General features: G+C 41.1%; 2 protein-coding genes across 3 annotated transcripts; both read right to left on the bottom strand.

Annotated features, from left to right (window-relative positions):
- Positions 1-4803: 4803 nt before the first annotated feature.
- On the bottom strand, positions 4804-38520 carry LOC119742820 (exportin-5-like). 2 transcript variants are annotated; one of them, XM_038219000.1, is made up of 29 exons: positions 38329-38520; positions 36089-36216; positions 34589-34661; positions 34135-34272; positions 33594-33776; positions 32666-32695; positions 30855-31040; positions 28590-28666; positions 27271-27370; positions 26760-26972; positions 25995-26085; positions 24645-24767; positions 22677-22840; positions 21415-21510; positions 20956-20997; positions 20174-20263; positions 19247-19446; positions 18310-18475; positions 16368-16468; positions 15638-15738; positions 15343-15436; positions 14973-15109; positions 13787-13931; positions 12205-12302; positions 10519-10679; positions 9005-9109; positions 8298-8435; positions 6166-6336; positions 4804-4984 (listed from the first exon to the last, which is right to left on the bottom strand). In XM_038219000.1, exons 1-29 carry the CDS (start codon positions 38428-38430, stop codon positions 4841-4843), a joined length of 3597 nt encoding a protein of 1198 aa, XP_038074928.1. In that variant the 5' UTR covers positions 38431-38520; the 3' UTR covers positions 4804-4840. The 2 variants fall into 2 exon arrangements, with proteins under 2 accessions (XP_038074928.1, XP_038074929.1); XM_038219001.1 differs by having other exon boundaries at positions 20174-20260.
- Positions 38521-44646: 6126 nt separating this feature from the next.
- On the bottom strand, positions 44647-58444 carry LOC119743622 (hydroxylysine kinase-like). The gene is made up of 4 exons (XM_038220034.1): positions 57537-58444; positions 47715-47863; positions 46297-46483; positions 44647-45221 (listed from the first exon to the last, which is right to left on the bottom strand). The coding sequence occupies exons 1-4, from the start codon at positions 57964-57966 to the stop codon at positions 44758-44760; spliced, it is 1230 nt and encodes a 409-aa protein (XP_038075962.1). The 5' UTR covers positions 57967-58444; the 3' UTR covers positions 44647-44757.
- Positions 58445-62713: the final 4269 nt, after the last annotated feature.

Below are 62713 nucleotides of genomic sequence, written 5' to 3'. Positions count from 1 at the left end.
CACGATCCTGATTCTTCGATCCATTGCATCAGCATTGTGATAATTTAAAAATTGTTGACTGACCTGATGATGTTGGATAAGGCCAAAAAAAAAATAGTCGGTCTCTGGTCAGACCGAAGTTCCAGAATTGATGCGGCGACGCGTTTTTTGTTGTTCTTGTTTTTTGGTGTTTGTTTTTTTTCCAAGCCGATTGTACAGACAAGGTGGGTACTATTTTGCTTTTTTGTGTCCTCATTATACATTGGTGTCCTCCATAATTTGCCTTGGTGCCCTTTATCATTTGCCTCGGTGCAATTATTTCCCCATTCCTTGGTGCTCCTTGGTACAAAAATTTGAGGAGGTGCGGCAATAGAGGGCGCTGTTGTAGCTTCCGTGTTAATTTTAAGAAAAAAAAGTTGACGTGCATGATTAAAATCGACGTGCGCGCTGACCAGAGACCGAGTATTTTTTTTTTTGGCCTAATAATTGACGTACTGTTGGTGTACGTAGTTCAAGCTTCTAGGTTAAACTTAAAGATATAGTCACTCATTTGTAATTTGTGCATTTTTTTCGTTTGAAGCAACAAAAGTGTTCAAAATCTAATGAAAGATACTGAACAACTAACCTGATGAACTTTCAGCTCAGCTTCAGCTGTGTATTCCGAGAAAAACAGCATTCTAGGATCTCAATTTCAAATCAAAAGTTGCTGAATCATGTTTTGAATTGTTTTGAATTGCAGTTATTTGCGATGTCGCGCACTGATCTGACGAATTATAGCAACCGCGCGCGCCTGTTTGTCGTGCCAATGCTTGCACGCGCTGCGCCGAATAACAAAACGAACTACTAATTTAAATTTTCCTACGGTGCGTCTTAAGACGCACCGTTGGAAATACCTTCTTTCGTTGATTACTTCAAAATGATAGCTTGCCAGAAAGATTAATTTTACAGGGACTTTATTAGTCCACTACTATCTTTCAACCAAGTATGTTTTTCAACAATAATACGCCAGTTACTTTTTCGGATGGCTGCAAATGATGGACTATAGCTTTAATTACGCCTATAGTTTCTTCCGTAAAAAAAGTTATATTTTAGGCACATGTACTAGTATAAGAATCATAATAGTAGGCTAATGCAGATTACAAAATCAATTTATTCAATAAATAAATGTGGTAAGCATATGGGATGAAAACCGAACAAACTTAAAGAGGCTAATATAGAGAGTTTGTGGATGCAGGGATGTGAGAAAATGGGGATATGTGTGGGTGAGGGGGGGGGGGGCAGTGTTGGCTTGGTGGGTGGTTGACCACCAGTATAATTTCTATTCAGTCGGCAAATGAACCGCTACGGATAGGCATGAGTAAAGCTTTTGTGCATTAATTATAGATTAAAACAAAAAGAACCGAGTCTGAAACACCCGCAACGCCATATTATAATACTGGTTATTTTAGTGTTTCGGCTCACAAATTTCCAGAAGGAAAATCCTACTGGAACTTAAACCTGATAGGTCAGCTTTTATTAGTGGCACTGCCTGGCTGGAGATGTTCTGCACTAGCCCTAGCTCAGAATAGCCTACGGAATAGACAGCATTAAGCGTCTATGATATGCATGCAGATTATTTAAAACAACATTGCGTCTTAGTTGACCTCCAGATTCTGACCATTCAGCGAGCGCGTCAGTTCGGTGACCCGTTGTTGTATTACAACAAACATGGCAGCGAGTTGACCAACAACTTGGCCGAATTTCTGCTCTAATTGACGTCACAACTTCTAAACTTTGTACATGCACGGATGTATCAGACGTTCGTGTGGCTCTGCATACGGGCGTCTGAACCTCACACTAGCTCAGAACAGAATTTCAGGAAACTATCAGGAAACCCCAGTCATGCTCCTGCCATAATGACTTTCCGAAGTAGGGCCTACTTACTCGACATGAGCTGGTAAAGGATCCTCCTCGAAAGATACGACAGTCGTGGTTTCCAAAACGCCGCGCAAACAAATGACCCATGGCTTGTATGCAGCGAGCTAGAAGTATGCGATGTCCTGATCAAACGGCTTGGTAGGAAGGAGTCCAGATCACGTGAGATGTGGTACATGTGAAGAAACAGCTAGCTATAGCTCTGGACGTCTTGGGAAAGTCTGAGAGAGTACTGCGCAGCACCAGAGGCAACAGAAAGCATCCCTTCTTCCTTTTTTTTTTAACTTACGAATTTCTCTCGAATCACTTGCATAATCATAATAAAAAGCGATTGCCTGAAGCCGAGGCAACTTGTAATTGGCCTTGAGCAACGTGGTCGCTGCAACAACGCCGTTTACAGAGTAGATCCAAGGTTTTTGCCGTGAGGTCACATAATGTTGCTACTGTTAAAAATGAGTTTTGCAATTGTTAATTTTTAGATTTGCGTAAACTTAATAAACTGCTTCTAGGGTCGTGACGTGAATTTTTCTGAGGAACACATTTTGTGCGACTTCCTACTCCCCTTAAATGTATGAAAATAGTTGGCATCCCTTTTTGGTTAATTTTATTGAAAAGTGAACTTCTTTTAGAGTGATGCAAATTTGCAAAGTGATTTCAATTTGACTACAATGTAGATACATATCCAACATTTTGAAAAGATTGGCCAGTAGTCGGGTGACATGATAATGGAGAGAATGTGTAGAAACAAACAATTAGGTTCCACTAACCAGATGTGTCTTTTTGACAAAGTTTATACAGTACCAATGTGTCAGTCTATTGCCTTGTATTGCACTCTCATACGCAGTATTGAGAGTGCCAAATTTTTGGACTACTCTGAAGCCAAAACCAGAAACCTCCGTTTCACAGTCTCCAATACCACTAGTGGTAATAGAGAAAGCTACCACTTATAGAAACACAAGAATACCAATATCGCAGCGCAGAAAAGCCAAGAAACTCAGTTTATTTCCACTAGAAAACCACACAAAGTACCACTAGTAAGTTGGCAAGACGGGTAAAACACTGAATACTTCGTGCTTCAGGGATAGATACAAAATGTCTATACCATTGTTTACAGTTGTCGATTACCTCAGCTTCATCTGCTGCAGCTCAGGAACCGATGTATCTTTACAGGATACACTTATAACTGCAGATTGGGCTATGCCAGATACTTTGCAAAGTTCTACAATAAACAAATAAATGATTCAATGTTTACAACATAAGTTCCTAGAGCAAGTTAAAACAAACGATTCATTTATATTTTATATTTCCTCGTCATATAAGAGTAGGGGTAGTGTAATTAATCTGTTAAGACATAAGCAGTTTAATAACAAAATAAAATGTTTATTATTTATTCGACACTGCAAGAATTGTTATTCTTGTGTGCTCTAATCTCGAATTCGAAATGTTTGTTCACACTTGAAACTGCATGTACAGTCGACTCTCGTTAGTACAAACTCTGTTAATACAAAATTCTGGTTATAACAAACATAAAGCCTTGGTCCCGACTGAGCATTTATGTGCACAATGAATGGGACTGATGTTCCTCTTAATACAAAATTCTGATATAACAAACAATTTGGCTAGGTCCGAATGAGTTTGTATGAACGAGACTCGACTGAATTCTGTTTCATGCGCTGACCTCAGTTAATGGTTCTAGACCACCGAGGTTCTAGTTTACACAACAATGTGTCACTTCTTCCCACCCTACAAACAACTGGTCTAAATTTAGTCCTTATATACCCAATCCAACACATCTCTGTCAGAGGCGTAGCTAGGATTTTTCTTAGTTGGGGGGGGGGGGGGGGGGGAGCATCGAAATATCATGGGGGGCACGTATCGCAAACGTCCTACTGCAGTTTTCCCCAGCTGGGCCCCATAATAATAATAATAATGGAGTCTTATATAGCGCACGTATCCACCAACAATTAGGTACTCAAGGCGCTGGAAATTATGTCTATTATTATAAAGAAAGGTAAATAAAGTTGATGAGAAATATGAGACCCATTATGTAGCACCTTATAAGGTGCTGCGGCGCATATTGCAGCCACTGCCAGAAACACCGGGGCAAACCCCTTCTCTTAACGATAAGTGTTACTGAATTCTTTAACGTGCATTTACACAACACACGGGACCTACGGCTTTACGTCCCATCCGAGGGACGAAGCAATAATGGTAAAGCGCCTTGCTCAAGAGCACAAGCACCATGTTCCCTCGCTATATCCATTGACATAAGAAATTGTAAACAGTAAGCCTTTGGCTAACTGAAACAAAAATACAACTTACAAAAAAATGTTTTTGGTTGGGGAAGGAAAAAGGGGTATTATCAGTATTTTGGTGGGGGGCACCTGGGGGCATTGGAAAATGTGGGTGTGTGTGTGTGTGTGTGTGGCTACGCCACTGATCTTTATTGCATTAGTTTAGTTTCTTTGAACCTATTGTATGATCTGTATGCCTGTACCTGGAAAGGAATGCATACTTCCAAGTTATATTTCGTTGTTTTCACGAAATTTCACAATTTTGACAATTCTTCAAAGCATATATTGTAAATTGGATAAATTGTAATTCTGTCAGATCATGAAAATTGAACTTACTGAATATAAAACAAAAAAGCTATAAAATAACACAAAAAAGCTATAAAATAAAAGAAAAAAACAAAACACCAAGAACAGAAAAGAGAAAAAGGCATATTGGCAAAGCTTAGTTAAAATATCCGTTTTCCTGGCTGAATTTGCCGAATTGACATCAAAACTTTGATACTGTACACATACATGTATTGAGAACTTTTGCATGCTCCTACATGGATTTGAACGATACTTTTCGTAAAAGTAACGCTGCTTTAAAGCATCATTCAATTTGTTATACAAAAATGGCTGATGTATTGAAAGGCAAGCTTGCATGACATTTATGCTCAGGAATCATCGTGGGCAAACAAGGCAACAAGCCCAATATCTGCATTCTCTGTAAAGTCTGTGGTGCTACGCTTTGCTGGTTTTCTGACAGGCTTCAAGTCTTTGATTATGATCTCTCTCCTGAACATCTGACCGATATGTCTCTGCAAAGAAACATATAAACAATACACCTTCAATGTAAAACCTGCGCAGCAAAATTACGTCCAATTCTTATGAGCTTAAAGTCAGACTTTTTAGGAGACAGTTGTATTTCTGCATTTTGCAGAACATGGGTTTTCCAATGGTATAGAACATTGGGGTGTTCTGAGTTCAGTAACAGACATATTTTAATTGAGGCTGTAAAATTAATTAAACAAGGTGGTTCTCGAACCACGCGTCTCGCCTGTTTTTCTTGAAATTGTTGATAGGTGACCTTTGACCTTGGTTTGTGACCTTTGATAACATTATCTTATGAAGGTTCCCATAGTGCAGCCATGAATCAAGTTTGGTTACAATTGGATTTCAACTTTGAAATGACACCAATTTTACAGTTTCAGCCTATTTTACAACTTGACCTCGGATGACTTTTGACCTTGGTATGTGATGGTTGCCATGTTGAATCTATGGCTCAAGTTTGGTTGCATTTGGACTTCAACTTTTTCAAATGAGACCAATTTTACAATTTCAGGTTAGATTACAACTTGACCTAAGATGACTTTTGACCTCGGTATGTGATCTTTGACATCATGATCATATGAAGGTTGCCATGTTGCATCTATGACCCAAGTTTGGTTCCAATTGGACTTCAACTTTTCAAATGAGTCCATTTTTTTTTAAAACTTCAACCAAAATACCACATACATACATATGTACGGACGACCAGACGGATGAGACATGTGGGGTGATGGCATTGTGTTCCTTTTATCCCTTTTCTAAAGATTTCATCTCCGGGGTGATGTTTTTCTATAGGTTTCACAAGTGGCCACATGTGGGTTATGGTCAGAACAGACGGACATACGTACAGACATGGTGATTGCGTGGTCTCTTTCCTGAACAAAAATGTATTGATATTGCCAGACTCTACACAAATGTTTTAGTAGTTCCCTTCAAACTGATGCAGGCCCTCAAATCATATTTGCCCGCTAAAAACAAAGCTTTCAACTTAAAAAAAAGGAATTCCAAAACTTTTCTGGGACACCTGCTATGAAAAAGATGTCCAAAACAAATAAAGCTAGAAAAGGAAATTTGTTTTCTGTTTGTTTTCTTTTTCACGTGTGACTCAAATAAAAAAAAAAATTCTAATCTAAAAGCATGAAGTTAAAAATCCCTTTAATTGTGAACTTACACCAATGACTCCGCTGATCATTTTTTTGAAGTTGTCTCGTCTACTTTTTTCGCTGATAGGTTTCTTATGCTCCTCATTGAATATAAACCGATGGTCAAATGTCTGAAGTATCTCTCGCGTGACTCCCGGAATCTGTAACATGACTTCTTGGAGGATATCAAATCTGGGCCTCTAAAATAAAAGTAACAAGATAATGTTCAAAATATTTTGGGATTGAAAATGAGTAATAAAAAACATATTTATATGGATAGTTATCAACCTAAACGTAGATTGAAGGGCTGTTTGTTTGGAATGATTGCAGGTATTGGACAAGGAGGATTGCATTTCTTGTTGTGACCACTTCCGAAAGCCCCAGTGGTACAATGTAGGGACACAGCGCATGCGTGTACTGATTTGTACGCAAATGAGGGAAAGCCTGGACGACTACTTTCTGAATGTGCACAAACCTGCCCCGTTTTCGGGTGAGCTTCAGGCGCCATTGGCTATGCATTTGTATGAATTCCCCATTGCCCCTCCCAGTGGTACCCCGTTACTCTGCCTTTGTAACTGTTGGGAGGGGGGGGGGGGGAGAGCGGGGGTATTTGTGGATGGAGTCCATAGGTCACATATAATGTAGCCATAATAATATATGTCGCGTTTTTCGGGTGAGCATCAGGCGCCATTGGCTATGCATTCGTATGAATGCCCCATTTCATATGAATGCCACCTTGCCCCGCCCAGTGGTACCCAGTTACTCTGCCTTTGTAACCGTTGGTTGTCCGGTCTTTGCGTCATATGCGTACTTGTGCATTGAGTCCATAGGTCACATATACTATAGCCATAATAATATATCTAGCATGAAAGTTTGTTTCCAGTCCAAATACTAAATCAAGTCAATGGAAAGATGAATCACAGAGCTCGCAGCAGGAGCTTGAGACACTGTCTCGGTGTCTCTATCCACTTGCGTTGTTGAGGCCCTCACGTGACCTGTCACGTGACCCTGCCAATTGGTAACACAGGCACCGCGCACAATATGAACAGAGATGGAGGATACAAACTGGCCTACTTGTACGACTGCATCCTGTCGTGTGACCAAGCAGGGTCACGTGACAGGTCACGTGAGGGCCTCAACAATGACGGTGTCGCAAGTTCCTGATATGAGCTCTGTAATTTATGTCCCAAATAGGTAATTTTCCATTCACATAATAATATTATTTTTTTGCTGTTACTTCACAACTGGGCTGTAGTATGTGAAGGCGTCGTGAATAGTGAGAATAAGCGCTACAACGTCTGGCAGGATAATTGTGAGACGGAAGAGAAGAGCCCGCAACGACTGCTCCAGCAACGACTGCTCCAGCATCAGCCTGCACATGCAGTGCCTGTGGCAGTGACTGTCACTCTAGAATAGGTCTGTATAGCCACGGCAGACGCTGTCCCACCAACCAGTGAGACTGTGCGCATACCATAGAGCTATATTAAATTACTAGAGCGCTGATGGGCGCATCCATGTTTGTTTATAAACCTATGGAGAACTAGAACTTTTGTACGGCTTTTGTACGGCTATTTGCATATCTGTGTTTGTATTCCATACCGGTGCGTTATCGAAGCCAAAATGCCCAAAACCGAAACGCACGATCAGCAAATGAGCATGCCCTTTTGCTCTACACAAACAGCGCAACAGCGCGTATTCACTGCAGATGCTTTTTGCCGTGACGTTTTTTGAACTGTCTTGATGCGCTTAAGTTCTACTTGCGCGTTGCATGTAGAGTACACTTTCAAAATTCAATCCATCTATGTTCTACAAACACGCACATGAATTCAAAATGTCTGCGCCCAGGGCCGCTTCTAAGCGTTACGTCTCCGCATGCAAGAATGAGGAGTTAGCGCTCTAGTAATTTTATATAGCTCTATGGCGCATACCCATTGTCTCTCGAGACGAGGAGCCCAACAACAACTTGTCTCAGACAAACTCAATTGAAATACACTTTAATTTTGTTTATTCCAATTATTGAAATACACTTCATTTTTGTTAATTCCAATTAATAGTATTATCCTTCTTTCTACAGTAGGAAAAAACCACCAAAGGACATGCAAAAAGAACTAGATGTTAAACATGAAACCCCCCCCCCCCAAAAAAAATCCCAACTTCTCACCAAAATTTCATAGTGTTGGAAGGTCTTCTGAACAAGCAAGGATGTACAGGTTTCGTGTTGCCCATGGACTTCAAGACCAAGTAGCAGACAGGAGAACAGATACTTGACAGCACCAGGAAGAATAGGCCTATCTACTATCTGTTCAATCAAAACATTTCAATTTGGATCAAATCAAGTCAGATACTTCATTCACATGCGTGTACTTGGGGAAAAGTAGTCCTTTTAAAGATAGGAGTCGGTGAGGAATAAAAAAAAAGTTCATTGTTTTGTAAAAATGATAATTTAAAAAATTTTTGTCCATGACTTAAGAATGAACAAAGCTGGTTATATTTTTAAATTAAAATTGCTTGTTATTGGTACCTGATGAAATCATGATGACATAACACTTGTATGTTACATCTGGAGATCACACTTGATTTTCATACCAAGTTTCAATATAAATCGATAGTGTGATTCGTTTGAAAGAAAGCCTCGCACATCATTTTCAAGTCTTGCACATACCAGAAAATGCAACTTTTATATGTGGGGAGAGATCTAGATGGCTTTTTTTGTTGGTCATGGGTGAAATAAAGGACAAGTGCCTGAAAAAAATACAAAGTGACTGGTCTTTAACTGTACATGGATCTAATTAGCTCATTGTTGCATGTATTTTGTTGAAAACATGGAAAGGGTAGTGTTTAAATAAACACGATTAAATATCCACTCACCTGTTGAAATATTGGCCAGCACATGTTTAGTGACTTAGTGCATGTCTGTGTATCATTCCATGACAGTGATGAATAGATGCACATGACCATACTTTTACAGAGAGACTGTTGAATAAAAGAAGACAAAGTATTACAGGGGTGGATCTGGCTTTCAGGAAAGGGGGGGTTGACATGAAGGTGGAAGGGGTTTCGGTATGCCTTGCTAGGACGTCCTAGGGTCCAAGTGCTTGCCCCCCCCCCCCATTTTTTTTCTTCAAATCTGCTATGCTTTCTCCTGCATTCTAAGGCAATTTGAGAATCAATTTAGCTACTTTAGCATTCCATTTATTATTTTTTGCCCAATTTTACTAGTTTCATAACATTAGTCAGCGGCCAAATGGGGGGGGGGGGGTGTCCACTCACTAGATCCGCTCCTATATTAAGACAAATTTCTTAACTTCCCTCACAGACCATCGCTGGTGAAGCTGTATCTGCTATATGTACATCTGGTCTACATTTTTTAACAATGCATTTCACATCAAAGCATTACAAAAGTCACTTACAATTTGTTACATTTTATCCCTAGCATGCCCTGCATGCTTTAAATTAATTACTGAATATTTGATGGCCACTGCTGAGTGTCGGTGCTGGTACATGGTAGCTAGTAACTCGAAGTGTATTTGTTTAATAAGCAGGAGAATTTTGATACTTTTATGGTGCAAACTTTCATTATTTTTGTTGAGAAGGCAGAAATATGCAGCACTACAATATGTGTTGCCGAATATGCCTGACATGACAACTGAGTTTGATTCAGTTCAATTTAGAAGTGCCACAGTTAGTGAATTTTAGTTTGGTTTGGCTGCAGTAATAATCACAGTACATGTGCTGAAACATGGTTTGATCAGTAATGATTGAATATTCGGTTTTCGATTAACGCTCACCACCCCAACTCCATCAAAATCCATCTCTCCATTTTGGTGGATTTTGGGGACTTGGTCCAGAAGGCATGGCGTGACTAAATCTTGTTGGAGTATGATGGACTTGGACCTAGTGGCCTGAAGCAGTGCTAGGGGTATCTGATTGATTTTGCCTAGCTTCTTGCACTGATGTTGTGATAAAAGCCATGTGTAGCAAGTCCATGAATGTCAACCAGTGCATCAGTGGTGAATTCCATTATGTCATGTACAGTTTTGTATTGGACGCACAGTGATTGATGGATTTTGATGGACTTGGCCCAGTTCCTAGTAAAAGACGCTAGGGAGTTAAGGTTAATCAACAGAATCACTTATCACCATGTAAGATTAAAAATCTGACCTTACTGAAACCATTGCAACAACATGAGACGCCCTGGGGGTCAGAACCTGGCATCTTCCCTGGAACCTCTTGTTGTCCGACGGTCCGCAGCTTCTCTTCGATTGTTTTAAAGATACTAAGTAGATCATCTTCTTGAATATACTCTTCTTGAATACAGTACCTAACTAACACATACGTATAGTAGGGTTAAAGATCTGATCACAATGAAACAAGTGTCAAACCTCATGTTGTAGTATCTTTTTGCCAAGCTCCCCAAGTTGTTCCGGTTCTGTGGCCTTATGCCCTCCCTCTGCGGAGGCTACCGATTCAGAATCCACGGTTTCCATCTGGATATCACTCCCACTGTAGCCTGTACCTGCACTTCTCTTCTTGAATACAGTACCTAACACGTATCGGATAAAACAAATAATACAAAAGTGGAAAAATAAATCGATTATGCATGACTATGTTGCTTGTATCTGTTTGTGTATCTACCTGTTCATGCTATATACACAAAATACAATCACAGATGAGAATTTAATCTTACGAATAAAGCAAGACTACTTTTCATCCCGTGATGAAATATTGCAACCACATTTTGGCTGGTGCTCCAGCATTTTACCCATCCCCCTTGATAACATTCAGTGACACACCTACAATCTGGTTGGTCAGGACCCAACATCTTCCCTTGAACCTCCACTTGTCCGACAATCTGTAGCTTCTCGTGTTTTTTTTTTTATAGATACTAACTATACCATGGGATGTGTTACAGTGGTCTCTCTCGCTTGTTCCCCCGATCGTACGTTCGAGCAACCATGCGCTTTGCTGCCTTTCCACATCCTTTCAATGTCAAATTTCTTAAAGGTACAGTCCATCATTTGCAATTTGTGCATTTTGTCCGTTTGAAGCAACAGACGTGCTCAAAATCTAAAGAAGGGTGCTGAACAACTAACCTGAGGAACTTTCAACTCAGCTTCAGTTGCATATTTCGAGAAAAAACAACATTCAAGGATCTCGATTTCAAATCAAAAGTTGCTGAATCATGTTTTGAATTGGGCCTGAATTCAGCGCTTGGGACACATTCTTACTGAGCCGATTGCAGCTTCACGATGTAGTGCACCAATCCGACGAATTATAGCGATTGCGCGCGTGTTCGTCGGGTCAAGAATAAATTCACAGGGAGTTTAGTCCCCTTACTATCTTTCAACCAAGTATGTTTTTCAACAATAATATTTAGTTACTTTTTGAACAGCTGCAAATGATGGACTGTAGCTTTAAGGCTTGTACTGGAATATATTCTTTCAGTTTTTTCCCTTCATACTGCCCCTTTTTGGTACTCTCTATCGCAATCATGCTTCCCTTCTATGTTCAATCTTTTACAACTCGAGCAAAATGTGATTAGAAACCTTCTTTCACTTTGCCTTAGCTTTCTTTCTTTCTGTTCTTCCAAGGTTGTAGCCCACACTTTTGAGTGGCCTTGGCCTTATGTGTGGGCAATACCCATTAAAAAAAATGATCTCCAATGTGTCAAATGAGCCTGGCCTCTATTACCAAGCATTGCGTGACCTTTATAAAAACAAACCCAAACCTATTAGGGTCACATTTCACATGCCAGCATTTAAGAGCCCATAGTGGTGCATTCCTTCAAAAGTGCTTCTTGAAATCTTGCCTTTTACCTAGAGTTCTGTTTTACATAAAGTTTGGAAACACACGCTAACTTACTGAAATGTAACAATTAACTTGCTTAAAGCATAGTTTTATAAAGCGTGTAAACTACTTAATATATTTAAAAGAGTCTTTTCAAGTAGTATCTGTCCAAAGTATGACACAGCTGCATTAAACTTCCCAAAGAGAGCGAGGTGAAAGTGTAATTGTATATTTGTGATCAGTGCTCACACATGCATGTGTAAAAACAATGTCATCCTTACTCAAGAGATCCAGATAATCCCTTGTGATGAGTCGTAGGAACATCTCGTCTATAATCTCCTGTGATTCCTGGTTAGCCTCTCTGCTCTCAGATTCCTCCCTGTGTGTTTCAATATCAAATAATTGTCATCGGCTAGCTTTCAGAATGGGCATCACAATAATTACCTTAAGGAGATCTGATGAACATTTTATTACATCTTTTTTGTAGAACATTTCAATTTCAATAACAATTATTTCCATCAAGAGCAAACTAAAAGCATCATCAGAACAATCCGTACATGCAGTTACATGTATATTAACCCAAACAGAACTCAACCCATCAAGCCCCAACGGCATGTTTTGTTGGAATCTGTCAGGATGGGTACAGTACCCCTAAACTGACAGTCTTCTACATTGAGTTGGCACACCTGCAGAATCAAAGTCAGAAATATGTGTGTGCTGTTTCCCATATGGTGTTGGAATTTGCCAGGATGGGTATGGTTCCTAGTAAATCATGCTAGGGAGTTAGTGTTAAGATGGAGGCATGTCTTATGCCTTACACCCAAAGTTATTGGAGTCGATGCATTTGTCACACACAGTTTCAGGCTGAATTTTCATAAGTCGTTCTGCCATTTGAGTTTGCATTTCTTCTATTAAGAACTATAGGTATTTTCACACTACTGTATGTGTTGCCTACTCCGTGTCAAAATCAACACAGGGCTACTGTACAAATGGCATGGATTGCATCAAACACGGGTAGGCAAGGCATGTCATTCACACTTCCAACAATGTGTTCATGGTGGATGTGGCTGATTCTACTACGTGTCAAAAACAAAAAGTCCTAATTTTGATCCTAAATAACTCTGTTGTTTACCAATGGAATTAACCCAAAATTGCAGCTCATGTAAACAAGGCATGACAAATGATGCAGGATCACGTCACTGAACACCTCCTTGATCGTGTGTTGTGCCTAACGATCGAGGAGGTGTGCAATGACATCATGGGTGATCCTGCATTCCTTCAGAAGCTTTTGGCCGTAGCACGCGCTCCTTCCGCCACCGTCTCCAGTGCTGCATCGACACGGAGGACGCCAAGTAAAAAGTGGCAGATTCTGAAAATGAGTCTTTTCTTCATATGGCGTTTAAATCTCACCCTCTTGCACAAAGCTAATGAAACTCGCTACATACCTTTTGTCATGACTTGTTTACATGATCTGAAATTTTGGTTTAATTCCATTAGTAAACAACAGAGTTATTTAGGATCAAAAGTAGGATATGTTTTTTTGACAAATAGTGTGAAAGGGGTTCACAAAATCTCCATGTTGGACCTGGATGGAGATTTTGGAAATTAGACAGTGTGAAAGGCCTTAATTCAAATTGTTCTCAGAAAGTTTCTTGTCCTTTTTTATTCAGAAGAATATCCGTGAGGTAATAACATTTGCTGTGAAATTTTCTCAGCCAATCTCTGAAAGTACCTGGGTACAGGTGGAGGTGTGGGAATTGGTCTCTAGGCAATCCTACTTGGAGTATATTCTACCAGTTCGCCCATACTAAAATGGACTGATTTCCATTAAGCTGACATGATAAAAGCAATGTCATTACATACCCCATGCCAATTCGTTTATTGACAGCGTCCCACGCAAGACTCAACCTTTGGAGCATGAAAGCGCACAGGCAGTTCAGAACTGGCAGCAAGACTTGGTCTTGGCAATCTACAGGACAGTGCAAGACTAATGACTTCATGAAAACACGTGAACTCAGGTTAAGGAAGTGCCTGTGGCTTGAAGGTTTGAATGGGTCTTTGCTGCCGACAATAATGATTAACAGCAATCATTGCCAGAACTGTTGATTGTACTTTAATATTTCATGAAATTCCTCTAAAAGTTCAATAGGATAACTGGGTGGCAAATAGGATATGGATAACTGAGCCTCAAGGGATACATGCAACTGGGTGGCAACAAGGATGTGGATAACTGAGCCAAAAGGGATAACTGGGTGGCCAAAAGGATATGGATAACAGAGCCAAAAGGGATAACTGGGTGGCCAAAAGGATATGGATAACTGAGCCACAACAGATACATGTAACTGGGTGGCAAAAAGGATATGGATAACTGAGCCAAATGGAATAACTGGGTGGCAAAAAGGATATGGATGACTGAGCCACAAGGGATACATGTAACTGGGTGGCAAAAAGGATATGGATAACTGAGCCAAATGGAATAACTGGGTGGCAAAAAGGATATGGATGACTGTGCCACAAGGGATACATGTAACTGGGTGGCAAAAAGGATATGGATAACTGAGCCAAAAGGGAAATTGGGTGGCAAAAAGGATATGGATAACCGAGCCTCAAGGGATACATGTAACTGGGTGGCAAAAAGGATATGGATAACTGAGCCAAATGGAATAACTGGGTGGCAAAAAGGATATGGATGACTGAGCCACAAGGGATACATGTAACTGGGTGGCAAAAAGGATATGGATAACTGAGCCAAATGGAATAACTGGGTGGCAAAAAGGATATGGATGACTGAGCCACAAGGGATACATGTAACTGGGTGGCAAAAAGGATATGGATAACTGAGTCAAAAGGGATACTGGGTGGCAAAAAGGATATGGATAACCGAGCCTCAAGGGATACATGTAACTGGGTGGCAACAAGGATGTGGATAACTGAGCCAAAAGGGAAACTGGGTGGCAAAAAGGATATGAATAACTGAGCCAAAAGGGATAACTGGGTGGCATAAAGGATAACTAAGCCACAAGAGATAACTGGGTGGCAAAAAGGATATGGATAACCGGTCGCAGTTTGTAGTCAGGTGCATGATTCAGCAAGAAAGGCGCAGACTGGACAAGTTGTGCAATGAAGGGATGAAAGCTGTACAACTCATATCCCAGGCTGTCACATGCACTGGCCAAGACGTGGCAACTGAAAATGAAGTAGTCATCCAGAAAAAGTGCTCACTTCAAACATTTCTGAACCAAACCAGCTGCACTGAAAAACAACTCTTCATAATTTCGACTTTCCATTTTGACAACACAATAAAGTACCGTACTGGTTGCATAATCAAATTGTAACCATTAGATGCCCATTCTTCAAAGGCTAAGAACTCTAAAACAATCAATTAGTCACGTTAGTAGTCAACTGATAGATAAACTCACCAGTTTTCCTGGGCAGTCGACAGGAAACTCTGAATTTTTTCTGCGGTGGACCTGTTAGCTGGAAGCTCATAGTTATCGGATGGCTGAGTTAAACCTAATCAAAAAAGAGCAAATATGGTTTCACACAGTGTAATTCTCGTGTGCCATAGCCGGCACCTTGTTATGGGGATGTTTTCTACTGTTAAGGAAATTAGGACCAAGTTATGGGGACTTTCTGCTGTCCCCACAGCATCCCCGTAATAACTATTGCTCAACAGGTATGTGTCCCTACAAGGCCGCTAAGTCAAATACTCACCTAACACTGCATTTTTGTCATGCTCAGGAATATCAAAGACTTTGAAAAACTCCACAGGAATTGTCGCTCTGATTTCTGGAGACCATATTGCATTCATAGTTCTATTGTTATATACAAAAAGTACAATACAGAATCTTAATAGATATTAAGTATTCATATATTTACATAATTATTTTAAAATCACTAGTACTTCATTGGCATGCTTTATGAGGGGAGGGGGCAAGGGGAGGGGGCAAGGGGAGCAACTCCATAAAAATCCATCCCTCATTATTGGGAGATTTCGGCAGATAAGCCATGCATGTGTACCAAGTCCATCAAATTCCACCAGTACCAATTAAATTCAATTCAATTCAATTTGACTTTATTATCCCTGACGGGAAATTCCATTGGCCTTTTACATTTAAACACGTTAATGAAAACAGGACAAATTACAAAATGACAAATTACAAAATTACCGGCGGTGGAATTTAAAGGATTTGGTCCTGAAGCATTTTGTGTCAAAACAGAGTGAGTGATGGAATTTCTCAGACATGGTCCTCTACTTTGGGAGGGTTAAGGATTGGTGCTAGGGATTGGCTACCGACTGAAAATTGAAAAGGGGGGGGGGGGGGAGAAATGGAATGGGATGAAAAGAAAGAAACAATGCCACTAAGTACACATACAGTACACATACACATTTTGAAACAAGCATGATGCCCCCTTTACACAAATGGCCCATGAAAATGCTTACCTCATTAGAGCAAGTACGTTATCCAATAATGGCAATATGTGAAGGCAACATGGATCTCGACTCACGATACCGGATGAAGCATGGAAATCACCAGCCAATTTCTGAAAACAAATACGTAAAGTAAGGGCTGACGTATTGCACATTTGTGTAATTCCATCAAATTAGAAAGATATTGGTAATATTTGGACACACTTTTAGATGAAGAATGAAGGGCCCCTCAATGTCCCGGAGTCATTTTTAACTGTTAATACTGGTTGTGACTCTTAAGCCTAGTTTCCATATCGACGTAAGAAACGCAAAGTGAAACGCAAACAGGACCCAAATTGGAAGGCAGACATATGGAAACATTTCATCCGGAAGTGTCGCCGACAACCCAGACAGACGCAACCTTCCTGAACAAGGTTCAACTTTGCCGACTGTTCTGCGTACTGTCTACGCAGACTGCATAAGCTTAGAGTCCATATGAACACCAGGCTATATAAAGTGGTTTTGTGCAGAACGTTTCATAGCATTTTTATTCAGCATGATATTTTAAAGAACAATTTGCTATGGATAAAAATTTGACATGACACTATTTTCAGCATACTCAGGGGTGCCAGTGTGTTTTTGCACCAGGGTCGGAAAATTATTTGGCATGACTGCAATACACCATACTGACGTCACCAATACTATACATGTTACATGTACATACATGTATGTCGACAATGAACGTATGTTGACATGTATGGGCATTGTCGCGCAAGAACTATTGTTGACCATTGGTTAACCATAGTTCGACTAAAGTTACCCTGAACTCTGTCTAGTCGACAATGGTTGACTACGCTAGTCGACTATTTGGAACCAACCTACTGGGCATGGTTGCATCGCTGGTTACCAATAGCCGCGCATTCATAACGTACAGCAGGGAGCCAGGATCCAAGAGTCTTGCGATGACATTTTGACCAGCGTTTGACTAGAGACGTTCGCATGTTGCTATTAGTGCGCAGACGTAAGGTACGTCACAATCAACCACTAGTCGACTAATGGTCCTTGCCCGAACTTGGCCTATGTTGACAATGAACGTACGTACGTGTAACATGCTAGCATGGTGCTTGTGATGGAGCATCGCATGCAGCGCATGCAATGCAGCCCATAATGATCCGAGACTCAAATACCAGTAAACTTGGCTTTTAATTTACTGGTCGCCCCAAGTATATGCAGAAAAGACACGCTTGATCAATTGCACTCGGTATGTGAGTCTAGCACGCGTAACGCGTAACCAAATTTCTTGTCCCCAATGCACTACAAATTTTCCTATTGGCTGAATAATTTGTAGCCAAGTTTCTCATCAACTTCATCAGTATGAGGTCAATATGATGAGGTCAATACGATGAGGTCAATATGGTGATGTCAATATAATGAGGTCTATATGATGAGGTCAATATGGTGAGGTCTATATGGTGAGGTCAATATGGTGAGGTCAATATGATAAGGGCAATATGATGAGGTCAATATGAGGTCAATATGGTGATGTCAATATAATGAGGTCTATATGATGAGGTCAATATGGCGAGGTCTATATGGTGAGGTCAATATGGTGAGGTCAATATGATAAGGGCAATATGATGAAGGCAATATGATGAGGGCAATATGATGAGAACAATATGATGAGGTCTATATGATGAGGTCAATATGATGAGGTCAATATGATGAGGTCAATATGATGAGGTCTATATGATGAGGTCTATATGATGTCTTTATGATGAGGTCAATATGATGAGGTCAATATGAGGTCAATATGATGAGGTCAATATGATGAGGTCAATATGATGAGGTCAATATGATGAGGTCAATATGATGCGGCCAATATGATGAGGTCAATGGCTCGAGTGCTTCCATTTTGAGCCCAGAGATGAGCCCAGAGACGAAGCCAATGCTATGAGAATTCATAATGTTTGCATACCTGCGGGTCATGTGGCCGTTTACTCCGTTTCATCACTGCCATCATGGTTGATATGCAAGCTAATATAGTTGCCCTATTGGCTCCTTGTTTGTCATCCTGTGGTGGAGATGTCTGTGCCTTGCAGAGTCCAATATGCTCAAGAAATCTATTTCCATTCCCAAAAACTCTGGAAAAGGAAAAATGTACAAGTTTTATTAAAAAATAAAAAGTAACCTACCAAATTAATATCAGATTAAAGATCGTACTGGTACTAAACATCATGTGAAATTATTCCGTCTGGCTTGCAGTCATTTAGAAGAAATCAAGAAATGGAGGTGCTTTTGTAAAGAGTAGCATTAATAAATTGTACTTCGTGATCAAAAAGTTGTGCGTTGATTGTCACTTTTTCTCCAAAGTGAAACTTCAACCGGTTACTAGGTTTTGAACATTCTTCTTTGGAATTTGAGTGGTGTTAATATTGGAAACGAACATCACGTGCAAATGCATCACGTGCAAATGATCGTATGCCTTTAACACTAACTCCCTAGGCATTTTTGCTAGGATGTAACCTCAATCAAGAAAAATCCTCCAACTGCCTCCATGTAAAAATAGCATACAGCCTCAATCCTGCAAAATGCTCCGTTATTTCTTGAATGTGGTTCTTCGAAGGGTGACCACTGCCTCAACCCTGCAAAATCCTCTAGCAATCACTGTCAGTATGCTGAGGCAGAGCCAGTGACATCCTGGAGCAGTGTGGAGGATTTCAAGTATAATCTAGGACTAAATTTAGGCACGGCTGAGCATAAACAAAATAAGGTCTGGCCTAAGGCCTTGACACAGTGCATCCTCCAAAATCAGCCAGTTTGGCCATACAGCCTGAATCCTGCAAAATCCTCCATTTTGCAAATAGGATTTTGAAGGATTTGGGAAGGTTAGGGTTAACGAGATGACTCATTACTCTTTCATTGCATCTGCCATCCAGACACCCGTGACTGGTTCCATGATCTCTTGGATGAGAGCACTCTGCTTGTCCAGATCGTTGAACTCGTTGCTCAGCAAGATCAGGACTTCATTCAGGGTGCTTTTCTCCAATTGTGTCAGTTGGTCCTGATCTCCGTTCAACAGCTTGATACGGCGGTAGAGTTCATCAAAGAAATGCTGCAGGGGTAATGGAAAAACACATAAAGCTAACAGAAAAACTGGCTGAATAAGTGATTTGCAATCAATCCTAAATGATAAATTCCCAAATTTGTTGGAAAAATGAACTGCTGAGCAGTGTGATGTTTCAAGGTAGACATCAATGCTAAACAGGTAAACATCAAAGATTCATACCCCATGCTCTTCAAGCAATTAATTTTTTTTCTTTTAACAAATTTAGTTTTAACGGGAAAAAAACTACTTCATTCCGATTTTGAGCGTCTACAACCTTCTGAAAAACGGTATTTTGTGCACAAATAACCCGCCCTGCGAGAGCCTAATTATTGTCTGGCAGCCACTAATTTGACTTTTGTGATGAAGTAATTCAATAACTAAACGTCAGTGGATTTTTATCATTCAAAAGAGAAAAACCTTTGTACTGCTAGGAAAATGGCAATCAGAAAAACAAACCCATTTTTAAAGTGAAACTTGAAAAAAGCACGAGGAATACATCTCTAACTAATTATGTAGAGTCAAGCTTACATGAGAGGTGTTAACCCTGAAAGTGTCAGGGGCCGAATCCGCTTTCCCTGCGCATTTTCTTTTGATATAATTGCTGTGTGATATTGTTTTGTGCTAAAGCTGTTGGCAAAATGTCAAAAAGTTATGCAAGTAGCTTAAACAGGCTGCAAAGTTTTTACACGGCGAAATAAAAAATGAAGAAATTGAGATTGACTCAGTGCATTACCACCATGAATTCTGAGTTGTCTCGGCATATCTTGACCAAGGCGGAGCATGCATGTCTGCGGACATTCTGTACGGGTCGCGTCCTCGTCTTCTGAGAATATAGGCGAGGTAGAGTTTTATTATCGAGCTAAAAGAAAACTGTAGCAAATTGTGCACAATGTACAAGGCAAGTGTGTGAAATGGCACTCTTTTCAGATCAAGGATTAAGTTGGATTGGACCAATTTAAATGTGTGAGAGTGTGGCCTAGTGGTTAGGGTTTGTGACTCATGATCAGAGGGTCAGGGGTTCGAATCCAGCTGCTGGCCATATGTTGTGTCCTTGGGCAAGCCACTTCATCCCCACTTGCCTCTCTCCACCCAGGAGTATAAATGGGTACCGGCATTAGCTGGGGGGTAACCTGCCATGGACTAGCATCTCGTCCAGGGGGAATCGTCTTCTGAGAATATACGCGAGGTAGAGTTTTATTATCGAGCTAAAAGAAAACTGTAGCAAATTGTGCACAATGTACAAGGCAAGTGTTTGAAACGGCATTCTTTTCAGATCAAGGATTGAAATCCATTTGAATAATAAGTATAATAAGTAGGTCACAGTAATCATTTATCAGTATCTCATGAGATACACATATGCCACTCTGAAGTGCTACTTTTGGGCATTTTCTGAAAGACCTCCAGAAAAGCTTTTGTTGTTGTTATTGTCTTTGTTTAATCTAAGATACCTCAAGGGATTAATGTTTGAAATGAGGGAAAATAACTAAATTCAACTGGATTTATGAACAACGGTACCTTCGTTTGTCCAGGTAGTGAGAATACGGCAGCTGAAAAAATCTGTAAAGCAATACAATTTGGATTTTCGTTATCAAAATGTCACACAAACAAAACTGTTATCTGAAAGTATTCTTTCCCCTCCATATTACATTGGTATTACTTGGCATGACTGATTAACATTTGAGATGAAAGACGATATAAATAAAAACAAATAATTATACTTCTATTCTGACAAAAATGTGATAATTCTGCTACAGGGTTATTGTGAATTTGTTCACCATTCCTTTGTTTTTTATATTGATCTCAAGGACTGGCGTTTTCATTTGTATTGTTTTATATTAACTCAAGGGCCTATATGTTAGCGTGAAGTACATCCGTGCTGGAAGTCAGATCTCAAATTGAGTGTTGACATATTATCTTAACACATGACCTGACTACGTGACTTGACATCACGTTAGGCTGAACAATAATTCCTACCTTATCAAGGTAAGCATTCATGAGCTCTGGTTTCTCTTTGACAACTGGAAACAATGTTGAAATTGTAGATAACACATAGGAGAGAAGGGTGGGGTCCTGCCAAAACATGAAGTACACAAAATAACAATCTTGTAATATTGGGAGTGATCATCAATCAATCAATCAATCATCATTAATGCATGGTGTATGCCTATGTCTAGTTATCAATGACTAGTGACATGTGACATTATCTGTCACGTCATACGAGTCGTGTCCTTGCACTGCTATGCCATCAGTCATCAGTAATTAGTGACTAATTTTTTTTTTGAAACCTTTGCTTCGTCTTCGGCTTTGGCTTTGACCCCGAATCACTGAGAGGCAAACCAAATAAAAATACTCCAACTTTTGGCTTCATATCAACCGATTGAAAGTTCCTGAAGCATAACAGGCACCAAAATGTGGTTAGAGTTCCAGAAGTTGAGGGCCTAAAATCTCCTTAAGCCGAAGACGAAGCCAAAGCCAGTCGTTTTGGAAACGCTCATAATGTTGACACTACAGGGTGAGTAAAAAAACGAAACCCAAATGTCGGGACTTCTGTTTTAGTGAAGTTCTGCATGTAGCACTTTCAAAATCTAGGATATGAAAGCCCAATTCATAAGCTTTCTTTTAGTACAAGAATCATTCAAATCATCCCAGTACTTTTCAAGTGACGGAATTTTAAACACAATGACCGTTTTAAAGTTCTGTCCACGGATCACAAAAAAGTTGTATGTTCTTTCAGCAAAACGAAAACAATTCACACACATCCCTGTGCGTCATCAGTTCTACTTTCTAGAGCACTGTTTGACGGATTTTCAGGTGCATTATAGTCACAGACAATAAACTCTTGTTAATAAGCAAAATCTCAAGGGAATGGATACAAAAAATTGAGGTACTCTCAAAATGTTTCCAGTGCATTCACATGGCCACTGCTAAGAGCCAGCGACTGGGTCTGGCTGGACTGCCAAAGTGCGGGCTACAATTGGGCCAGCGGTGAGTGATTAGGCCGACTCCAAAGCCAGAATTCATTGCGGTTACAGGCTGGTTATTATGAATAGAACGCTTGCAGATGCGTTCGATAATCGACGCGCGAAGGCGCGCGACGCCATGTTGTGGGACAGGCGTATATCTATCCATGCACATTTTGTCCCATAACATGGCGTCGTGCACCTTCGCGCATCAATTATCGATCGCGTCTGCAAGCGGTCTATAGAAAATGTAAAAAAACAGAGCATTTGTATTACCTCAGTTTGAAATGAAAGTGTCATTTGTAGAAGTTGCACTAGTTGTGGAGTAATTTCAGTCAACACATCACTCTGAAAGAGCCTAGCGAGTACATTCTCCATGAAGCAGGTCAGAGCATCCCAGCCTATGCAGGATGGTGAATGTGGCGTGCACGTTTCTTTTCCTGTTTAAGTTGCATCAACAATGTATACATGTACATGTGTGAAACTGATTTCTATCAAATTCAGATCACTTGGCTGTTCTTGCTGGATGAGAGTTCACATTGTTAACAAGTCAGGTGTGTTTACAAACACCAATGCCCCGCAACCGTGACTGTTCCCATGACATAACACCACTCTTTTAACATCAACTTACATGTACCTTGGTCACATGGAACGTTCATTGACAGCATTAGTGTCTTCTGTAGGTTTTATATTAATTAATCCCTAACCCCTATGATCTCAGAATAAATACAAGATTTCTATTGTTTTAGCCACTGTGACCTTGACCCTTGACCTTTTGGCCCCAAATGCAATAGGCTTCTTAGGATTACCAAGAACAATACACAAACCAAATTTTAAGTTCATATGTAAAGTATTTCTCAAGTTATTGCGCTGACAACATTTCTTTTGTTTTAGTCACTGTGACCTTGACCCTTGACCTTTTGGCCCCAAATGCAATAGGCTTCTTAGGATTACCAAGAGCAATACACAACCCAAATTTGAAGTTCATATGTTAAGTATTTCTCAAGTTATCGCGCTGACAAGATTTGTCCGGACACACACACACACCCACCCACATACACAAACAGTATGCCCCTTCAGCTTCGCTGCGGGGCATAAAAATGTAAGAGGGTTGACAACATTTCCCCAGCTAAGGCTAACTCCCCTTGTAAATGCGCTGTCAAAACTTTCCTTTTTTAAAAATTGCCCCATGACACCAGCGGCTGCGCCAGAAGTAGAAACTTTCTTTCTCTGCCTTTGAAATAATAAAGATCCCACAAATTAACCTGTGAGATTTTCTTTTGGTTTTATCTGCAAACTTATGATTAATTATTTTTTATCGTCTTCCACATCACCAATGATGGCAAACATTTATATTCTCTTCTGTTTACGTATTTTACGCTTTCACTTCACACCTCAAAATATAGGAAAATCGGGAAATTGTGTTGAATACATTTCACTTGTTATTTCTAAATGGGTCACTAGCTCTGGATTTATGAGAAGGGATATTGCTATCTCATGTGAAGTGAACTACATGTATCCTTGCAATCTAGAATAAAAGAAATTCTCAGACATTAGTTGCCATCAAGCAGACATTGTTTCTTAAAGGGAATGTACATCATTGGCTTTTGCTGTAATTTTCAGAAATGAACTATTTGAGGGGTTAGTATAATAGATCAAATATTGTTACACTGACAAGTTTGAAGCTTTGTGTTCGAAAATGCTGAAAAAACCAAGAAAACAAAAATGTTCAAGTAGTCTGGTTCCCTGACTCCACTAAAGATAAAATGCATCAATTTATAGATGCCGGAAAATTGTAAGGTAAGGAAACCAGTCTAGCTGGTCTGCACCCGTTCATGAACATGTAACCAATAGCAAACAAAATTTGGACTGAAAAAAAATGGTAAATTTGGAGCAGTAGTTGAGAAATAGTTGGATTTTCCAACGGTGGTCGGCCGACCACCGTTGGAAATTTATACAACATACCACTTTTCTTGAAAATGACTTCACACCAGGTGCCATAATTTTACAGGATGCTTCAGACTTTCATTTACCGACATCCTAGTGAGCTATTTCGTAAAAATTTGGTAGTTTTGTTTTCCAATGTTTGGAAATGTTGTATATTCCCTTTAAATTGAAACAACTTTTTTCATCGCGGCAGGCAGTAAGCAGTTTGTGAGAGGGCTAAAATCCTACGCATGGGGCAAGATCTGCCGAGTTTGTTGAAATCGGCTGCAGGTCTAAGATTCACCTCTTCTAACCTACCTGGTTCAATGTCGATTGGTGAGACTATGAGTTGCCTGAACCAATCACAAGCTACTTGGAAGGTCAAGAGAGGGCAGTGATCTGTGACGAGACGTACTAACTCTGTCTGATGAGTACGATGAACTAAAAGGATCAAATTAAGGAGAGGAAGAGGAACTGTGATGAATTGATTGCCGTGGTCAACACTAATCTGTTTACAATCATGATGGAACACTTAACACACAAATGTGAGGTGTTGTGGAAAATGAGACAGAACTGGGCAAAGGTCGAAATGAGGGTTTGCATGTAGTAGGAAAGAGAATAAAATACTCCTGATAAAATTGTTTGTTGCACTTCAATCGGACATTCTGTTGACAAGTTATAGGGTAAAGATCGCATTTTATCGACAAGTCAATAAAGTAAAATACTGAGAAAAAGGTCTTTAAAGTTTGAGTTTTGACGACGTAAAAATGAAAAATGCCAATTGTTTTTTTGTCAAACTCTTGGAAATAAAGCAGACTCATGAAAATATGTCGGACTCATGAAAATATGTCAGACTCTTGAAAATATGTCAGACTCATGAAAATATGTCAGACTCATGAAAATATGTCAGACTCATGAAAATATGTCAGACTCATGACAATATGTCAGACTCATGACAATATGTCAGACTCATGACAATATGTCAGACTCATGACAATATGTCAGACTCTTGAAAACATGTCAGACTCATGAAAATATGTCAGACTCATGACAATATGTCAGACTCATGACAATATGTCAGACTCATGACAATATGTCAGACTCATGACAATATGTCAGACTCATAACAGTATGTCAGACTCATGACAATATGTCAGACTTTTGAAAATATGTCATGTATGTCAGACTCTTATAAATATATCAGACCCTTTTAAATATATCAGACTCATAACAACATATGTCAGACTCATGAAAATATATCAGATTCATGAAAATAGATGTCAGACTCATGAAAATATATTGTAAACTTGTAAATAAAAGTTGTGGACAGACACTGCTTCAAAAATGGACAAGAACACAGACTTTGTAAGAAGTGACATTTGTGACAACTGATAAAGTGGCAACCCCCCCCCCCCCAGGATCCTTTTGAACACAGAAAATGCAACTCAAGTTGGCGGGTTTCTAGTGTACAAATTTTGAAAACACAACTGCAGTGTAAACCCCCATGAGGACAGAAAACAGGTAAACAAATTCTGTAACATACATTTGTAACTCATGTTAAAACAAAAATTGTTTCGGCATATGTTATAATATTTATAAAGTGTTTTAAAGGAATTTCCCTTCCCTTCCCTTTTACGAGTCAAACTCTCGAACCTTGCTGTTACTTACTGGAAAAACTGTACGAGAATTCCTCATCACTGTCATAATCCAGCAAGGAGTAGGTACAAGTAGGAGAGTCATCCCTTGATGGGTAACCAACCTACAAGTAAGGGACAGACAAATTTATTCACAATTAATTTACAACAAAATGTTTTGTAACACCTCACCTACAGATTCTGTCTCTTGATTGGCTGAAAATACGTCACATTTGTTTGTTTGTTTGTTTGTAATTCTTCAGCAGCAGGCCGGGTAGCCCACAAAAGTTTCTCGACTCATTTCCACTGGGGAGTCCTTGGTAGAAGCTATAGAAGGAAATAACAGTTTCAGAGGTGGGACGAAAACCCCAGAAAGATATTCTGGAGAAATTGCACGGAATCAGGCAGGGACTGAAAACCAAATCCACATATTGGCCCGGGTGGGATTCGAACCCAGGCCACAGCGGTGGAAGGCGAGGAAAGTACATTGTACCTCTTATGCCAACCTGATTCCCTTGACATGGTATTTGCTATTTCTTATTATTTTACCACGCACAGCTAAAAAGACTATTCATCGGACAAGAAGACTTCACACTTCTGACCCGTATGTATAGTACGGGTCAGGAGGGGGAACTGGTTTGTCAACTTCCAATACAAAAATTCCGATGCGAGAATCATCGCGTGCGCGCTTGGTAAACAGCAAAACTAGCAGCTAACACATGACGGAGAACGGACCAGTGAGAATGGAGCTCTCGCTCATGAATATGTATGAGGCATATTAATTCTTGACGATGAATACCTTTTGCAGTTTTGCTGTCAGTATCTGCAGGATCTGTGGCACTTTTCCTTGAAGACTTGGATCGAGAGAGATCTGATCATGGCGAAAAAATGCAGACAGAAGAGGAACAATCACGGAGCACAGATGCATGCTGGGATGGCCCAAGAAAGCCAGCAACGTCTCCAGAAAATCTGGAAAGCTTTCAGGCCGACCAACATCCTTCAACTCTGAGCCCTATTAAGTATGGAAAAAGAAAGACATCCATACACAATACTGTTAACATGAAAACATGGAAAAGGGAAAGTACAGGGTGAGTAAAAAAGAAAGGAAACCCAAAAGTCAGGACCAATTTTGCAATGACGTTTTTTATGTTTTTCATACATCCCTATGTGAATTGTGAAAGAATCTGAAAGAAAGTTATCTTTTTTGTGATCCATGGACAAAACTTTCAAACGGTGTTTGTGTTTAAAAATTAAATTGTACATGTAAGCGTGACTTTTCATCTCATCGATTTCAGAGAGAAAGAACATACCCATAAGATGCAGAGCTGGGCGCCCAGCCCTGTCAAAACCTGACAGAGTCGTTTCATAAAGATGTAATTTTCCTCATCCAACCCAGCTGAGCACGCATTTCTGGAATCACAACAAAAAACAGGCAAAGACTGAGATTGTCAAGATTACTGGCTTACTAATGACTGAAGTACGAAGAGAACTTATAAAGATGCTGATTGAAAACAAAAATGTAAAAATTAAAGGTTGTTCCATGTTGAGTGACCCAAATTTAAAAAAAAGTTAAGCGACAAAAAAACATTGAAAGGCAAAATACTGAACACACAACAAATTTAAAAGGAAATATTTTACTGATCGTTAGGAAATGACAGTCTAAAGTATCCTGTAAAATCGTAGCTCCTGGTGTGCTGACATTTTCAAGGTCGGCCAACCAGCGTTGGAGAAAACTGGCGTTTTTTTTTTTTTTTAAACTGCTCTTAATTTTTCAGATCTAGTTGCATTTTCTTTGCAATTGATTTCACACCTGTGAGGGGGTACAAGCCTGCCAGACTCATTCTCTGACCTTACAATTTCCAAATAAATTTTTCTGAAAATTGCAGCAAAAACAAATGTTGTACATTCCCTTTAAGCTTCCACCTCCAGATCATTTCTAAAATGGCCCCTAAAGCATAGCCCCACAACGATGCAACTCAGTGGCGTAAATCCATGTGGGCAAGTGGGAGTGGGAGTGGGGGGGGGGGGGGGGGGGGTTCCACCAAAATCCTAAAAGTGCCATTTAATACATTTGGGCTGTTGGATTTGTGCCCAGGTTCATCTATAATAGAGAAAAACTCTTCTGGACACTACATTACACAAGAGGGCCCTGTTCAATATACAAATGTACATCATTTGCAACACTTTTGGATTTGTCTTATACAAGAGAAACAACTCTGAATTCTAAGGGGCCACAATTTGTTTACATAAGTGTGTATTACACGTTTATGATGTACACATGAAGTAAAAAAAAATTCAACTAAATCTGAGTTGATGAACTAAAAACCACACTGAACAACCCAAAGGACTACTTTCAAGGAAGAAAAATTAGAAACATTTTACTATATGTACAACCTGAAGTCATGATACACGCCATTTTGAACATAACAATACTGGAGACTAAATGTAACAAAAGACGATTTAAAATCAATTTTTTTTTCAGGAGAGTTCACACAATTACACTTTGAAAATTGCCAATTTTGAGTTCACAGCATGCCAAGGAATTTAAGGATATAACATTTTGGATTCCTTTGGAATGCAAAGATAACTTGATATTATGCAAGGGACTAGAATTCACACTTGTACTCACTGGGCAGCTGCAAGAATGGTCTTGATCGCATCGGCACTGAACAAGACAAGAAGGGGATACCTCTCTTCTGGTTTGCCCTGCGGTTGGACACGTAGAAGCAACAAATTAAAAAGTATGCAGATATTAACCCTAACCCCCTGAGGTCAAGGGCTCTTTGGGTGTCAAGTACCAAATACCACAGAGCATGCAGAATGGTACATGTGTTGTGCACACTTGTATGGAAAGAAATGCATACTACAGGTTACTACTCAGTAGTACTTTGTAGCTTTAGGTGAGGTTGGGGTTAAGATACTGATAGCAAATAGAAATGAACACTTTTAATAGCCAATGTACTTGGCAAGATTTGAAAAGAGGGTTTTCAAATTTTCCTTGAATTGCAAAACAAATTGCGTAACCATGTGTCCAAAATTGCCGACAGGCTGTCCAACAGCAAAAGAAAAAGCCAGAAACCCATCTGGCCAATTTGTCCTTAATATTTTTAATGAAGTTAAAACATGAACATAGAAGAATCTTATCGTTTCTAACGTGGAGGTATCGTTAATCTTTTTCAAATTAGTGGTTCATGTATAGACTCTGTGCATGAATAGTTTTTGTTACATCCTGTGTTAGGATACTGTGGTTTCGTTGGTCGAGAACGGCCATGTGTCCACTCCAGTCTGTAAAACCGTATGGTTAACCTCATATAAAATGCGCGTACACCCGCACATGTAGAACCTGCACGTGGGCACACGCTTGCGACTGCACTGAGAAATGCATGCAATGTGCAACCACTCATCGCAGTCTCATCATGTACATCAGGCACAAAAAGCATGCAGTTATCAAGGGTTACAACGCACTAATTTCTTTCATTTTTTTACATAGTAAGTTACCATTTATAATAATAATAATAATAATTTGGGAGGCTAATCATCCTTACTCGCAGCTGGTATGCTAAATTGCAAAGGACGCGGCTACAACATGATCGGGCCGCTGGCACGTAAAGGCGCCTATGGCTGCCGGCCACATCGACCCATATATGACCACGGAGCACAGCCTGAGATCGAAAGTGTTTAGTTTTTCCGGAGGGAGGAAAACCGGAGGGCCCAGAGAAAAACCCTTGTGGCACAAGAGAGAAAACCAACGCACAACTCTACTCACATGTGATCCGCGGCCGTCATTCGAACCGTGGTCACCTTGGTGAGAGGCGAGCACTTTACGCGCAAGCCACCCTATATCATTATCTCATTATCACAGCAGTCAACAATTATTAAATGGCATTTTGTCACCACACACAAGAGCTCCAATGGAAGAGACACCTCACTTGTGCGTGCTGGTCTGCGCATGTGGCACAAAGTATGCACGACTGATGTGAATATGAAAATGTACAACCAGTGGCATCTATGCACGAGCGCCAGGCGCTGCTGGCAATGCATTTATTATGAACATCTTCATCCCTTAAAAATTTGTTAAAGAGCCATTTTCCCTTGAAATTACAGTTAACTAAATTTTCACGGATTTTTCAGCATATTAAGCCAGATCAGGAACCCATCAAAACACCCTTAAGAAAGTCCTTTGTTACCAATGGAGATAGACCAGTGTACCGTTATGTATAACCAATGATAATCCTCAGTGGTCAGGGTCATTAAAAAAACGTGAAAATACCCTTACAGGATTAGTCCTATATACATTGTAAGCCCCATGTGAATGTCTGCGAAACATCTCTTAAAATTCTTTTCACGGAGAAATGGACTTTTAATGAAAGTTTAAGGGATCAGGTGTTCATAATTAAGGGTTCTTCCCTCTGGTCCCTCCCAACGTCCTCCTTGTAAACCGCTGATGAGTGGTGGCATTTATGCATGGAATCAATTATAATAAACACACACATAAAGGCAGGTTCATACTCGGCGTGAAAGCAACAACCGCAAACACCAATTTGTGACGCCAGGGCATCTTTTCGCGCTGCAAATTGGCAAAAGTTGAATACATTTCAACTCTGGCAAATTTTGCAGGGAATGAGTTGTGGCGTAAAATTCGCATTGCATTTGCATGAAGCATAAACTGGCCTTAACACAAAATACAGTCGACTCTCGTTAACACAAAGTTGGCTGGACCTTGCCAAAATGTTTGTTATATCAGAATTTTGTATTAAGAGGAACATCAGTCCCATTCATTGTGCACATAAATGCACAGTCAGGACCAAGGCTTTACGTTTGCTTTAACCAGAATTTGTATTAACAGTGTTTGTACTAATGAGAGTCGACTGTACATGCATTTTGTGAATTTCACCTTTCTGTTGACGATGAGCTGAAGCACCTCTGCTGCAGGACGTTTCAACTCTTGTATGTTGAGCAGAGAATACAACGTTGACAGTAGTGCATTGTTGTCAGCAAATATGTGTTGGCTTGCGACCCAGTCAACATATCCAGTCAATGTCAGTAGAACTGCCTGAGAAACTCGGATGGAGCTTGCTAGCTGTTAAAATGATACACACATAATATAATGGAATTTGGGCATTGGGGAGATGTAAATTTAATTGTGGGGGAGGGTTTGTTTAGTTTTGTCCAAGGGCTTACAAGAAAAAAAAATCACAAGCTGACTTGGGAGGAACTCGAACCCACAACCTTGTGCATGCTAGTGCAGACGTCTTAACACTCAACCACTGAGCTTGCTGAGGTTGGCTGTTCTGTTCAAATCCGAAATAGCATTGGTAAATATTGCAACCAATACCTTTCTAGATGACGGAATTTTGGTCTCAGGTAGATGTTAATTCCTTGCAGGGCTGTAGCCAGATTGGTGGAAGGCAAGGGTCGGGATTACTATTAGGTGGATCTTTTCATGTTGATTACGCATGGAAAAACATATTTGAGTATGTCAATTGTGAGGAAAAAGTGGACCTGCGGCCAGTTTTTAGGGGGGGGGGGGGGGTTGGGGGTTGGGGGGGGGGGAGTGTCGGACGGGCCCACGTCCACCTTGGACAACACTGAGCATACCGTGTTTTTGAAATTATATCAGTGAGGGGCAAAAGCAACTTCTAATTTCTTACAAGTTATCAGGTTCTCTCAATTACTTCAACCAGGCCCATGCCTTGCTGAACTCATTTAGTGAAATGCATGATTGGTCATCAAAAATTGACAGACTGGCGTACAAGTATATTTCAGGCATGCAACTGGGAAGCCACGAAAAGAAAGAGGAAATTCAAAGCTTTACGAGACCCTCTGCATATTTGTCAATGTTTAATGGCGTACAAGGAAGTAAATAAGAGGAAATCAGCTGATCCCAGAGATACCACAGGGTCTGCTTGAAAAACAACAGAACTGGGTCTGCTTAAAAATACCGGAATGGCTGCTTGAAAAAAAAAAAAACAGAACTTTTTTTGTGTGAAAAAGTTACTCCGAGTCCGACACATCTTTATCTTTTTTTTGTAGCCAAGCCCAGTTCCGTTCATTTTAAAATTTTGCTTCTATGGCCTTTAAGCTGTCGGTTTGTTCAATCACTTTGACTTTATTTATTTTGCCTACCCGAATTTCCAACGTAATATTCGACACGAAACATGCACAACACTGCTGTCGGTGTACATGTCCTTTGCACTACGCGCGATGCATTCGACGAAAACATGGTTGGTACCCGACGTTTTTGTATTCATATTTATCACAGCGATCGGAAACCACCGATAACTGAAATGATAGACTTGATTTCCAGGCTGAATGCTACGTGAACACGCCCGCAGGCGGCAGAGACTGTTTTCAAGACTACTTCAGCGTTGTGCCGTGTGTGTGCCTAAATATACTAAATCGAGAGCGCTAACAAGGTAAAAATCAATGCATTTCTACAGGTTTTCTTTTTTTTTCTCTTTTTTTTTGGACGGCCGGAATTCCGGTTAAAACCGGAAAAGTGGCATCTCTGTGATCCAAGGAAAACTTACATGTCAGGAACAGGACAGAAATAATGACGTATTCGAGAATTTCTCTTCTATTCACAAAAAAGCCTTTTACAGTGATCCCACCATGGTCCAACACGTGGTACAAATTCAACAAAGATGGTTTTTAAATATCATTTGACACTGTTATATTGGAAAAGAACGATCAAGTTTAACATACCTCTTTCTCAGCACCGGGTAATTGATTTTGCTGTTGATGAATGGCACACAAAATCAGAAATTATTCCAGTGTAGAATGAACAAACTGCTACAAACAGCTCATTGAATGGATTGACCTGAAATATCTATGTACAAGCATAAAGCAGGAAAGTTAGAACATTTGGCAAAGCCCCAAAGCAACACAGGGTCTGACTACAGTGCATTTTATAAAAAGGCACTCCTGTAAAAGTGACCTACATAGAACAAAAATACAGATATTTAAACGTTTATTCAGGATCTTTCATTTTACATTAACAGATAAAAAAAACTCCCATTCTTGCAGCTTAAAGGGAATGTACTTCATTGGCTTTTGCTGTAATTTACAGAAATGAACTATTTGAGGGGCAAGTATAATAGATCAAATATTGTTACACTGACAAGTTTGAAGTTTTGTGTTTGAAAATGCTGGAAAAACCAGGAAAAACAAAAATTTTCAAGTAGTCTGGTTCCCTGACTCCACTTAAGATAAAATGCATCAATTTATAGATGCCGGAAAATTGTAAGGTAAGGAAACCAATCAAGCTGGTCTGCACCCGTTCATGAACATGGAACCAATAGCAAACAAAATTTGGACTGAAAAAAGGATCAATTTGGAGCAGTAGTTGAAAAATAGTTAGGTTTTTCCAATGGTGGTCGGCCGACCACCGTTGGAAATTTATACAAAATACCACTTTTCTTGGAAATGACTTCACACCAGGTGCCATAATTTTACAGGATGCTTCAGACTTTCATTTACCAACATCCTAGTAAGCTATTTCGTATAAAATTGGTAGTTTTGTTTTCCAATGTTTGCAAATGTTGTATATTCCCTTTAATAGCCAAACGTATTAAGCCTGGCACTGCTTTGGTTTTCATGCATAGCCCTCCCTTCTTTTCGCAAAGATACTTACGAGTTGTTTTAATCTTTCGATGTGATGCGTCAGCAGATGAACCATGAATGTGAACAGTTCGGCCATGTGAGACGTCAGCGCTTGCAGGATATCTCTTCTCCGACTTGTCTGAAGGTTCTGGAAGGCCACAACGTCCTCCACCAATCGGAGCAGCACAAGAAGAACCAGTTCTGTTTGGGTATCCTTATTGTACAGAACACCGGAGGAATGGATACAAATGTTGTGAGGCAAATGTTCTCTACAGAAAGTAATAGGCAGGGTGATTTGGGGAGTTACAGGAAGTAATAGGCAGGGCAGATTGGGGTAGTCTAGGCAGGGTGGTTTGGGGCGATATAGGGAGTAATAGGCAGGGCAGTTTGGGGCAGTACAGGGAGTAATAGGCAGGATGGTTTGGGGCAGTACAGGGAGTAATAAGCAGGGTGGTTTGTAGTGTTACTGAGAGTAACAGGCAGTGTGGTTTGGGGCATTACTGGGAGTAATAGGCACGGCAATTTTGGGCGGTACAAAGACTAGTAGGTTAACGTATTATTCTTAATCTTACCCCATGGGAGCATAGCATGTTGAATTCAGACATCAATGTTGGCCAGTGCTGTGGCCATTCTCTTTTTATCATTTCTACCAGGATGCGAGATAAACCATCTTTGATGCACATTTGTTCCTCCAGCAGATCATGGGTCCCCTGAAAGCAAAATTGTATGTGTGTTAAATCCCTGACTTTTCAAAACAAATTGCTGTAAAACAGAACAAGTTGTACATTTACTGATATAGCTGATATTGGCAAGGCTCTATCATGTCAATACACTATGACGATCAAGGACATAGGACAGCCAATCGCGTGAACACGTATGTTTGCCCAACATGGTCACTTTTGACATGGTCTCAGTAAAATTTTCCCCAAGTCAAAAGTCCATTTCTTACATCGCCTCGGTATTACAAAGTATTAGTCCAATTCGAACACGGCTTAATAATATATTATAAACATTAGGTAAACTCACATTCTGAAAGTAGCTCAACACATATTCCTTCAAGGCCTGCTTGTCTGATGCACCTGCATTGATCCACTGAAATCTACATTAACAACAGAGAGAAATGCACACAATGTACAAGTACAGGGTGAGTCAAAAAAGCGGAACCCAAACCCCCTATATTTCATATTAAAAAAAATATATGTAGCACCAAAAAATAATACTGACTGGAAAGCCAATTTCATAAACTACTTTTAGATGAAAAAAATTACTAAAATTGCTCAATCCCTTCAAATACTATTACCATTTAAACACAATGACCCTAAAGCCTCACTCGTCCAAAAATGCGATTTCAAGAATCGTCATCGCAATTGTCTTCAAACATCACCAGCGATAAAACCTCAGTTTCAAAGTTAAAAATATCAAAGTCCTTCTGAAGGCCTGTCTTTTCAAAAAAGTTGATTTTATAAATCATATTGTTTGCCTAAGCATGGTTGTTAATAAAAATATTGTGTACTACAGTTGTTGACAGCTGTTAGAACAAGTATTCTGTGTCATTTTTTCTTTCTTGTTCCAAATAATCATAACACACTTTAAACTGTTTTTTTTTTTTTTTGGAGGGGGGGGGGGGTGGAGTGGGTTCTGCTTTTTTTGATTCACCCTGTACATCTGGTGACCAAAAAAAACATCAAGACAATTAAAAAAAAACAGGTTTCAAATGACAATCACAGCACTTTGGACGACATTTTAAGCAACTTTAAAAACAAGTGAACTGCGTGTGTCGCCGTTTTCTGTGGTCAATCCTTAGATTTTGTGTTCTTAAAAAAGTGAGATTTTGTGCATTTTTCAGCAACAACCTAAATGACCCCTACATGACCTTTGACCTCAGTAGTCCGATGAAGAATTGTGTCTCCCCACCCAAGGGTCACTTCATCCAAATATCATCAAAATTCATGAAATTCATGAAAACATGCAGAAGATTAATACATTTTTTTTCTTCAAAATCTTAATCTATACATGGGACTACGGTTAGACCTGTACAACTAGTGCAACTAGTCGCCAATGCTAAAAAGCATTGGTAGTCCCGACTATCAATTCCTAAATAGTCAACTACATTTGTAGTCGTTATGCCGTGATTAGTCACGACTATTGAAATTAGTCGCGACTATTGGAATTCACTAGTCGCCCACACCTGAAAATCTGTGATTTAGGCCTAAGTGATTAAAAAGTGGCCCAATAAAGATGCTTTAAGGAATAAAGATTTAACAGTAACAATGACAGAACATGAATGCTATTTCAGAGGCAAAAGTGTTTTCTAATGTGATCCCTATCCCCACAATGAATGATAACAAGTACACATGTGATTCCGTCATTACTTTGCAATTAATCCCAGGCTTTTTTCTAAGAACCATCCTCAAAGCTCCAAAATCCTCAAAAATTGTACACTTTATGTTCAAACGAAGGATACCGACTGCCCCAATCCTCCAAACTGTTGAAACTCACAGTGGTTTGCCTCCATATTAAACTTACTTAACACAATTCTCTAGAAGCTGTAGGCCAAAATGTCTGATGACCGTTGGGTTTCTGAGAGAAGCAAGTTGTTGACCACAAGCCATGCAGTGAGAGTATGGTGCAGTTTCCTTAAACTCTTCACAAAGCTGTATGTTAAAACAAAAACAAAATCCGATCACAATCAGATGAATTCATCATCTTTTCTGTTCCTAGTACATGTAGTACGTGTACAGTATGAACCAGTGAGTGCAACCCAATTTTTTTTTGTATGGTTTTTTTTTTTGGGGGGGGGGCACCTGGGGGGGGATCAATTTTCAAGGGGGCTCTAAAGTCAAATGAAACGTATCACATTGACAGTGAAGTATAATGTGGGTTTTTTAATACAAGATGTCCAATTGACCAATCGTCGTTTACGAGTTAGCCACGCCCCTGACACTAGGTTCAGACAGGCGTTCCAGAGTCGCGCCGAACCAAATGAAAGTCTAGAATTGAATTAAGTGCGTCAAAAGTCCGACGTCTGAAACAATTAGGATCGACTTGACGCGCTTGATGGCGAAAGATCGACTGTTGGAGTCGTTAGAACGACTCAGGAGCGACTTGGTTTCAGACGTCGCTCTAGTCATGAGCCGAACTCAATGCAAATGTATGTAAATGTATGTAAATAAGTAGTGACCTTCAAAAATGAGGACTGCAGGCGATGTGTTTCAAGCGCGACGCAGTGCTTATAATTTAAAAGTTTTCTTTTTGCAGATTTAATCCTTTCAAACACCAGATTTCAATGTCGTGTTACAGAGCAAAAACTTACAATAAATGTACGTCCCACTGTCGCCCCAATACAACACAAGATACATTTTTAAAGCGGAAAACCGAGACTTCCAGTATCCATGTTGTACAGGCACGGCGCAGTCTTGAAATACAAATTGTTCGTACGTGGCGTGACGTGCAAGAGATAACGCGAGCGCACATGGCGTACGTGCTAGCTGTCTTCTTCGATACGCGCGAATTTCGCGCAGTACGCTCTCAATCAGCGTCGATGCGTTGATTGCGTATTACACGCCCAGGCGTTTGCGTATTGAAGGAACGCGCACGCCCATGCATCGACGCTGCACAATCCTGTGTTTGTTGGTTTGTACACAATACTCCAATGTATTAAGTTCGCCTGACTGAAACCAAAATTCTAATAAGGTCGACCTGCCCAGGGGTCGCTCCTAATCTATTTGGTTCGGCGCGACTCTGGAACGCCTGCCTGAAACGGGGGTGAGACAACCCTTTAGAGTTTTGTACACTAAGTTTTTGTTTGTCTCAGATTTTGCGCGTACCGCGTCCGTTTGTATATATCATGTTATTGGACAATATTCACAAGCTGCGTTGACACGATAGGTCAATTGGGAGATGGACTGGTTGTCCATTTACTATTCCCATAAATGTGACTGAAATACTGGACTACCTCCGTACATCAGTCACAGAGCCACGTACGGCCTGTGAGCGGAGCGTCCCGTTGCTAGGGGAGTCAAAAGTTAATTAAAGATCGAAATCATTTTGTCAGCAGAAAATCAACCCAGCTATAGTATGACTGCTAAATAGCACAAAATTGTTAAATTTGGTACCTTCAGAGGTCTAGTTATATATTCAAAAATCATGGTAATTTGTCAAAGAATGCAGACGGTTTTGAACAAGCATGGCGTCTCTGCTATTTACCAGATTGTACGTTTCCCGGCCACCCTAATAATAGTCAAGAGGCCAAAGGGGTCAAAGAACCAGACAGGAGCTTTAATCATCTACTGAGCATGCTATGAGCGTGCATCAACTTTGGCAAAGCGCACTGCGGCTGTTACCTGTCATTCCAAAATCTTTAAAGCCCTCTGCAGTGAAGCGCGCCCTCTTGTGTGCCCTCTTCATCCGCGGTCACGTATTGCATCCGGGCACTTCACAGAGCGCAAACATGTGCAAACGAACCTAGAAATTACGGAACGATTCCCATATCTGACCATCACCAATTTTTCACTTCAGTCCCTGACCAGCCATGAGAAAGTGATAATATGCCCTAAAAAGGCAAATTTAGCACAAATAGCAGGGAAAATCATGAAAATATTGAAGTAGGCCCTTTTTACTAAGTCTAAGATTAGAAAACACACTTAACAATTTTCAGACCGGTCTCACACGGTTTGTGCACAGACATGACAGACATGACATGCATGACAGAGTGACGATGGCCAGATATGGGCCAATGGGACTGGGAATCTTCTCGCACAACAAACCTGATAAGCCTGCAGACGCCTTTCTTGAACCACTTCAGGCTTCATTGCAACACTGACCGCCTCGGTTAGCTTCGCGCACCACCTTGACACTTCTTCGTCCATGGTTTCATTTGAGCAGGTGGCAACGTGGATCACGCATGTAGCACCATCAATCCATCAATTGATTGAACATTGAACTAAAGTACATGCCGTATACAATGCGGTCAGTAGAGGGCGTTATCAAGACTGATGACAAGCCATAGGTGACCGTTTTAGCCGATTTTCGGCTAACTTTGACAGATTTTTTGTTAAAAGCGATAGTCCGTGGGCTGGGGGGGGGGGGGGGGTCCCAGTGCACCCCCCCAACCCACCGCCACCTATAATTTTTGGATCCTTGGCATGTCCCCAATAGGAAAAAAGATGTTAACAGTGAAAATTTAGGGATGTTCTCTCTCAGCTAGGAGGCCAATTATTGGAATTTCATATGATTGAGCTTCGGAGGCATTTTCTTAGCACTAGGGTTGGAAGGGGACGACACAAAATGCTATAACTTGAGCAGATCTGGACTGATCTTAATCAAACTCAGCACACTTATCCTTTATTAATAGGTCTTTCAAAAAAAGTTTGGTTGTCATGGAAACCAACTAAAGAGGGCGCTACAGTGAAACGAAATATATATACATATACAATTATTATACATTATTTTGAAAATTTTAAGAAAAGTTGCCCATCATTAGAATTACAGCTTACTCTTCGTCTTGCAAGCCACCAAATCATAAAACAGGAGTTAAGATATGATTATCCAACTTCTATTGGCAAATTGAAAATCATATTCATTTTTAATAAGTTCAACAACGTCCTGTTGAATATAGGGTTCTGGTATTCTTAGCTTTTGGGTTGGTAGGTGTCAGTTCAATCTTTCAGTTACATGCATACACCTTTTCCAATCTTGGTTAAGCTTGACATGGTATATGTTCATATATTTATCTTTCTAAAAATGCCTTCAATGGTCATGGAAACAGGCGCGGTTCTAGGACCAATATTTTTTGGGGGCTAGCAGGGTGGATCCAGAATTTTTTTCAGGGAGGCGTGCTAAAATGTAGACTGGTTATCTTCTCCAGACACTTAGGCCTCCGAAAATCATGCCATATTTTCAACGGGGAGCGCCAATAAAATCCTAAAATCATTCACACTATATTAACTACAAATGCACCCTTGTCACGACTATTTCTTTAGGGGGAGACCGTTCGCATGTACATCACAATCCTTCTTTTTGCTAATGCAATTTCTTTTTACGGAATTTATTTTTTTTATGGGGGGGGGCTAGACACTTTGGGGGGGGGGGGGGGCTAAAGCCCCCGAGGGCCCCCCCCGTACAACCGCGCCTGCATGGAAACCGTCTACAGAGCCTGACTCTATACCCAGATAAATATAATAATATATATACATTTTTCAATAAGTAGAGATTTTGTGAGTTTTTAGTCTTAGTGGCAGTTAAATAAATGGAAAATAAAAAATAGCAACATGGATGTGATCCATTCTAGCCTGTGGGATGCATACTTGTAAACACAAATGGGGTAAAATATTGAAATTACTTAATATTATGGAAGATTTTGTCATCGCAAAACTATGCGCTAATCTAAGCAGAGATGGGAATATTCTTAGCTCAGCGATGGACGTACGGGAGGTACATTAGTCAACAGAAACACAAGCAACTATCAAATAATTATTGTCCCACTGAAGTTGAGCAACTGTTTACATTTTTCACTGCTTCGGATGGAGACTACCCAAGAGATGATAGGTTTTACATGTTTATCAGCATGGTTCACCTGTATGTGGTTCATTTTGTATTTAAACCCTGAAAGAATCAGTTTAAGATTAAACAAAGAGACTTATAACTTTGTGAGGGTCTTACAAGAACCAGGGGAAACTCCAGGTTTGGGACATATGACAGTACACTCTGCTCTTCGCCAGGAGTAAGAGGGATTCCAACACCCAAAGGGTGTAGGATGACTGGGGCAGGAGATGTTACACCACATGTAGCTGATCATTGGGGGTATCAAGGAAGTTGTGAAATAAAGGTTGTCAGTGGTACAGGAGACCCATAGACTGACTACAAGGTGTGGGAATTAAGCTTTCCGTAATATAGGTGATCGACCCTTTGGATTGTCTGGAAGAGTATAGGGCACCAGATATCACTGTTAGATGAACCAATATCTTGGGGGTACCGTGTCCTGGAATAGACCCAGTGGTTGTCCTCAGACTTTTCAGAATCTCCAGGGAACTGTTGGTCTCTTGCATCCGATTGGGACAGGTTGGAGATCACTACAACTCTATTATAGTCTTGGGCAGCTGAGTACACGTAGAAGTAGAAGTGGGGAGGTCACTATAACAGCCTTGTCGATGTACACTTTCTTTACATTGGCAAAGGATTCTGACGATTCTGAGTCTGAAGGTTAGGTCTTGCTGGTTCTTGTGAGATTGCAGATTGTGGTTTTCGGGGTGTTGTATGAAGAAAGTTTTGATGCCATGATTCAGGTCAGGATGCGTTGAAAGAACAACTCTCATTAAAGGAAGGGGGTGATCTTTCGCATGTGACCCTAATTAATGGGCCTTTTAGGTATAGGAGAACCTTTGGTCGGGAAGTAGAGGAGCAGTAGATTCTCTTACCCATGCTGCCAGATGATAAAGGTGTCATCACTTGACGATGAAGGAGCCAACCATGTGGTCTGTGCTCTGCCGTGATGATGGTGGTCTGCCCAATTTTTTTATTGGCCACAATTGATGACATAAGAGATGCCATTGACTTAGATGACACACAGGTAAGCAGATTAATACCATGAAACTTGTCTGGTGTGGGGTCTGTAGTATCCTTGTGTGTAGGGCCCAGTTAAAGTCTTTCTTTTCACGATGCTATACAGATCAGTTGGCGCTGAGTATGTTGATAAAGAGAGAAATGACTCCCAAGCAGACTACTCTGACAGCGTTTGACTGGGGGTGAGGTCTGAGGTGAAGATGGCAAACTCTCAGAATCCTTGATGCGGTGTTTGGTGTTGCTAACTAGTGGATGAAGCATTTTGGTGAGGTGTCTGGCCGTATTGTGTGTGGGGTCCCCTTTGGAGGCCTTGACGGGGCGCACTGGAGAATCCGGCTTTGTATCATCGGTTGTCTGAAAAAGATTAGGTATTTCGAGCTGTTGGGTAGGAGGATGAACAGTTTGCCTTGGAACATCTTCTCGATGGACGGGTGGGGGTCCTTGCAAAAGGGACGGTATGAACCCAAGTCAAGGATATCCCACACCTTGCAGTTATTATAAAGTCTGCACTTGACAAAGTGGTGCTGCCTTTGTCAGTTTAGAAGATGTGATTGGACTTGTCTTGACAAAGGGAGGTGATGGCTGCACGATCTTGTCTGTAGATTTTGGGATTGGCTGGCTCGTGTTTCCGGAGGGCTCGGTGTATCTGCAGGTGGACCTCGTCAGCGATGGACTTGTAAAGATGACAGAGGCTGAGCTTTGTGCACTGGATGATCTCTTTGACTGCGATGATTGGAGGAATGGGCAAAGTTAACCTAAGCCTACGACGGTGATCTCTTTAGGAGACAAGAATCTGTGACTTGCTGTCCTGGGAGTGGACATGGGCTGGAGTCGCCCCCCCCCCCCCCCCACGGCAGTGACCGAAAAGTTCACAAATAAGGCAATTTGTCACTTGTGAGAGCCCTTCAGCTCCCCCCCCCCCCGGACAGCCTCACCCCCAGCAATAATCACTCTGGATCTGCCCTTGTTGATATTTACATGTGTAATGTATAATGTACCGGTACCGCCCATATGTCCATCGCTGAGCTTAGAATATTCCCATCTATGCTTAGATTAGTGACATAAGCATAGTTTTGCGATGACAAAATCTACCATATATTAAGTAATTTCAATATTTTACCCCATTTGTGTTTACAAGTATGCATTCAACAGGCTAGAATGGATCACATCCATGTTGCTATTTTTGATTTTCCTTTGATTTAACTGCCACTAAGACTACAAACTCACAAAATCTCTACTTATTGAAAAATGTATATATATTATTATATTTATCTGGGTATAGAGTCAGGCTCTGTAGACGGTTACCATGATGATTCAAAGCATTTTCAGAAAGATAAATATATGAACATATACCATGTTAAACTTAAGCAAGATTGGTAAAGTATTTTGGTAAAGCCATGTATTTGGAAGATGGACCTGACACCTACCAACCCAAAGGCTAAGAATACCAGAACTTGATTCAGCAGGACGTTGTTGAACTTATTAATAATGTATATAATTTTATGTTTGCCAAGACCTAACTCTCAAATTAGCTCAATAGAAGTTGGATAATCATAACGTAATTTCTGTTTTATGATTTGTTGGCTTTCAATACGAAAAGTAAGCTGTAATGTTTAATGATGACCAACTTTTCGTAAAATTTTCAAAATAAACATGTATATATATTTCGTTTAACTGTAGCGCCCTCTATACTTAGTTTCCATGGCAACCAAAGATATTTTTTTGAAAGACCTATTCATGAAGGATAAGTGTGCTGAGTTTGATTAAGATCGGTCAAGGTCGGCTCAAGTTATGGCATTTTGTGTTGTCCCCTTCCAACCCTAGTGCTAAGAAAATGCCTCCGAAGCTCAATCATAGGAAATTCCAATAATTGGCCTCCTGAGAGAGAGCATCCCCAAATTTTCACTGTTAACATCTTTTTTTCCTATTGGAGACATGCCAAAGATCAAAAAAATATCGGTGGCGGTGGGTTCTGGGGGGGGGTGCACTGGGACCCCCCTAGCCCACGGACTAATTGGGAACCTTCGGAAATTGGGGACCATTTACTGTGCTCTATTGATCAACGTCCAATATTGAATGTAGAAACAACTCACACCCATACCCACACAATCATTGGTGTCTTTCTACCTTTATTGGAGTTTGAATATAAAAGGCGTAACATCTTTGTAATATCTTTTTACCAACCCCACAGTATGAGATGTGACTCCTTCCCAAAAAGAGGACATTTGACGGTCCAAACAATAATTGTTAATGTTGCAAAATTTAATTTTCAATTCGATTTTCTTCTCATTCACTGCAAAGTCTCGGGGACACAGACAGGGATAATGTAATTTTTAAAGTAATTTTTTTTCGCATGAGGACCCAATCTAATTATTGATGCGAATTGACCACAGCAACCATACAATATATCTAAAAATTTAAACTGCAGATAACCTCAATATTGATCGACTTTCGTTTGTTCTACAAAAAGTCAGCTGCATGCCAACTTGACTGTTTCGTGTCAAATCTGACCAGTTTTTTTTTCAGAGTGTAAACAAATAGGGTTCTCAACGACAGTTTTGTAAATGGAAGAAACATTATAGTTATACTGTAACTCAGACCTTATGAAGTATTGTTAGTATACGATATACAGTACTTAATTGTGACGACAGCGTATCCATCTTTTAATGCCGGGGGAAGGACCACCAAAATCACTGTATCGGCACCCGAACCCTTTTTAAACCCCTCTTTTTAAACGATTCCGCGGAGGGGGGGGGGGGGGGGGGGGGGGGCAAGTTGGGCCTCTGACCCCCGATGGATACGCCACTGCTCCTGGATTAAAAACACACGTTTTAAACGATAGCATAAAGCGTTACAATTTCGCATCATAAATTAGGAAGTCTAATTCAGCAGTAAGTCTAATCTCAGAATATTGATCTAAATGAGTGTGCCCTGTACCCAACAAATGACAATATATTTTGTTTCCAATTTACAGCCGAACAATTGCAATGAAGAGTGCAGATCTGATGTCGTAGGTATAAAACCCCGACTAGCTTCAGATGGGAGACAGTTCCATAGCCATGGAATAACAGTTTCTTCTATGAGGTTTGTGTTGATGAAGTAATAATTAAAGATATAGTCCATCATAATTTGTGCATTTTGTTCGTTTGAAGCAACAAAAGTGTTCACAATCTGATACTGAACAACTAACCTGATGAAGTTTCGGCTAAGCTTCAGCTGTATATTCCGAGAAAAACAGCATTCTAGGATCTCAATTTCAAATCAAAAGTTACTGAATCATGTTTTGAATTTCAGCTATACGCGACGTCGCACACTGATCCGACGAATTATATAGCAACTGCGCGCGCGTGTGCGTCGTGCCAATGCTTGCGCGCGCTTCGCCAAATAACAAAACGAACTTCTAATTTAAATTTTCCTACGGTGCGTCTTAAGACGCACCGTTGGAAAGGCCTTCTTTCTTCAAAATGACAGCTTCCCAGAAAGAATAATTTCACAGGGAGTTAAGTTCCCTTACTGTCTTTCAACCAAGTTTGTTTTTCAACAATAATTACGCCAGTTAATTTTCGGATGGCTGCAAATGATGGACTATAGCTTTATATCTCAACTTTTAGAGCATATTGCATGATGTCTAATCATCAACAATCGTTTTGCTGAGAAATTGAGTCCAACAAATTCATGACATTCTGCTCGCTGTGGCCCCAAAGGAGCGTCAGACACTTCCAGCCCTGCTCCTGTGTGCTGCACAAATAATCTGCATTCCCTGGATTGAGCTTGGCTGACCGGAGGCCGTACACCAGCGACTGCGCGAACCGTCCGGCCACCAGGACGCGAAGCAGACGGCGCTCGGTGAGTGGCAGCGGAGCACGGGACTCGAAGCCCGCTAGCAGGTAGGCCGCAGCACGCAGAGGCTCCTCGCTACACAACATCAGATACATCATGGCCACCGCAATCTCATTCACCAAGCACGTGTACACCATCAAATCGAAATCAATCAGGCCGCTGATTTCGTAGTTGGCTGCCCGTGTTGTCTCATCCATAGATAACGCTGAGGATGGCACCACTAGCACGTTGTGATCGCTGTAATCGTGATGCACAATGCCTGCAATAGTGATACCGACAGGATAACTTGAGATGAAAAACAAAAGACTAGGCGAGTCTTGTAAAGCTTCGCGTGTATTCATGGAGACCGTATTAGTACACGATAAGCACAGCAAAAGGCACGCTTACCTCAAGAGGAAAAGTTTGCTGAACTTCGTGACGTAACAATGAAAATCTCCATGCGCGCGCAACGTTTGCACATACACGCCGCGCCGTGATAGTGCTTAAAGGTATAGTCCATCATTTGTAATTTGTGCATTTTGTTCGTTTGAAGCAAAAAACGTTCTAAAAATCTAAAGAAGGGTGACAAACAACTAACCTGATGAATTTCAGCTCAGCTTCAGCTGAATTTTTCGAGAAAAAATAACATACTTGGATCTCGATTTCAAATCAAAAGTTGCTAAATCATGTTTTGAATTGGGTCTGAATTCAGCGTCCGAGACACATTCTTACTGAGCCGAATGCAGCTTCGCGATGTCGATGCATGTCGCGCACTGATCCGACGAATTGTAGAGGGCGCGCGCGCGTGTGCGTCGTGTCAACGCTTGCGCGCGCTTCGCCGTATAAAAAAGAACTACTGACGGAAATTTCCAACGGTGCGTCTTAAGACGCACCGTTGGAAAGGCCTTCTTTCGTTGATTTCTTCAAAATGAAAGCATGCCAGAAAGAATAATTTCACAGGGAGTTTAGTCCCCTTGCTGTCTTTCAACCAAGTATGTTTTTCAACAATAATTACGTCAATCACTTTTTTGATAGCTGCAAATGATGGACTGTAGCTTTAAGGCTAGCGCAATGTTTTGCTCTAGAAAGCACAACTTTTCTGCTAATTGTTAAGCACCGCAATGAAATTGGGCCCTGAAAAAAACCCTCAATAGTCTCAGTGATTCATGTCGGCCTGACACTACACACGTCATGAAGGTGGAATTGTGAGCGACATGCGTTGATCACGGCATGCAGTATAATGGTACTCTATTATTATGGCCACACAGGTTAAAACAAATTGCCAGTCACGTTTTATCGTGCATTATGATATCTTCATTATAACGCGAACATCAGTGTACGATATGTTTGTTTACCTTTTCGTAATTCTCCCTGCATTGGTACCACAGTTGTTTCAAATGCCGCGATGACGTCATCAAGCATCGCCCTTCTTGTGATGTCTGTGACGAGATCTAGGTGTCGTCTGACCAACGGGACATTATCCAAACACCAAATGGTTCTGACAGCCTTGCGCCTCAGCGGCTCAACGTCACCCACGTAGGTCTACAACAAAGTTATCAGTAATTATAATGAATGTTTTCTGCGCTCAAACTGAAATTCTGAATTACTTGCGGCCTGATAATAATTCAGTTTTCCGCAATGTAGATGTTGATTCCCAGAATCCAGCTTTTTATGCCGGGGGAAGGGGGGGGGGGGCGGGCGCAAAATTAAGACTTTATACTGTATCGACGACTGAACCGTCATTATACCGTCTTAAAAAAATCCCAAAAGTGCCGCCCCCTCCCCCCGCCTCCACGCCGGATGCGCCACCGCTGGTTCCCGCACCCCCATCAAAATAGATAATGTACGATCGCAGGGGTCATTTCTGTTTGTGCCCTAAAATAAAGATTTTCCCATGCAGAAACTTGCTGCTTGCAGAGGTCAAAAGCACAAAACAAAATGAAGTTGTTTCGTTGCGATCGACGTTGAATCGCCTCGCGCCGGCGCCGCGCAGCGCACTGTTTACTCCGCATTTATGCGCCTTTACACGCTGTACCTCTTGGGAATTCTGCATGATACATCAAGTTCAACGGGCAGAAATCATAAGACTTGAGTGATGATATCCTCTAGAATAATTAGCATCAACTTAGTGGCAGGAAATTAACATTTTCACGTGTATGCACAAAGAGGACTTATTGAAACCGATGAAAAATTCAACATAACAGTATTATTTGCATAGAGAGAGTCTATGCTGCAAGGCTTAAGTGGTGTGGTCATAACTACACGTGAGTGAAAATTGTCATGCATGCAGCGCGGTGGCACCCCATATCATCACTTACGTCTTGATTTTACCCTAAAAGGGCAGGGTTGTTTTGACCATCTCTCAGCCCGGGGGGGGGGGGGAATTCCGTTCCCTTCTAAGATCTCGGCCATCGAGTGACGAAAAATTTTGGAAATCTCTACATGCATAGAACAACTTATCATGAACATACCCAAGAAACATGACTATATAGGTCAACAAGTTTTGGAATTATGGCTATGCACGAATGGTTATTCTGCTCTGTGTGCACTACGTATATGGGGAAATTCAGTTTTCACGTCGCGTAGCGCCGGAAAATGTTTCGCTGCGAGGCAACCCGTGGTCCGCGATTGTTATGTTTTTGGTATCAAACGGATGCGAAAGGCTCCAGGCTAAAAAGTCAGAACAGCTCGGGTCGCGAAAAAAACATTTTCAACTCTATCGCGGAAAAATTCCGCCCGGCCCCTTTAGGGTTAAGTCTTTATAGGCGCATACCTGCAGTGCAAGTTGTAAACGACCCAAGTGGTGACCGGCCTTGTAGAAGAATGAAGGTGGGAGTGGCGCCGCATCGTTGAGTGTCCGTCCCTCAATATAACGGCACATGCGAACGGCCGATAACTCGTACACACTTTCCATAGCCTGTTCTGTGGAGAAAGGATGAAGGAATTTCAGATGTTGCAAAGTGACATGGACCGCTGGGTGGGCGTACATCGGTGGGGGAATGGTGGGAAGTGGACATGCCCCCCCCCCATTTTTTAAAGTGGGGGGGGGGGAGTATACTATTGTTTGTCCCCCCCCCCCCACTTGTTTCGTTCCCAAATAAAAATTGTAGGGCTGCATTATTTTGATTTTATAGCTCAGAGTAGCTGATTCATCCGGTCGTATGAACAGTGGCGTCACCAGACTTTTCAGTCTGGGGGGGCACAGGGGGGGCACCAGCATTTGATGGGGGGCACTTAGGTGGATAAGGATCGCCGTCCTGGGGGAGGGGTCTAAGGGGAGGGGGTGCCCCCCTCCCCTTTGGAAAATTTTCGCGTACGGAGGATGGGCTAGATGCAAAATGGTGCCACATTTGATGCTAAATTCGATCTGAAGATATCTCCAGAAATTGCTATTTAACCAACTCAGATGATGGGAGTTGAATATAACAAAATATATATATATATATTTTTACCAACCCAAATCTCAGATGGGGGGGCACTCGGGGGGGGGGGGGCACTAGGTTTTCCAGGGGGGGCACGTGCCCCCCTGCCCCCCCCCCCCCCCCCTTGGCGACGCCACTGCGTATGAATCAAAACTAGCCTTTAATTTTACTACCAATTTTTAAGCATTTAATTTCACTACCAATTTTTAAGCATTTTAATTGCATCTGTATGAATAAAATGAAGCATTTGCTAAATCTGAAAATATACATTTGACTTTTTAGCTTTTGCTAGACTATAAGCGTTTACTTCGTTTCGTATGAAAAAAAGTTGTAAATGCTTCAGAGTTCAAGTATTTACTAAGTAAATGCTTAAAATCTGAAGCATTTACACCGTAAAAAAGTTGGGCAAAATGGGTTGATAATTCGACCAGTGCTGGCCGAATTACCCCATTCAACACAATATGAGGTAATTTCATACCAATGTCGGGTAAATTACACTGCCCAACAGTATTTTACCCAACGTTTTTACAATGTACTCCTTTTTGAATTTTGCCAGTGTGGTTGGTTCAGGACTTGGTTGGGGCTACCATGAAAATGTACAGCAAATACCTTTTGCACAGAAGTTGCTGCATGCATTCCTGTTAATCTCGTTAACTGAATAAAATAAAAGTACATTTAACACCCTACACTTTATTTCCAATCACATTTACATGAAATGTATATGATTAATCAAATTACAAAAAGAAACGATAATTTCGCGTTTTATTCACAATCTGCAAAGTGTTACTGTGGAATTTCGATGCAGCACAGAGGGATTAAGGAAAAAACTTTACGCAACGGTATCTGGGGACTGAACAAAATCAAATAATCGTCCAGTCTATTCAGTAATAATTCTTTTAAACGTTGATTTTTTTCCTCAATATTTCAACTAAAACTTTTTATATTAAATTTTCGTAGATTTTACCGGCTGATATGTGTGTCTATGCAACCGTGACTTCGTCTGCAGGACACTGTAGAGCTTTACATGAAAGTATATACATTCTGCAAATTCTGCATTTCTGCATTGCTTCATCATTTTTGCTCGGGATTTGAGGATTATACGCCATATAACAATGCTTAAGATTAGTATTCAAATCAGCATACAGTACAGGGCTAAAGGCGACTGCTTTTTGGTAAGGGAATAAATGTGTGTTCAGGAGGTATTATAACACTCTGTTTAAGACCGGTGGGAGTCTGGATGGGTGATAATTACCCTCGGCTTCGCCGCTCGTGCTAGTCTTTTTACGTGTCAGCATCCGGGGTGCGTCACGTGTCCGGGTAAGCGCGTGGGACTTAACTAAAGGCTATAGTTCTGCCAGTTACTGGTACAGAGACTTGCCTAATGCACGTCCTTTGCGGCACTAAAACAGGCTTTCCTCAAGAAATACGGCGAGCCACACGAAGGCATGGGTGGGATTATCGGAGCTGGCCGGCAGGAAACAACAGCCCAACGAAGCGGTCGAAAAATACCCGAGCGACATAGAAAAACTGTGTTGTCAGCTGAAACGATCACAAGAGGAGAGAATGGAGGCATTCATAAGAGGACTGCTTCCCAACCCCAGAGCCCGTGTCATCAAATCTCATCCGAAGACAATGGATGAGGCGGTAACGCAAGCTAGAATTGCTCGGTCGACATCTGCAGCGTAAGAACCAACCCCATCCACTGATGTGAACGTGAACTCAGCAATCAAGCAGCTGTCTGAACAGATCGCTTCCCTCAAAGACCAGATGACGACAGTTTCAGCGGCCACTCAGCCATCTCTCCGAGAGCCACCAAGCAGAGGTCATTTTGCTAGGGTGTGCTTCCAACGAAACCTACCAAACAACATCAATGATATTCATCCTTCTAATCAATGACTAGAGACTAGACCCAGAGTTCCACACCTGAGTAATGTTTCTGCCGAGTCAGGCGGGAGCAATCTAGTTCAAGTCAGAATTGGCTCGGACTCCCGATTTGCGTTAATTGACACTGGGGCATTGATATGGTGCCAAGATCAGTTCCCTTTGGGTCAGTCAGATGTTCCCCTAATTTCCGGTGTCGCTGGCAATAACACAAGTTGTGGACAAAGTGGTTCTGCCGATTTTTATCGGGGAGCAAAGTTTTGAACACCCTTTCTACATCCTCGAAACTATGAACCATGAAATTATTCTTGGAGTAGACTTCTTGAAAGAGCAAAAGGCCAAGATATCGTTTGAGGAAAATCACGTAGTGTTCCCCGATACACCTTCGATTCCATTAGTAGGTAAAGAGGCAAAGAAAGTGACTGTCGGAGCAGTGTGTAATGTATCGTTGCCAGCTAGAACGCAGACTGTTCTTCCTGTTCAGTGTAATAACATTAAAGCCCAGTACGGTATCATTGAGCCAGTTCCATCTCTGTATGATGATGAGCAATTAGTAGGAGCAAAGTGTGTTGTTAAATCTGTTCAGGGCAAATCAGTATACCAGCTTATAAATCCCACTGACATTGATGTAGAGATTAAGCGTAACCAAGTAGTCGGCTTTTGGGAACCGTTGTCCAATGACATGTGTAGGCCATATTGAAAGTTTTGAGGTAGACGGAAATGAGACATCTATATAGGCCTACATCATTTTCTCTCCTGATTTTGACACGCATTTGAAACACCTGCACGCAGTCTTTGACCGCCTTCGTCGCGCAAATCTCAAATTGAAATCACAGAAGTGTCACTTTGCTGCGAAAGAAGTAACCTTTCTGGGGCATGTCATGTGGAAGCAAGGGATCAAAGCTGAAGCAAGGGATCAAAGCTGATCCAGCCAAAACATCAGTAATGACCTCCTTCCCTGTTCCTAAGGACCCGTCCGAAGTTCGAGCATTTCAAGGGATATGTAACTATTACCGGTACCGTAGAATTGTGAAAGGTTATGCCACCACAGCAGCACCCCTAAACAAACTCCTGCAGAAAGACGTGCCATTGTGTGGACAGGAGATTGCGACAATGCTTTCCTCCAGTTAAAGCAAGCGCTCGTCTCCCCACCGATCTTAGGCTATCCTAAAGTTTATTCTAGCTACAGATGCTAGTGGGTTTGCCATCACCATACATCCTCTCACAAATCGACGAAAACGGTAAAGAGGTTGTCATTCAATACGGTGGGAGAGCGCTCACAAAGGCCGAGCAAAACTGGTCCATAACCGAAAGAGAACTAAAGGTCTAGCTGTAGTACAAGGAATTCAGTTTTACCGGGTGTATCTAGCTAACTGAAAGTTTCGCGTACACGCAGATCACGTTTCTCTGCAATGGCTCAGATCTATACGCAATGCTGTAGGCAGTCACACCAACATTGTGAGAGGGAGCTTTGTGCAATAATAATAACAATACCTTAAATACCTAATTATACGCAAAAAAGCGCATGCACTCCCTTGCATTAAAAGCAACTAGTTCTAACCAACCACAGAAGTCAATGTGGTGGTCAATGCGGTGTCTATACAAGTTTGATCCTTCTGTTCTTATGGGATGCTGCAAACTTGTCAACGAACTCATCCATGTTCAGCTTTTCAGCGCGCCTCCTCTCAATGGACAACATGCCAAGGTCGCTCAGGCGTTCATTCCCCATGGAGTTCCTAAGATATGTCTTGATTAGCTTCATTGCGGAGAAGCTTCTCTCCCATGAGGCTAAGCCGCTAGGCCTACGTTTAGTCGATCATGCGTCATTGTAATGTTGCGTGTCTCATTACTTATAAAGAACGGACTTACTCACCATGAATTTCAGTAAGATTGGTGGTTCATTCTCTGGGAACTATCAAAGAAATATAAGGAAGCTTGAATTGCCTTCCGCGATACCGCGTTACCGTGATAATTTATCACAGAAATCCGGAATTCAAAGATAAATCCTTCCTCGATACAGCGTTACCGTGATAATTTATCGCAGAAATCCGGAATTCAAAGATAAATCCTTCCTCGATACCGAGTTACCATGATAATTTATCACAGAAATCCGGAATTCAAAGATAAATCCTTCCTCGAAACCGCGTTACCGTGATAATTTATCACAGAAATCCTAAATTCAGAGATAAATCCTTCCTCGATACCGCGTTACCGCGATAATCATCACATAAATCCGGAATTCAAAGATAATTCCTTCCTCGTTACCGATTTGTCTTTGAATTCTGGATTTCTGCGATAAATTATCACGGTAACGCGGTATCGAGGAAAAGGTATCTCTGAATTCCGGATTTCGGCGATAAATTATCACGGTAACGCGGTATCGAGGAAGGAATTATCTTTGAATTCCGGATTTCTGTGATAAATTATCGCAGTAACGCGGTATCGAGGAATGTATTTTCATTGAATTCCGGATTTCTGCGATAAATTATCACGGTAACGCGGTATCGCGGAAGGCAATTCAAGCTTCCGTACCGCTGTGCTATACTTTTCCTCGGGCTGTTTTCTGAAGTCTACCAAGCCCGGTACACAGTGAAGGACACCCAGGAATGTGTTATGTAACACTTCCTGTGAGTCAAGTCATTCCATGGTCTTGCAAGCATTCTAATTTATGTTCCCAGCCTCATGCATGTGTGTGTGTGTGTGTTCATGGTGGAATAATTAAGAACGAACTCCTTGGTCCGTGTTCCTTGCTCGTTCGTGGTCATTTTGTCTTTATTTTTGCAACCACAGCTTAAAATAAATGTGCATGAATCGTGCTTATGTAACGTGCACTGTGACGTGCTCAATTATCCGCCGAATCCACCCGGAGAAGCTAGCACGCCGGAGAAGTGAGACCGTGACACCGGTTGTCAGCTTACTGGTCCGCGGTCGCCGGTCGAAGGGTCGTTTCTCAGTGGTCATCATGTGGATCATTCGCGACTATTTAGATTGAGATCAATGATAATTTTTTTAGAAACTCAAAATCTCAGTTGGGGGAGGGGGGGGCGATTGGGGGGGGGGGGGCGACAAGGTTTCATGGGGGTCGCCCCCCCCCACGCCCCCCGATGGCTACGCCACTGGTTGTAGGTCGATTGGGACGATGGTCTATCTTACTTCAAGGGTATTATTTTGATATTGTTCATAAGTCTGGCACGTTCCATGGTTATGTTGATTCCCTTTCACGTAGACAATATGACAACAATGCCTCTCAAGTTCAAGCCCCGAATGAGGACCCAATCCCAGTTGAGACTGTGCATCAGCCTCAGGAAAAGAGTCACTCGGTACCGTCCGCTGGGTGAAACGTACGAGTACAAATTAAATTATGCCGAGGATAAAGAAGCAGTTTGTTCTATCGATAACCCTGACAGTTTGACGGATCAATCCGTTGATATCCAAGCTCGCCAGCGACGCGATAGTTTCCTGAATCAGTACATTGAGTACCTAGAAAATGGTAGTTTGCCATCCGATGGGAACGCTACTAGACGCATAGTCGCCGAAGTTCAAGATTATGTCATACAGTATACAAATATTGAGTGGCTCAGCGTGGAATGGGAGGAATATTATCGCAAGGTAAAATCTTGGCTTTTCCATTTCACGAGGCGAAGCCGAGTGAACTGGAAAAGTCCAGATTTTACCGAGCGATAATATTCCTCCCATTTCACAATTTAAAACCACTCAATATTTGTTTTATATAACTGACATATAGATCCTTGTCATTTGATATATTTGAACTTTTTTTCAATACAAAACTGGAGGAAAATGTATTTCTCTCTTCCAAACCACCCTTTCACGAAAATGTTTGAACCCAACGCTGTAGCGCTGGCTCTTTGGAACAATACGCGCTACGCGCAACGCTGAATGCGCACACCAGCATGCATTTGCACACAAATACCGCGTCATGATCCTAACTGTTGAATAGTATATACAAATATTGAATGCTTCGAGTGGTGTAGTAAAACTAGCCTCCCGAGGTGATCCATGGACATTCTATTTTCCCGAGGCGAAGCCGAGGGAAAATAGAATGCTCCATGGATCACCGAGGGCGGCTAGTTTTACTTCACCACGAGATAAAGCATTCGATATTTGTTTTATAACACTTCACCCACAGATTCTGCTTGGTTATAATATTTTATATTATTTAAATCTGAACACAGTTGAAATAAACTTCAATTTCAATACAAAATTGGTGGAAAATGTATTTCTCTCTTCCAAACTACCCCTTCGCGAAATGTTTGAACCCAACTCTGTGGCGCGCTCTCTTTGGAACAAAACGCGCTGCGTGCAACGCGCAATGCGCACACCAGCATCCATTTGCACACAAATACCGCGTCGTGGAAATAGTACTTTGGTTGCTAATGGTATAGTACTTTGGTTGCTACGGGTATAGTACTTTTGGCCGTGCAAAGAAAGATAGCAAAAATAGAAAGTATCATCTGACTCGCTCTCGGCCAATCAAGACACAGAATCTGCGGGTGAGGTGTTATAATATTTCCCATTCCCCATGGGCGGATAGTACTTTTTGAGCCGCGGCATGAATGGGAGCAATAACGAATGCCACGTGATGTGAGCTCCACCAATCAAATGACAAGGATCTGTATGTCGGTTATATAAGATGGTATATTGTATTATTATAACCGACATACAGATCCTTGTCAATTGATCGGTGGAACTCAAATCACGTGACATTCGTTATTGCTCCCATTCACGCCGCAGCTCAAAAGTACTATCCGCCCATGGGGAATGGGAAATACTATTGAACAGTTAGGATCATGACGCAGTATTTGTGTGCAAATGCATGCTGGGCCCAATTTCATAGCACTGCTTAACAGTAAGCAGAAAAGTTGTGCTTACTATAGCAGAAAATCATGTTGCTGCTTATCACTATTTCATGCTAACGGTTGCACGCGCATGGAGATTTCTATTGTTACGTCATTGATTTAAGCAAAGTTTTCTTCTGGGGTTAAGCGTGCTTTTGCTGTGCTTACTGCTTAACGGTTTCCATGAAATAGATGAAGGCTCGGTAAGCACAAAGTCGGCTGTTAAGCAGCGCTATGACATTGGGCCTTGGTCACGTATGTTTCAGCCGCTCATTTAGTTTGCGCGCATGCGCACTCAAAATATGAAATACTGATAATCAGCAAACATGGATGCCTGCGGTCGCAGTTTGACCCACTGAAGTATCGGTCAACATCACGCTTGAAGAACTTTGATTAATTTTTCTTTCCACGTGGACGGGAATTTAAGGCAATCAAAGTCACTTTTGCAAACCTTAGCGCAAAAAAAAACAGAGAGTATTTGATGCATTTTTTTTGTTTTTCCGTGTCGTGTAGTACGAAAATATTGGGTCACAAATTCAAAACAGGCGACAGTTTTGGGGATAATTTTTCAGTTTTGCCGAGTAATTGTAAACTTGTCTTCACTGAAAAATGGTAAAAGATGCCATGGAAAGTGCGATGTTTAAATATCATTTAAGTCGGAAACCGTTTCAATGAGAAAAGTAAGGTCTCACGTTATACGTTTTTTCGTTGAATGTAACGTTAGTGTGCACGTACCTGTACACAGACCCTGCGGGAATCTGGCCCGTATTAAACATGGCTAGCCACGCGCCGCGCGCGGCGCTCCGTTTGTAATCTTTCGACGCGTTGGCAAATAAATGTATACATTTAACTGAAACGATTTACAACTGACTGGTTCCCGCTCCTGAAATGCAAGTACGATCACAGAGGGCACTGGGACCAGTGTATTTGTGCACGAAGCTTTCAAAATGGGTTTACTCGAAAAATGACGATTTTTATAAGCTACAGGTTTCCTTCTTACATCAAATCACCTGTAAAATGATAATAATGTATCATCCTTTCCGATGGTACTACGGCTGATCTAAGGTAAACCCGGAAAATTGTCAAAATGTGTAAACCAAAGTCAAAAGCGAAAGATTTTTTTCCTTTTCATTTTTGTACGTTTTTTGTCCATAATTATTGGTTTTTTTTATATTTTAAAAGGTTTTTAGCGCCGTTACCACACTGTAGAGACAATTTATATCTTTGTTCACTTGGTCTACTGATAATTTTTGGTTTGAATCATCTTTTAAGTACGTTTGAGAGGATACATTTTAAGACATGAAAACCAGACAATCCGGTGCGTCGTCTGTTACCGCTCTTTGCAAGCCGACTACGCGGAGGAAACCATTGCGCATGCGTGAGAAGACGAACTAAATGCACGTACGGTCTATGTGGCTGAAACATACGTGTGGTGAGCACGTTCAGCGTTGCGCGTAGCGCGTATTGTTCCAGAGCCAGCGCTACAGCGTTGGGTTCAAAATTTTCGTGAAGGGGTGGTTTGGAAGAGAGAAATACATTTTCCTCCAGTTTTGTATTGAAATTAAAGTTCAAATATATCAAATGACAAGGATCTATATGGCCTATGTCAGTTATATAAAACAAATATTGAGTGGCTTTAAATTGTGGAATGGGAGGAATATTATCGCTCGGTAAAATCTTGAGATTTTACCTTGCGATAATATTCCTCCCATTCCACGCTGAGCCACTCAATATCTGTATACCATTACTATTATCCACGCAGCAAAGGCCACCAAGTTGATAGACAAATCAAACAGTTGGTTGTTCCTACTTGCTTACACAATGACATTCTCCTTGCATATCATATTTGAATGCTTCACAGTAAAATAATTTTATATATGGAATTACAAGTATTTGTTTTCCCGATTAGTGCTTTTAGTACTCCAACTAGAGCAGGCCTAACTTGAAATGATTTTGCTGTTTCCATGCTTAAACTTCCTAGCATTGGCTACTTTTTAAACGCAGCCTACGCCCCATTAACTCCTATTTGAATTCAGTGACTTATTATAGAGTTTGTAACAGCCTAAGCAACAGAATGTTCTCTACGCATAGGGGCAAGGCAGTTAGTGCTTTTAGTACTCCAACTAGAGCAGGCCTAACTTGAAATGATTTTGCTGTTTCCATGCTTAAACTTCCTAGCATTGGCTACTTTTTAAACGCAGCCTACGCCCCATTAACTCCTATTTGAATTCAGTGACTTATTATAGAGTTTGTAACAGCCTAAGCAACAGAATGTTCTCTACGCATAGGGGCAGGCAGTACAAACATGTATAGAGATCAGGTGCCTGCAATAGCCTCTGATCGAAAGCGACTTTACCAGACATTCCAAATGTAATGAACAATTAACAGAGGTGTATTTTTTTACCAGCAATAAACGGAAAATGTGCATTATTTTACCAGTTACGTAATCATTCCGAATGATCTCGTAGCTCAGGAGATGCCCATCCACCGTCGGTACAGGAACTTGACACTTTAGTTCTGGGAAGTTCTCCTTCAAGAAGTTCAGAATGTCCACTTGAGCAGCAACCGTGCCCGGTCCGTCCGAAGTAAACTCTGCATTGAGAACTTTCAGGATAAACTCTGCTTGGTGTGTTCCTGTTTTCTGGCCCTCATTTTCAGAGGTCAAGAAGGTAGAGAAGGAAGAAGGGGAAGCCCTCGCGTAGAATGTTCTGTCAGTGTAGCTATTGCACTCCTTGATCACGTCAGGATAGATCGAGTATAGTCTGACCAACAATGCTTGCACGTCGTCCACCGTCACATAGGGCTTAGGCCACAGCGTGCAGGGACTATGTATTTGTGCCTCCGAGTCCGTCATGGTCGGTGTCATCGGTCAGTAATACTGATATACAGTATAATGCACGTATATATGAAGAACTTGTCTAGTATGGTGCAGAAATTCAACACGCCAAGACCAGCGGCCTCGATACGATACATCCAGTCATTTGCAGTTTGTATACACTTCTTTGAGGCCGTTGCTCTGTGCACAATTAGTGACCGGTGTCACGGTCTCACTTCTCCGGCGTGCTGGCTTCTCCGCAGAGGGAAATTTCGCCTCAACACGCATGCGCAAATTGCGCAGTAGTGTACATTTCCGCCAACTTTATTGTGTGCTGAGTTCTTTGGGGTTGTACTGGTGCACGTGCGATCTTAGGATATTTGTGTGTATACGTTACAAGGTACCAGTCGAATCCAGAATGTTCGTGGCGCGCACAACTCCCAATACATGTAACCAAAAAACTTGAAGGGTAGCACAGACCAAGGAGCTCGTTCTTAATTATTCCTCCATGAACACACACACACACCCACACAGATTCTGGAATTTGTATTCCTGTGGAGACATTTCTTTGTTCTCGTGTAGTAAAGTTTTCGAGTTTGAAATTGAAGTTTCAAAATGCTCTTATTTTAACCAGAATTAATTTCCTGGGCTGAAATTTGGACTAAATATCCCTTTTCTAAAACTCTTCCATTTGCGACAAATCAACCTACCTTGGAATTTCCTAGTTTTTGAGTAAAACCCATATATCTATTTCGTGAAATTCTTGTGGAGACGTATTCATCTATAGAAATGTTCTTCTGGAGACGTATACAATCTTTTGTTCCCTATTGTGTTTATGTCTCCGTAAGGTAGTAAATTCCAGCACACACCCCCACACACACAAGTTTACGTTACATACCAAGTGTGGACTTTCCATTGCTTTCGTGTAGTTAAGAAAAACCAGTGAAAAAAACTCATTTTTCTCAAACTGTGAAAACTCTTTCAACCCAATTTTTTTTCTATGATTCCCTTTAGTGTTTCTCTTCATTCTGCTACAAATAAACCTAACCCAAAAATGCCTCTAAACCTGTTTTCCAGAAATGGGGAAACACTGTGTGGACGTGGGGTAAGTCCACACAACGTCGGTGCTACCTACATTATGTGGACGTCTTTTGTTCGGAAGTCCACACTGCGTATGTAAGACAAACTCACACGTACGACGCTGGGTACACAAAATGTGTGTGCTTGCAAGACAGAATGCAATGACCATACTCCTCTCTATAAGCTCAATAGCTTGACCCACAGGAAGTGTTACATAACACATTCTTGGGTGTCCCTCACTGTGTTACATATGGACTTGTAGACTTCAAAACAGCCCGAGGAAAAGTAAGCACAGCGGACACATGAGCATGTATCGTGCTCATGTAACGTGCACTGTAACGTGCTCAATGGACCGATCCAGTAAGCACCGCCCCATGGTATTCTGACCAATCACAGCCGTGATTTATGTCCGACATGCGTGCACAAAAGTCCGACATACGTGCACGCGCGCGTATGCGCGCGGCAGGAAAATGCAGTGTGGCATTGGAGAGGAGCACGTGTTAATTTGCCCACGTGCGCACTGGGCGGGGCTTACTGGATCGGTCCATTGTCCACCGCATTCACCCGGAGAATCTAGGGGTGCAGACCAGTAAATCGGTCCGAAATTGCCTGCGCCGGCCAAATCACGATTTGCATGCCCTCAAAATCTTCGGTATTTGAGCATGCTGTGGGCCATGAACTTGAGGGTTTGTAAAAAATATGGGTGGAAGCCGTGCACAGGACTGGGAGCTTGCAGTTCTGTGTAATTTTGATGTAATTTGGACCCTAAAAGCGCTCTATTTTGCAATGGAGTGTAGGCATCGTTTTTCAAAATGGCGATGGGCTTCAGGACTATTTTCAGGGGTGATCATCTTCAGATGGAAATTTCTCCTAAAAGTCATCAGTTGACCCCCAAAAGTTGAAAAGAAAATGAAAGATGATGAAATAAGCTTTAATTTGATGTGTGTCTCGAACACCTTGGAGAGTTGTGAGTATTTTTCCCGAATTTTTGAAGTGGGAGCATTTACCATTGGGGTCTATGGAAGTTTATTTACTGGTCTGCTACCCTAGCACGCCGGAGAAGTGAGACCGTGACACTGTTCGAGAAAAACCAAAATGACATCGTCATACATCATGAATATTGGATTTGATATTGAATATTCATTTATCAGATGGATCCGCCCATACAGTTTCGCCGCGAATTTTAACGACTAGGCTATGTGTTGACATCGTATTGTGCGGTACCTGTAATCCGGAAGATCATCATGCTGAAAATAATCCCGAGTCCGCTGTCAAATTGACGGTATCCTGGGAGTGGTTTTACTAGACTAAGGACGATCTGTAACTGACTGTGTATCAAAAATTATTTGCTTTCAGTGTATTTCCGTGCACTCATGTTTGCAAGATAATTAAATCAGACCATTTTGTAGGCAGCCATTTTTAAAAAAAATTTAGCACGTTTAATAAGTTTGCACATGACGTACATGTAGGCTAGGGCCAAGGAATTTTTTCAACCTACACGGTTGCTGTAATTTTAAAGATGACAAAACTATGACCAATTTTTTTCTGTTTGTAAGGTTAAGTACATGTAAAACGTTTCTCAAGTTTTATAGTATTTATTTAGGCCCTATTATTATTATTATTTTTTTTGGGGGGGGTGTTTTTAAAATTAACTTTCAAACAGGAAGAATTATTGTGTTCTTGTGAAGATAACAAAAGTATATGCATAAAATACGAGCCCTTTAAACGTACCAGCCCACTCACTTCAATTCAATTCTGTGACATTTATTTCGTGCATCCGATTAAATGAACAAGCTGCAAAATTGTTCGGAAAAATATATGCACCAGGGTTAGCTGTAAAAAAAAATTAAAAAGAAACAATTTTTGTACCAGGTATTGTAAAAAATAAAAATTAACTTAAAGAGTTTTTGTATAAACGACAATGACGATATCTTTAACGTACCAGTTCAACGGTGACATGACATGTACATGTACATGTAGTCCATAATAAGTAGGCCTATACCCCTGTTTTCCGACCGAAAGGTTGCATTTGCAACCAAAATGACTTGTTTTTCCACCAAAATGACATATTCCCACATGTTTTTAGTGTTTTCCGAGAACCAAAATGGTGTGTTTACCCAACCAAAATCACGAATAATCCACCAAAAAAACATGCCCGTCCACCAAAATGACATGTCATCCGCCAACCAAAATGATGTGTTGTCAACCAAAATGACATGTTTTATTCCACCAAAAAAAAATGTGTAGCCCACCAAAATGACGTGTCGCCCACCAAAATGACGTGTTCCACTAAAATGAAATATGTAGCCGTCACCAAAATGACATGTCGCCCACCCAAATGAAGTGTCGTCAACCAAAATGACGTGTTGTCAACCAAAATGACATGTCTTCCACCAAAATGTGTCGCCCACCCAAATGTTGTCGCCCACCAAAATGACGTATCTTCCACCAAAATGACATGTAGCCCACCAAAATGACGTGTCGCCCACCAAAATGACGTGTCGCCCACCAAAATGACATGATGTAATTCCACCAAAATGACGTACGTACCTGTCGTCAACCAAGATGACGTGTTCCACAAAATGACATGTAGCCCCTAAAAAATGTGGTGTCGCCAACCAAAATGACATATATCACCAACCAACATGACGTTTCACCCACCAAGACGACGTGTTCCACATAATTGATGTGTTGCCAACCAAAACGACATTTCGCCAACCAAAATGACGTACGTGTCGTACGTCCACCAAAATGATGTGTCGTCCACCAAAATGACGCGTCGCCCACCGACCAAATGGCATGTCTTTATATAGAAATGTCATAGACTCATTTCTTCATGCATGGTGTAAATAAATCCACCAACTAAAATATAGTCTCGTCAACATGGAGGAATGGTCTCAAACGCAAAACCCAGTGCCAAACTATAGGTTGGATTTCATTAACTTCTTTATTAGATAATTTTGTAATATTAGGCAATATACAATACAGGCAGATAGGCCAATTCCCTTTAACATTTAATGGGCCTAAATTCATTACTTCTACTTCATTCGGACTCGTTCAGTCACGGAGAAAAGGTCCGTAGTTCAGTTTGTGGAGGATCATCGATCAGGAAGCCAAGCACACCATACCATACATGTCTGTACAGCAAATTTTACGTTATAAATATTCACACATGACGACATGTAAATTTTCATATTTGAATATGCACAAGGTATGACGATATGACGATGTTATTTTGGTGGTTCTCCATAAGTGCTTACCTTAGTGACCACTTCCCAATCAGCTGCGTGACTCAAGCTAGACTTGGCCTAGACTTGGCCAAGTCTGGGTTGCGCTCGGCTGTATCTAGATGTGCGCATAGCGCATACGTACCAGCCTCGACTCCATGGGTGCGTGCCTGTTCCTTCACTAACTATTTTATTTATGCTTTTATCACATTATTTTTCCCAGTTTTTTTACCATTTTTGGCGGCCATTTTGGCCGTCATCTTGGATTTCCTATACGCATGGAATTTTTTTTTTTTACTGTTAACATCCAGAATGTGTTTTAGGACCTTACAAGGCACCCAAATAATTAGTGAAAGTAAGTTGGGGGGGGGGTGCACGGGGGTCCCCCATACATACTCAACTAATGGCGCGTATGCACGCGCTGCCGATCTAGTCTTTTTATTCTATATCTAGGGTGAGGAGTGGAACAGAAACTACGGGTCGTAAATTAC

This window comes from Patiria miniata, unplaced genomic scaffold (assembly GCF_015706575.1).
Source record: "Patiria miniata isolate m_02_andy unplaced genomic scaffold, ASM1570657v1 HiC_scaffold_6, whole genome shotgun sequence".
NCBI classification, from domain to species: Eukaryota; Metazoa; Echinodermata; class Asteroidea; order Valvatida; family Asterinidae; genus Patiria; species Patiria miniata.
The sequence above is the reverse complement of the archived record's forward strand: the minus strand, read 5'-3'. Positions and strand labels throughout refer to the sequence as shown.

Bases quoted from the DNA above. Each gene is read 5' to 3' on its own strand.
- LOC119742820 (XM_038219000.1), bottom strand. From the start codon at position 38,430: ATGGACGAAGAAGTGTCAAGGTGGTGCGCGAAGCTAACCGAGGCGGTC. The intron at 20,264-20,955 runs GTACCGTTGTTC...CTATATTCTCAG, and splicing joins CACTACCTGGACAAACGAAG to AAGACGAGGACGCGACCCGT. The intron at 4,985-6,165 runs GTAAGTTCACAA...GTTTCTTTGCAG, and splicing joins TGATCAGCGGAGTCATTGGT to AGACATATCGGTCAGATGTT.
- LOC119743622 (XM_038220034.1), bottom strand. From the start codon at position 57,966: ATGACACCGACCATGACGGACTCGGAGGCACAAATACATAGTCCCTGC. The intron at 47,864-57,536 runs GTAAAATAATGC...CTTTCTCCACAG, and splicing joins TCGGAATGATTACGTAACTG to AACAGGCTATGGAAAGTGTG. The intron at 45,222-46,296 runs GTAAACAAACAT...TCACTATTGCAG, and splicing joins GCAGGGAGAATTACGAAAAG to GCATTGTGCATCACGATTAC.